The 54425-nt window shown below is 47.1% G+C and overlaps 4 protein-coding genes across 4 annotated transcripts; 3 read left to right on the top strand and 1 right to left on the bottom strand.

Annotated features, from left to right (window-relative positions):
* The first annotated feature begins 1330 nt into the window (after positions 1-1330).
* AWAT1 (acyl-CoA wax alcohol acyltransferase 1) lies at positions 1331-12538 on the top strand. The gene is made up of 7 exons (XM_074202861.1): positions 1331-1571; positions 4411-4518; positions 4986-5056; positions 6908-7112; positions 7380-7554; positions 8670-8869; positions 11121-12538. The coding sequence occupies exons 2-7, from the start codon at positions 4422-4424 to the stop codon at positions 11273-11275; spliced, it is 903 nt and encodes a 300-aa protein (XP_074058962.1). The 5' UTR covers positions 1331-1571; positions 4411-4421; the 3' UTR covers positions 11276-12538.
* Positions 12539-23610: 11072 nt separating this feature from the next.
* P2RY4 (pyrimidinergic receptor P2Y4) lies at positions 23611-24684 on the bottom strand. The gene has a single exon (XM_074207534.1). The coding sequence runs from the start codon at positions 24682-24684 to the stop codon at positions 23611-23613; it is 1074 nt and encodes a 357-aa protein (XP_074063635.1).
* Positions 24685-41009: 16325 nt separating this feature from the next.
* Positions 41010-49343, top strand: ARR3 (arrestin 3). Its single transcript, XM_074201864.1, has 15 exons — positions 41010-41026; positions 41269-41299; positions 41445-41505; positions 41669-41713; positions 43609-43808; positions 43989-44048; positions 44244-44311; positions 44708-44843; positions 44989-45073; positions 45199-45271; positions 46347-46484; positions 47754-47837; positions 48093-48116; positions 48258-48314; positions 49247-49343. Exons 1-15 carry the CDS (start codon positions 41010-41012, stop codon positions 49341-49343), a joined length of 1176 nt encoding a protein of 391 aa, XP_074057965.1.
* Positions 49344-51039: 1696 nt separating this feature from the next.
* LOC141500946 (ras-related protein Rab-6B-like) lies at positions 51040-54127 on the top strand. The gene is made up of 8 exons (XM_074204540.1): positions 51040-51199; positions 51360-51442; positions 51684-51707; positions 52378-52483; positions 52589-52700; positions 52978-53071; positions 53347-53413; positions 53905-54127. Exons 1-8 carry the CDS (start codon positions 51040-51042, stop codon positions 53970-53972), a joined length of 714 nt encoding a protein of 237 aa, XP_074060641.1. The 3' UTR covers positions 53973-54127.
* The last annotated feature ends 298 nt before the right edge of the window (positions 54128-54425 follow it).

Below are 54425 nucleotides of genomic sequence, written 5' to 3'. Positions count from 1 at the left end.
CCTAGTACCTTTGGATAAAATAGAAACTCTTTAGCCTGGCATTTCAAGGCCTCCACAATCTGGCTATTTTCATATACCTTTCCTTCATATCCTCTCTGTTCTGGTTAAACCAGCCTGCTAACTGTTTCCCAATCATGACATTCTGTCTCTTGCCATTGTACCTTTGTACAAGTGACTCCTGGTGTCTAGAATGAATTCCATCATCACTGGTACCTTGTTGAATTCTCAGCTTCTTTCAGTACTGAGCCTGGGCACCACCTCCAGTACAAGGCTCATGCCCCTAAAGAGTCACCTTATCTCTACTTGTCTGTGTGGGTAGCATCCCTACCCCCAGAGGACCAGAAACTCTTTGAAGGCATTCACTTTTTTTGTTTTGCCCCGCCCCCAGGCCCAGTGCTGCATCCAGCTCTGAGTGAACGCTGTTTATTGGACTCTCAGCTGAATCACCACCTCTCTACTCGGCAGAAAAAACTTTCTTCCTTTCTGTTATTTCTTGTCTTTTGAAATTTTACTGATATCTTCTCTTTTTATATCACCTGCATTTGTAAATATATACCTCCTGTTCTCAACCCAAAGTTCTATTCCTGATAACAAGGAATTTGAAAAGAGGGGAGGAAACCAGTTCAGTAAATAACAATAATAATAATAATAATAATTGTCCTTCATTTTCAAAGAAGACCACAACATCAGGGAGGTGATGCTGTGACAAGCATGTGAATTGGATTGGAGAGGAGGGCTGTGTTAAGTCACCAATTGCACTTTCTCCTCCAAAGCCATCTGGATCCAGGGGTCAGATACAGCTCCTGGATGCAAGGCAAACAGGGGTAAGTGACTTGCCCAAGTACAGCTAGCAAGTGTCATGTGTCTGAGACCAGATTTGAACTTGGGTCCTCCTGACTCCAGGGCTGGTAATCTATCCACTGAGACACTTTAGATGCTACAGTATATGCAATATCCCATCCCCTTAGGCCCCTGCCTCTGCAAAGGAAGATGGGAGGGGCATTCTCCCATCTCTTTCTTGGGGCCTGGACCCTGGTCATCATAATTACACAATGTTCCCATGTTTCTCCCAACATTGCAGTCATCTTTTCCCTAGAAGACAACAAGATTCCATGATATTCCCATACCAGTCATTCCCCAGTTGAGGGCCAAGCCTTGTTCCAGTTCGTTGTGATGAGGAGTACTGCTATAAATATTTGTGTGTGTTTGGGCCTTGTCCTTCTGTCTTTAACCTCTTTAGGGCAAATCTCTTACAAGGAGGTCTCTGGGTCAAAGGATTAAAGCATTTTTGTTATTAGGATCATTCCACTAGAGGCCTATCAAAGGTCAAGCCCGACAACACATCTCAAGACCTCAGTTCCAGCAAGATCCACCCTGGCAGTCCTGGACTCTACCCTGTAATTCCTAAATCTCATTTGACCAAAGAGCAACATTGTCTGGAACTGACTGGGCCTCCATAGAGGAGAGTGGATGGCATATTAGATGACTATTGGACTCTCCAAAAACCAGGATGTTTTTCATGGGGTGACCACTGATAAAATGTAGAGCATCTGGCAGCAGCAAGCAAAAAGGTAAAGGACCTCACCTAGATAGCATAGGAGGATCAGGTGAAGGAACTGACAGTGTTTCCAGGGCACCAACTTCTAGCTTACGCTATTCTAAACCAAAGACAAGCCCACACTCTTGGTCTGCTTGACCCCAGAGATGGGCTTGGGGACTGCATAGTTGTCTAGTTAGGCCTGATTCCAGGAACAAGTTCCTCCCAATTAGCACTGCTGGGGCTGCCCCAGAGGGGCCCTTCTCCTGGTCAGAAGCTCAGGCTTATAAGAGAAGCTAGGGGTGGAGTGAGGAAAGCCTGCCATGACCCCCCCCCCCTTGCTTCCAAGGCCCCAAGATCTCCCAGGGATACAGCCACTCATCCAGATTTGGGCGGGGGAGTTCTGCCATCTGGCTGGGGAAGGGGCCTGGTAACCAATCAGTGAGGCTCGAATGATAAAAGACTCTTCCAGGCCTGAGCCATGCATGCTGTCCTGTAACTAAGGCGTGTTCTGACCTATTGCCCAAGGCTCTGAGAAACCACGGCCACAACACTAGGTATTAGCCAAGAAGCCCATCAGTCAGGATGTAAATCAGTGTGAGTAGTATCTCAATCTGCTTTCCCAACCTGGGAAGGAAGTTCAGTGACCTTGCCCTTCCCTGGAGGGCAAGGCTAGTCAGTCACTCATTGAACACCCACCATGGGGCAGCACTGCCAGAGGATTAGGAGCTGACCAAGATCACATCCTGGGTAGTATATACTCTCATCACTCCCACTTTGTAGATGAGGAAACAGACAGATAAAGGTGAAGTGACTCGCCTAGGGCTTCACAGTTAGGAAGTGTCTGTTTAATTTCCCTCACTGAGTCACCTGACTACCACTTACTCAGAAAACAGTTTTCCAAGGATGGGAGAGATGAGAGGATGTGGGTGGAGGGAGGCTCCAAGCCCAGGAAATTCCAAGAGAGGACAGGAAGGCTGGTCTTCAGCCTCCCTTTTGCTGCTACCTTGCAGGACCCCAGTTCATGGGGCTCTAGGAGCTTCTCTCCCTGAGACTCAGTTTCCTCCCTCTGAAAGGTGAGGAGGTCGGACTAGAAAACCTTTCACATCCCCTCCAGATCAAAGTAGAACTTGGGTTGCTCTGCCGGTACCCAGATGCTATTGAACCATAACCGACCAAGTTCAGCAGGGACACTGAGGAAGACCCAGGAGACAAGAAGGGGACAGATGGGATGTGGGGAGGGCAGCAAAGGCTCCCTATCCCCCCGACAACCTATGCCCTGATTCCCATTGTTCCACCACCACCCCCCTCCCAAAGCTGCCTTGGGCAGGTTAGGCAGCAGTCAAACCCCACTCATCTTAGGACCACATCTACTCCCAAGAGAGACCCTACATAGAGGGAGTCCTCCTTCAACCTCTGTTAGGGAGCCTTGTGCCAGGAGAGAGCAAGTGATTTAACATCAGGAAGAAATGGCTTCAAATCCCACCTCTGACAAGTGGTAGCTATGTGACCCTGGATAAGTCATTCATCCTCTAAGAACCTTAGTTTCCTCATTGTAAAGATAAGAGAACCACTCCCCTGAGACAGTTGTAAGGATCAAAGAGGTTCATGTCTGTAAACTGTGGGGGACAGACTCAATTTCCCTAGTGAGGTGTTTGAGGAAAGGGTCAATGAAGGGAAAGGACAAGCCACTGACTCAGCCAGGCCAGTCATCTCAAACTCTCTCCCCCACTTTACAAAGGGAACCTCTCTGGCTGTCATGCCAGCAAGGGTTGGAGGCAGAAGCACATTACTGCTTTGACATCCCCTCCACTTCCTAGAAACTGGGTCTTAGTTGGCTCTGGATTGCCTGGAATCTCTTGGGGGCCAAAGAAAAAGTCAGAGGGCAAGAGGTCTGGGCTTGGGCCTAGCCTGGAGTCTGGGGACATGAAAGAATGCCCCCTCCTTCTGGTCTGTGGGTGGTAGGCGGGGAAGAGGGGGCCAGAAGTTATTAGCTCAGGTGCCAGACTACCGGTGCAGAGGTGTATCTGTGCAATATCCAGAGCTCCCCTGGCTCCTCCTGCTCTGGGCCAAGTACCTTCCTCAGGCTCTGGAAACCATGCCCTCCCACTGGCAATGCAATCTTACCTTCATCATCCAGGCCCTGGCCATTTGTCAGTGGCACCTGAGTTACTTGGCAATATGTGAGTATCAGCTGGTAGGCAGATGGCGAACTCTAGCATTGGGCCATGACCTTAGGAATCCAGGCCCCACAACTAGACTATACCCCAGGAGTCACTGGGGACAGACTTCTGCCTCTAGCCCTGGGAGTTAGGCTGGTGGGACACCCCTGGCTCCTGGTGAAATGACAGGAGATAGGGACAACAGCAGCCATACTAGCAGACTCCCTTTATGGCTGGGGTGGGATGGGAGGCCCAGAGAGGGACTGTGTTCTCCCCATAGTCACGAAGAAGCCCTCTCTGGGATGGAAGCCAACGAGGTTTCCTCTGTAAAGTTGGGTGAATGGCTGGGTGGGGGGAAGAGATGCTGGGCTAATAGACAGGGGCAGCGAAAGGCAGGAGTTGGGTGAGCAGGGGGCAGAAGGATGAGGAGTTGATAGGAGTGAGTGGATTAGAGCTTGGGGACAACAGATGGGTAAACATACCAAGGGCAGGGGCAGGGGCTGAATTGGCAGAGGGCTAGCTAAATGGGGAAGGGATGGGATGGGCAGGTAGTGAGAAGCAAGTGGAAGGGGTGGCTCCATGGGTGGAAGGCCAGCAGGCCGGGCAGGGGTGCAAAGGGCCAGGGTAGAGCTGAGCACAGGCAGATGACCCAGAGGAGCTAGGCTCCTACCCCAACTGAACTTGCCCAATTTTCTGGTCCCCACAACACAGTTTGGATCTTGATGCCCATGTTTTTCTACCTGGTGTTCACTCCTTTCTGGCCTCTGCCTGTACTCTACGCTGCCTGGTTTGTCCTGGACTGGAAGACGCCTGAGCAAGGTGAGGGACCCGGCCCAACTGGCCCAAGCTCTTCCCAACCTTGCAGCAGCAGCAGCAGCAGCAACAGCAGCAGCAGCAACAACAACAACAACATCCCTCCCATTTAGGCAGCACTTGAAGGTTTGCAAAGAGTTTTCATATGTTCTCTCTTTTAAACCTCAACAATCTGCTGAGGTAGGTGTTATTAGCATACCCATTTTACAGATATGAAAACTGAGGTTCATGGAGGTTAAATGACTCAACTAGGGCCACACAGCTAATGGGAATCTGAAGTCGAGTTGGAACTCAGGTCTCTCTCCACTATGGCACCAGCACCTAGTAGTAGCCTTCAGTCTCATCCCAACCCCCCACGCTGGCAGTCCCAAGGCTCCCAGCATGAACTTCAGGAGCCTCCTCTCCAACCTGCTTTTGGGCAAGATCATAGCCATTCCCCCTACCCACTCGGCTGCCTTCCTTTGTGCTCTTAGGTGGCAGGCGTTCTGCCTGGGTGCAGAATTGGCGTGTCTGGACCAAAATCCGAGACTACTTCCCCATTATGGTGAGCTGCCCTGCCCTCAACCTCTCTCCTCAGATTGTAGGGCCCCAGAAGAACACAGCCCTGGGACAAGACCCCCCCCCCAAGAACTCAGGCCCATGTAAATCATGGAGCAAGACAGGCCAGGATAGGCCAGGTGGCTCAAACATAGGAGCTCAGAAGCAGAATCTGACTATGCCCACCCTGGAGGGTAGGGAACCTCACTTCAATTCTCTCAGAACCTGGTATATCATTGGGGGGCAATGCCAAACATTCTCCCTCCCAACCTGGGAGCCCTAAACCATTGTAGCCCAAAGCAAAGCACTCCCCAAAGGCCAGACAGAGCTGAAGGGAGCCTGAGAGAGGGAAAAGAGGCCCAAGAAGGTTGAGTAATTTTGCTAGGGTCTCCCAGACAGTAGAACTGTCTCCTGATTCCACTCCAAATTCAGTTCTTTGACCACCGCACCCCCTCACTTCTTACCTGAGTCACAGAGGGCAGACACACAGCCTGCCACCAGGTGTGGCTTGAAATCTCTTCCCCTTCATTAGGGTCAGCTTGGGTTCTGAGGGCAGAGCCTTGGAGAAGTCAGGGTCACCTATACACCATAAGAAGGCAGGAAGGAGTCTTCCCCCAATGAACAATGCTCCCTGGCCTTCAGGCATTATGAAATGCCTGGCTCTAGTTGGAAGGAAGAAAGGGAGGGAGGAAAAGAAGGAGGGAAGGAGGGAAGGAGAGAGGAAGAAAAAAGGAAGGAAGGAAGAAAAGAAAGGCAAAAGGAAGGGAGGAAGAGAAAGGAAAGAAGGAGGGAGGAAAGAAGGAAGGAAGGAGTGAGAGAGGGAGGGAGGAAGAGAAGGAAGGAGGGAAGGAGGGAGGGAGGAAGAGAAGGAAGGAGGGAGGAAGGAAGGAGGGAGGGAGGGAGGGAGGAAGGAAGGAGGGAAGGAGGGAGGGAGGAAGGAAGGGAGGAAGGAAGGAGCAAGGCAGGGAAGGAAGGAAGGGGAAAGGAAGGAAAAAAGAATGGATAGAAGGGAAGGAAGTGAAGAAAGGAAGGGAAATAAAAAATGGAGGGAGGAAGCTGAAAGGAAGGAAGGAGGGGAGAGAGGGAGAGAGGGAAGAAGAAAAGTATATTCTAGGCACTGTGCTGAGTGATTTATAAATATTATCTCATATTATATTATGATTCTCACAACAATCCCAGGAAGTAGGTACTATTGTGATCCCCATTTTACAGTTGAGGAAACTGAGGCAGAGATGACCTGATATGCTAGAAAGTATCCAAGGTTGGCTTTGAATTCCTGTCTTCCCCAACTCCAGGTCCTGCATTCTGGGCATGGTGGCACTCCTTGGCTGCCATCCACTAGTTGGACAGCACCTATAGTCCCTTTTACCCCCTAATGAGTTGACTTAAAGCCATCTCTCCTAAGCCTTACTATTCCCCAAGGCCTGCACCTTTCTCCTTGGTGAGGGGACTTTATCCCACTCTTACCTCAGCAGGGCCTGCCACCAGCTGCACAGCCCTGTCTCCAACTCTGCAATGAGCTAATCACCACTGCCCACCCTTCTCAGAAAGGCCATGAATGTCATTCAGTTTCCCCCATGACTCCCAGCCCCCCAGGCCTTGCTTCCACCCTCCTGAGCCACAGCCCTGCTAGAGATGGCAGCTTTTTCTTGTAGACCAGAAGCTCCCTGTGGCCGGGAAGTGTCCACTGTTTACTCTTTGTCTCCCTAGAGCTTAGCTAACTCCTGGCACCCGGGAGGCCTAGTCAAAGTTTTCTTCTACACGCATCCATTCCTTCATTTGCACTACAGGAGTTCTGGGGGCTCCTCCTTGAACCCCTCTTTCTCTCCAACTCTCCCTCCCCCAACCCTGGTTCCAGCTCCAGAAGACAAAGGACCTAAGTCCAGAGCAGAACTACATCATGGGCATCCATCCTCATGGCATCCTAACCTTCGGAGCCTTCTGCAACTTCTGCACTGGGGCCACAGGCTTCTCAAACAAGTTTCCTGGCATCACACCCCATCTGGCCACGCTCTCCTGGTTCTTCAAGATCCCCATCATCAAGGACTACCTCTTGGCCAAAGGTGGGTCTGGTTCTGTGCCCCTCCCATGGGTACCTGGCCCTCCCTGGCCCCCTCAGCATCAGCAAGGAGAAGAGGCAGGCGAGGCTCCTGATATTTCTGGGAGCTACCTCAAAGGCCCCTTGCAGCCCTCACCTCTCACTCCAAGGCTCAGAGCTCTGGACCCGTCAGAAGGACTGAACTAGATCAGAGAGGCATGAAAGCGGTGAGCAGGAGGAAGGCAGAGGGTGAAAGACTAAGGCTGGGCTCCTTGGCTTGCTTCCTCTACAGGGGTCTGCCCAGTGAGTCAGTCATGTCTCGACTACCTGCTGTCCCGGAAAGGCACTGGGAATCTAGTGGGCATCGCCATTGGGGGCGTTGGCGAAGCTTTGCAGAGTGTGCCCCACACCACCTCCCTCATCATCAGGAAACGCAAAGGGTTTGTGCGCACAGCCCTCCAACATGGGTAGGTGCTTCCCCAGGGAGCCCTGTTCTTTTCAGAGGTTCATTCCATTCAACAAATCTGAGGCAGAGTGCCGTGTTAGGAGCAGGAAAAGATCCACAATTTCCCCAAGATCCAAGCCCTGCCTCCAGAAAGGTTAGAGTCTAGTAGAGGGCTAAGCCACAAACACATTCATGGCCTTAAAACACTCATTCATCCGTGAAGTGTTTATTAAGGGCCTGCAATGGATGTTTATAGAGCCAGGCGATAGACGCTGGGGGCGATAGTAAGTGTATAGGCAGGAAGCTGAGCAACCAGGTGGTCCAGCGGTGAGGGAGTGGGACTTGGGCCTCCACTTCCCATCTGTAAAATAAAATGGTACCTATGTCCCATAGTTTTGCTGTGAAGATCAGATGACTTAACATGTAGCATGGGGTTTATCAACTTGAAAGGGTTTTGATGTGACACAATGTCTGTCCTCTGGGAACTTCCATTCCAGTGGGAAATAAGACACAAGGCAATTTTACCTAGACCATTCATTCATTCGTTTGTTCGTTCGTTCATTCATTTGGCAACAACTTCCTGAGACTCCATCAGATTCTGGGTGCTGTGACTGTTCTAAATTAGGAAACAATCCAACAGGGTAGACAGGACTAAGAGTTTAAAATGCTCACTTCAATTCCATCTGAAACCTCCCCCTGAGTCAAGTAAGTCCATCCCCAAAAAGACAAGTCAAGAGTTCAGAGTTAGGTCTCCATTATTTCCCTCTTTCACCCAGGGAAAGGACTACTTCTAGGGCTCCCCAGACCACATCGTGCAAGCTCCTTTGGGAGAGTCCTATCATAGACAGTTGGGGGTAGGCAGTGGTGATGGAGGAACCAAGAGGAGGTCCTGGTATCCAAAGAGGAATAGGATGGACATCTAAAGCTAGGACCCAGAGGTAATAATGTCTAGAAATGACTTTGAATCCCTCTGGAGATCTCTAGAATTGTAGACCAGGCTTGGGGGTGGGGGTCAATACCTTCAGTCCCCAGGTATTTCTTCATAGGGCCAGAGGGTTGACTTGGCTAGAAATAGCCTCAGGGAGGTTGCTTTCTGACACTCCCGACCTTTGACCTTATCAATGGTTTTCATTACAGGGCTCATCTGGTCCCCACCTTCACATTTGGGGAGACTGAAGTCTACCACCAGGTGCTATTCCCTGAGGGCAGCTTCATGTACCGCATCCAGCGCATGTTTCACAGCTTCTGGGGTTTTTACTTGTGTGTCTTCTATGGGCGCGGCTTCTTCCAGGACTTCTGGGGACTCCTACCACTTCCCAAGCCCATCATCACTGTTGGTGAGCCTCCTTCACAGAGGGTACCTCAGGAGCTAGCTGTGCACAGAGATGGGGACAAAGCAAGCTAAAGAAGATGAGGCTGAAGACAGGAAATAGGAAGGGATGGAGACAGGAGGAACTGGGGAAACAAGATCAAGGGGAATGTCAAAGCTGCAAGTGAGCAGAGAGGACCAAAGATCTGAGATGGAAGGGACCCAAGTGGTCATCTGGTCCAACCCCCTCAGTCCAGAAAGGAGGAAACTGGGGCAGAGATGGGGGAGATCTGCCTAAAATGAAAGGAAGAGAGAAAGCCCAACTCAATGCAATGAGCATTTATCAAGCCCATCCTAAGGGGAAGGCATTGTACTGGACCTGGGAAGCCAAAAAAGAAAAATAGGCTTGGACACTACCCACATAGAGCTTACAGTTTAACTGGAGGATAAGGCATAGTCCCACTTAAGTATGATATAAGGTAAAATGTGTTTTGAAGAGCAACAGGGAAGAGGGAGGGGTGGCTAGAGGCACTTTCTTGAAGGCAAAGGTCTACAACAGATGGAACTGTGCAGGACAGGGAGGATTCAGGCAGAGGGTGGCAACCCGTAGTGATGTGCAGAGGCAAGAGAAGACAAGATGAAGCATGTGGCCCAGCTCAACAGCAAGCTGCTTGGCCTGGAATGTAGAGTGAATGAAGGGCAGGAATATCAACTAAAGCTGGAAAGGAAAGTAGGAGCCACATGGAGGAAGGATTCAGATGAGATCCATTATTTAAATTTTGTTAAGAAATAATATTTTATTGATTTATTTTTCCAACTACACTCAACAGTAGTTTTCAACTATCATTTTTTTTTGCAAGGTTTTGAGTTTTACACTTTTCTCCTTCCCTCCTCCCCCTGCCAGAAAGCAATCTAATAGAGGTTCTATATGTATAACCATGCTAAACATAGATCCTGATTAATCTTGTTGTGAAAGAAAAATCAAATGGAAACAGAAAAGGATATTAGAGAGAAATAAAACATAATACCTCAGACAGCTTTTAAAAATTAAAGAAAGTAAGCTTTGGGTCTACATTTAAATTCCACACTTCCCTCTCTAGATATGGATGGCATTTTCCATCACAAGCCTTTTAGAATTGTCTTTGATTATTGTCCTGCTGAAATGAACACATCCATCTTTGTTGATCATCACCCCCATGTTGCTGTTAGTATGTAGAATGTTCTTCTGGTTCTGCTCACTTTGCTCAGCATCAGTTCATGCAAGTCTTCCTAGGCTATTCTTAAGTCCCATCCCTCATGATTTCTTATTCAACAACAGTATTCCATAACAATCATATATCACAATTTGTTCAGCCATTACTCAATGGATGGGCCTCCCCTCAATTTCCAATTCAGATTAGATCTTAAAGTTAATAGGAAGCCAGTAAGGGTTATTGAGCAGGGGAGTGGCAGCTATGTGGAGGATGGTTAGAGAGGGGAGATGCTGAAAGAGGCTATTGCAATAGTCCAGGTGGGAGATGGCCACAGGAGTGGAGGAAAGGAAAGAGATGTTAAAGATGGTATAGAACCAATGAGACTTGGCAACTGACTGAACTGTGAAGGAGAAGAGAGGGTGGACACTTTTTTTAAGTCTTTTTTTTAAATTTTTTTAAAGATTTTGTTTATTTTGAGTTTTACAGTTTTTCCCCCAATCTTACTTCCCTCCCCCACCCCCCACAGAAAGCAATTTGTCAGTCTTCCCATTGTTTCCATGTTGTACATTGATCCAAATTGAGTGTGATGAGAGAGAAATCAGATCCTTAAGGAAGAAACAAAGTAAAAGAGATAACAAGATCAAACAATAAGATATCAGGGTTTTTTCCCTAAATTAAAGGTAATAGTCCTTGGTCTTTGTTCAAACTTCACAATTCTTTCTCTGAATACAGATGGTATTCTCCATTGCAGAGAGCCCCAAATTGTCAAGAGGGTGGAGACTTAGGAGAATGATTGCAGATGGACACAGAACAATGAGAAAAGGGAGGAGGGTCTTGATAATTCACAAAGGAAATTTTCTGGAAATACCCTTATTCAGGTCAAGGGAAATAAATGCCTGGGAGCAGCTACTGGATACTGCCCTCTCTTGTAGAATGAGGGACCTACAGGGATCAGGAGCCACGGTAGGAAGGTACAACAGGGAGGGAACTGACAAGACCGGGACCCTTGTGGGATAGGGAGAGGTTGATGAGTTCAAGGGATGTTTTGATGCCTTTTGTCCTTCCTTCCCCCATCTGCTCCATCAGTTGGAGATCCAGTAATGGTACCCAAGATTGAGAATCCGAGTCAAGAGATAGTGGACAAGTACCAAACCCTGTACATGGAAGCCCTGAAGAAGTTGTTTGATGAGTATAAGACCCAGTATGGGACCTCAAAGACCCAGGAGTTGTTATTCCTTTGATGACTGGAACAGGAGAAGGATTCCCCTCCCTGCCTCCAAGATAGAAAACCTACTGCTTTGCAATGGAGCAATCCCCTAATCCTGTGTGATAAGCCAAGAGTCAAAGAGGGCAAGAGGGTTGAGGACTGTCCCTGGGACAGTGGGAGGACCCCCTTCTGACCAAGAGAGACACAAGAATTGTGTCCTGTGGAGATTCTCCCTCAAGCTTTTCCCCCTTGACTCCAGGTCTTCTCCCCAAGACCTCTGCCAGCTCCCATATCCTGTTCCTTCCTCTCTGTTCCCTGAAGTTGTGGCCATGCATCCTGGGAAATTCTCCAGTTCCTCCACACTGTCTTGACTTCTGCCCAGGTATACTGGCTATTTGTGATTGGATCTGCTGTCTGGAGGAAGTCTGAAGAGTGCAAGAGAATCTGTTGTCTTTCTTAGAGCTCTTGGCTGGAGCAGCAATGGCTGATCCCTGATCCCAAAGCACAATCAGCCCCATCCTGGAGCAGAGCCCCCCCCCAGGTGCCCTCTTATTTATTACCCAATGTCTTGAGAGAAATAAGGCTGTCTTTCCTATAACCCTTTGCACCTAGCTAATCAATAAATCATCATTCATGTGGAAAAAAATGATGACCCTGAAGATTGGGGAGAAAGCTGCAGAATAAGGGGTCAGACTGTTTAGTGCCTATAGCAAAAAAACAGGAAGCATGAGTGAAACTCTACTCCAGGCCCAGGGCTAGGGCAAATGCCCTGGGTGGGGAAAGCCTTCCATCAAGAATGGGCTCCAAAGTTCAAACAAAGCTCCTTTGCCAGCCAGGAAAGCTCAGCCAAGTGTGCTGCCTCTACTTGACTGACTTTTCAAGGTCTACACAGGCTCACCTGACTTGTTTATCACAAAATAAATGTCTAAAGGCCATGGGGAGTGGAAGTCAGAAGAACCCCCCTAATATCTTTGCTTTTGCAGCTTGGGCAGCCCTTGGTTTGATCAGAGCTTCCATTCTAGTGGGGAGACAGCATTTATACACCAAATTGCTAGCTAAGAGAGAACATTGAATCTGGGGATCAGAAAGACTTGAGTTTGACTCCTACCTCTGCCACTGACTAGTTGAGGGACTCTAGGAAGGAACTTAACCTCTCTGGTTCATTTCCTCAATGAGGGAAAGGATCCCATGACCTCGAAAGTCCCTTCCAATCCTAATGTCTCTGAGCCTAGAAGTCTACATGAAAGTCATCCAAGATCCTTTAGCAACTGGAAGGAATAAGACAAATCCTCATGAACCAAACTGAAAAGAGACCAGGGATCTGCCAAGGTAATCTTGTCCAGTACAATGGTCCGCAGGTGGGAGATAGAGTATGTGTGTATGGAACAAGAAGAAGGCAGCAAGTTTTATTGGACTGCAGAATGTGTGAAAGGGAATGATGAAATTCAGCAGCAGTCTAAGAACCCCAGCAAGAGAAACTGGGGAGAGGCAGCTAGGTGGCGCAGTGGATAGAGCACCGGCCCTGAAGTCAGGAGTACCTGAGTTCAAATCCAGCCTCAGACACTTAATAATTCCCTAGCTGTGTGGCCTTGGGCAAGCCACTTAACCCCATTGCCTTGCAAAAAAAAAAAGAGAGAGAGAAACTGGGACCAAGAATCAACTTGAAACAAGGACAGTCAGGCCCAAAGAACTAGCCAGAAAGGGTCTTACTTTCCTGAGGAACAGGAAGTAAAAGAAAGCCTGGCTGATTTGGGGCTTATCCAGAAGGTAACCCAGTTTCAGGTGGCAAGCTGGCCTCTGAACAAAAACCCACAGGGAGCCTTCAGGATGAGGGCTGTTACTCTGTCACAAATGGGTTTCATTGGGCCACTTAGTTAATAGAATATCAGGTCTTATGATGGTTCCAGATATTGTATGTTGAGACTGTCAGGTATGCTGTCCACAACAAAAACAGGCCTTTGGAGAAGAGAAGCACATACTAATAATGATGATGATAATTCTGGTAAAGATCTCATTTTTAGGCTAGAAGAGGAATAAATTCAAATATATAAGAATAAAAACCATTCCCCAGTTGATAAATGGTCAAAGGGTATGAAAGGGTGGTTTTCAGAGGAAGAAATTCAAGCTATCACTAGCAATATATATATATATATATATATCTCATTAATAATTAGAGAAATGCAAATTACTACTACTTCACACGTGTCAGATCAACAAAACCGATCAAAAAAGAAGAAGGACAAACTGTAGGGAAAGGCTGTAGGAAAATCAGTGCATTAACATATTATGTATGGACCTGTGAATTAGTCCAACCATTCAGGAAAACTATTTGGAGTTTTGTCCCCAAAATCTCCCCAATTGCTTTAGCCAAGCAATATCACTACCAGACCTAGAGATGACAGTAATAAAGAAGGGAACAAGTGTACTGCGGTGTGCCAAGCATTGTACTGAGGGTTTAACATACATTATCTTGTTTGACCCTCACAACAATCCTGGGATGTGGTTGCTGTCCACCCATTTTCAGTTGTGTCTGACCCTTCATGACACCATTTGGGCCATGTGAAAACACTGGGGTCTTTTGCCATTTCCTTCTCCAGTTCATTTTACAGTTGAGGAAACTGAGGCAAACAGGGTAAAGTCCAGGGTCACCCAACTTGGAAGTGTCTGAGGTCATATTTGAACTGAGACCTTCCTGACTCTGGACCTGATACTTTATCCACTGCATCAGCACCTAGCCACCTCCACAATCCTGAGAGATAGGTGTTATTATAATCCTCTTTTTACAGATAAGGAAATTGAAGCACACTGAGGTGAAATGACTTGTCCAGGGTCACCCAACTAGATTAGATCTCAGGTCTTCTCCCTCCATGTCTAGCATGCTCCAATTGATTCTAGATTATTATGATAGTAATGATCATTATAACAACAAAAATTCCCATTTCTATAGCTCTTGAAGGTTTGAAAAGCTCTTTTTAATACTATTGAGCCATCAAGAAACTCTGAAAGGGACAATTTCAGAGAAAACCTGGGAGACTTGTCTTGTCTGAACTAATACAGAGTGAAGAGATCAGCACCAGGAAAACAATGTAGACAGTACTAGCTACAACATCGAAACAACTACTTTGAAAGAACTATGGTCTTAGGAACTATGGTCAGTGCAGAGTGCAGAGCCTCCTGAAGTCACTCCAAGGGTCATCAGGAGCCACACCTTTGGGACTAAGCCTTGGACTTCACTGCGTATTTATTACCAGGCTTTACTGTCTCCCTTCCTTCAGAACAAAAAGGGAGGGAGGGAGGCGAGATGGGCAGAGGGAGAGTCAAGAAGAAAGCCACTCCTCCCAATAAGAGCAGTGTAGAAGGCAGCCCAAAGGCAGGCCAGACAAACTGGGCTCCTCTGAAAGTCCCAGGTCAAATGCATTAGATGCTTGCAAAAGAGTTCTGCCTGATAGAGGCTTTATACTTGGTTGTTTGTCAAGTTCAAAATCAAAATAGAATCAAATGAAAATTGGAAGGAAGGAAGGAAAGAAGGGAGGGAGGGAGGAAGGGAAGGAGAAAGACAGAGCCAGGGACAGGGACAGGGAGGGAAGAAGGAAGAAAGGGTGGAACACAGTCTGCAAGGCAAAGGAGCTGAAATGTGATTCAGGAAGCAATGAAAAGTCATTCCAAGTGACCTGATCTGAGTTGTGTATTAGGAGGATTTAACTGGCGGTTGTGTGGACACCAAACTATAGTGCAGAGATGGCACCTAAGGCAGGGGAGCCATTGCAATGGGCCAGGTGGGAGGTTAGTGATGGTACAAGGTGCAAGATTATAAGGAGGGGAAGGAGCAAAAGAGATTATGCAGGCAAAGTCGGTAGATTGGATGGGGGATGAACAAGGAAGCATTGGAAATGACTGGAAAGTTTGAACCTGGATGACTGGGAGCATTGGCACTTTGTTTTAGAATGAGTTTGAAAGTTTGATTAGAGATCTATTGCATTCAGAGTGCTGGAAAGACTTCCTGCTAAAGAGGTAGAGTTGGTGGACAAGATAAACGGGGTGGGAGGTGGCTGCAGTGAAAGGAGAGTTGAAATCCTAGGAGTGAATGAGATCACCAAGGGAGAGATTAGAGAGACAGCAGCCTTGAAGAAACGACATTGTAGAAGACAGAGTGCCAGTCTGGATTCAGGAAGACTTATCCTCAGATCTAGTCTCAGACTGACTAGTCATGTGGTCCTGGGCAAGTCATTTCACCCCACCTGCCTCAGTTTCCTCATCTGTCAAATGAACCAGGGAAGGAAAAGGTAAGCAGCCACTCCAGTATCTTTACTAAGAAAATCCCAAATGGGATCACACAGAGTGGAACATGACTGAAAACAATTGAATGACAACAATAGAGAGAAGGAAAGAACAGTTAAGAACAAGATGGTTGGGGTAGGGATGAGGGGGAGAAGGGAGTCCTGGGAAGGCCATTAGCAGCTTATCTAGTGTTTCTTGGGGGGGGTCACTTAGGGGCTGGACAAATATAAAGATTGGACAGGACTTTGAAAATCAAAGGCCCAACCTATTCCTTTTACAGAGAAAAAAACAGAGACCCAGAGAGGGGAAGGGACTTGTCCTGGATCCTCTGAAACCTAAGTTGAGTCAGGAGCCCTTGGGTTGGGTTTTGACCCTAACACCATCCATGAGAATTGAGCTAGATATGGGCCAGAGGCCAGTGACTCCACAGAGTTTCCTTTCCCTATCTATCCCTAAAGCATCTGTATATCCAATCTCTTGGAAACTGCTGGGGGAGCCTAGGACTTGAAGAACCCTGATCCTTATCACAGTACTTCTCTAGGGCCCCAAACCAGAGCAATCTCCTGGTAATCTCCTGAAGAGAAGAACATGTGTGGGAGAGGCTCACAGATCCTGGTGGCCACACCTGCTGGAGCAGAACCACTCAGGACTTGGATCCCAATCTCAGTTTTGCTACTCACGACCTGAATCTTTTTTATTAAAGATTTTATTTGAGTTTTACAATTTTTCTCCCAATCTTACTTCCCTCCCCCCACCCCCCATGGAAAGCAATCTGTCAGTCTTTATTTTGTTTCCATGTTGTACATTGATCCAAACTGAGTGTGATGAGAGAGAAATCATATCCTTAAGGAAGAAACATAAAGTATAAGAGATAACAAGATCAGACAATAAGATAGCAGGTTTTTTTCTAAATTAAAGGGAATAGTCCTTGGTCTTTGTTCAAACTCCATGGTTCTTTCTCTGGATACAAGATGGCATTCTCCATGGCAGACAGCCCTGAATTGTCATGACCTGAAGCTTGAACAAGTCATTTGTCTTCTCTGGGTCTCAGCTCCCTGCTTTGTTAAATGAGGGGAATATACCAGTTGAAGTCTCCTTCAACTTCTAAAATGGATCTGAAAGGCATGTTTCAAACAAGAAAGAAAAACACAAAGAAAACCATTAAAAAGCCATCCAGATAATACACATAACTTGTTTGAGAAGAGAAGCAGGACCTGGGAGTCTAGAAAGAAGCAATCTGTCAGAGCCCTGCCCTCAAAGGTCCTGTGGGCAGCTGGTGTTCATTCCCACATCTGGAAGCTGGGGATGGCAAGGTGTAGTTGTGCTGGCAGAACGACCAGTGAACTCTCTGGGCTTCTAGGTCAGTGATTTGGTGCTAGCCAGGGAGCTTCAGGCCCAAATTGTTGGGGTGAATGCCACCCCATGCTTCCAGAAAACACTCTTCCCTATAACCACCTTTGTTTGGTGTCCTCGTGGTCTAACTCAGCCTGTTCCGTGATGTAGGATGAGCTTCAAATCATGCTCTTTAGGCACTGGAGTAGGCACATGAAAACAAAACAACCCCAACCAAGGTTTCTTAGTGCTAGCCACATCAGGACTATCAGGGCCTGGCCCCTTCCCTGCCCACCCCCCACGTATTTTCCTCCATTTCTCTTTTTTCACCTTTTCTCTCCCAGATTCAGTCTGTTGACACATCCACCTTCTTTTCTCCTCTGCCATGGAAAGTCCTCCAATGTAGGCCTTCAGCCCCTCAAACATGGACTCTCCATCTCCCAGTTTTGAGGCTCTCCTACTCTGGTTCATCTTCCACTCAGTTGTCCAAGGTCTAACAACTCTCTCTCTCTCCACATTCTCCCCCTTCACACACACACACATACACACACTCTCTCTCTCTCTCTCTCTCTCTCTCTCTCTCTCTCTCTCTCTCTCTCTCTCCTCATTGCCCCAACCCCTCCACCCTCTGTCTTTCCAGTCTTCATTTTGCATCTCTACATAGTCTTCAAACTATTGACATCAGTCTCCTGCTGCTCTCCAAAGCAGCCTCTCTGTGGACCCTGTACATTTTCTCAGACCATCCTCCTTGGCCTGGATTGCTCTCCCTCCTCATCTCTCAAATCTACAAGAAGTCTTTCTTCATTGCCTTTTATCTCATGATGATCCCCTGCTTATCCCATCTACAGAATTTCTACAGAATTGTTCCCATGTTATTTCTCTGCATTAGACTGAAAACTCCTTGAGAGCAGGCATTGGCTGTTGCTTCTTTTGGTTTCCCCATTAGCACAGTGTAGGGCTAACATAGTAGGTGCTTCATCGAGAATGTGTTGGTAAATATTTAACAACCAGCTCTCCAAACCAAAGTATGCACAACACACTTTTAAGTCCAATCTTCATTAAGAACATTTTCTTCATCCCTTCCTTAAGTCTATCCAATCCATATGACAATGAAGCCCTGATCTGTAGGGTTAGCCCATTGCCAGGGTATAAATGATCCCATTGACACCACTGCTCTGAACAAATGTTTATTGTACAACTGGATGACTCTATCATCCAAGATCTGTCTTCTAGGAAAAGAGGTCATGGCCGGGGTGGGGGGAGGGGGGAATTAGGGAGAAGGCCTGCAGCCATATAGAAGATTTTCACAGAATGAGCAAAGAGAAATGGTTCCATTAGAAAATGAGACCCCCTCCAGCAAAGAGTCAGCAGAGTCTACAAGGATTCTGCCTTGGGGGGGGTGGCAGACAGAGGCACTGGTGAGCAGAGAAAGAGACATCAAAAGAGACAAAGCAGACACCAAAAAGACTGGAGCAGGAAAGAATCTTACCATGGCGAGTCTCTTTCCCATCTCAGCTGGCATCCCCGCTATATTCTTCTGTGACTCTAATCCCTCCATCATCTCATCTATTCCCAAAGCCTGATCCTCTAGTCTTACAGTTAGCCAATCCCCATCTGCCCTCTCCCCTGAATTTCAAGAGCCTTCTCCAGGGCAGAACAGGAAGAGTCTTAGCAATTTCCTGGGCAGGACACACTAAGGCATGGCAGGGAAGTAATGGGCAAGAGATAGCCCTGACCTAGGAAACTGGGGGCCTACTAGGATGTCCATTTGTTTTCTTCATACTAAATCCCTTTCCTTTACCTCTATAGTCTTGTTCCCTTCTTATTCTCCTATCCCCCTGCCCCCAACCAGGCCTGGCTCATTCATTTGAAACCTGACTATGGCTGCACAAGGTCTTGTGGAACTTCAACTTGACCCTGAATAGGAAATAGCAGCTTGGGACACCCCCTAGCCTGCAGCTGGATGGAAGTGGAGAATAAGTCCAGCAGAGAGGAACTATCTATTCGCTGATACAAGGACAGCCTCTTTATGCAGTAGTTCTAGTCTGGATCTGATGGGAGAGGCAAACACGGCTGGCATACTCAACAAGCAAATAGGCACAAGGAAATTTGAGAGAATATGCCCACAGGAGGCAGAGAAAGACTTTCATAGACATGCCTAAAGCCAGAAGAAGAGGAGGCCTCAGAGCCAGAGCTACATGTCTGCTGTTCCTCTCACCCCATAGAAGGTATCACCCTGGGCTACCCAAATCTTGTTTCTTGGTGGGGGGAGTCAAGGCTACCCAGATCATAGGGTGGAGGGAGAGGGGAAGGAAGACATAGAGACAAAGACACAGATAAAGAGAGAAAGAGGGAGGGAGACCAAGTCATAGATCATCTCACTTTCCCTTCACCAGTGATTTAAGCCCAGTTCAACCCATTGCTCCCATGCCCACTGTGTGTCAGCCATTAAACTAAGTGTTGAGAGTGCAAAGTTGGCCTAAGCCAGAGAACAAAGGTATAAGCCTTAGATATGAAAGCAGAGGAACCAGTTTATTTCCCATGTCCACTTGGGGGTCATGATAGGAAGATAGGGCAAAAGCAAGAAAAGGAGGACCTATCAGACAAGGAAAGAGCACAGCAAGATAAGTCTGTCATGGGTTCAAAACCTTCCGAGTATGGAGTCCTGAGGCCCTATGCCCAAGGATGCTTCTCATCTCTGAACAGATGTCCATGAAAGCCTGAATGTTCCAGTGTACCCCAGAATATGGCACCTCAGAATGTGGTGGTGAAGAGGGGAGTTAGAGTTAGTTCGCATTAACCTAAACCCTGCTCTTTGGATGGAGCTCTCATAGAGGACCGATGCTTGGAGAGGGCAAGAGTTGCTCAGGATGGGTTAAAAACTGCTCTATAGAGGAAACTGACACATCCAGGAAATCAGAGATGGTTCAGGATATCCATATACCCAGAAGGTCTTGCTGCCAATTCCAAGTATCCACAAGTGGAGGAGGCTGCTCTCTCCCACTTGGGCATCCAAACGAAGGATGACGATTACCTGGAAGAGACAATAAAGAAAAGGAGGTTCAGTTTCAGGGTAGGTTAGACTAGCTGGTGGTGGCTGAGATTCCCTCTAATTACAGTTCAGAGATGAGACTCTCTGACTGATGAGGATTAAAAAGCACCTCCCCCCCAAATAGCTATTTCTTTCTCTGTAGCCTCCACTCCTTTGGGTTCCAATCTGAAAATGCAAATGGTGCTGGAAGAGAGAGCCCATCAACCAGATTTGTCTGTCTCCTCAACCATTTAACAAATTGAGGCTTAGAGGCCTTTGCTCTGGGTTCTACAGAGAGCTTTGGCTAAAGGGGTCTAGAGTCTGAAGTCTGGGCACCCCAGAAAACACAGAGATGAATATAAATCTAGAATACCTGGCTGACGTAAGGTTTGGCTATCACTGATAGCAAATGGACAAAAGAGGGAGAGGGGAGTCAGCCTGGGGAGGCTGTGGAGCCTCAAGTGGGAAAGGTATTTCAGTTAGGAGGAACTAAAAGAATAGAGGTCCAGAGACAGAAAAGGAAATAAAGCCTGTTCCTGATAGAGTAAAAATCCTAGTCAGTCTGAGCTAAGGATTCTAATTGTTAGAAAAAAGCTGGGGAGAATGGTTTCTTTGATCCCATAGCTAAGGAGGAACTAGGATGATAGGAGCCAGGCCAAGGTGCGAGGCAGTGAGAAGAAGGAAGCCTGAGGATGCCTTAAGTCTTGAGTTAGAGGAGGATGTTGGGAGGTCAGGAGAGGGGCTGGCTTGGCAGGAAAGAGAAAAAGAAAGACAGCTTGGTGGATTGTTTGAAATCCAGAGGACAAAAGCTTTGAAAGGAGTCCAAGTGTCAGATCCACAGTGGGAGAGGGGGCAAAGACTGGAAAGTCTGGAGGATGAGAGACCTCTGGAAGGAGAAGAGAGGCAAGGGTCAGACAGTTGAGGAAAAGGAGGAAATGGGAGTCTTGGCAGAGAAGTCTGGTTGTTAGAGGAAGGGGAGGGTCATCCAGAAAGAAATTTGGAGAGTAGGTTTTTAAAAGCAGAGAGGCATGGCCCAGTCAGAAGGGAAGGCCTAAAGATGCCCCATTGGGCAGGAATGAATAAAGGAGCAGGGAGGAGGCTGGATGAGATAGGATAGGATGGGAGCAGAGTACAGACACAAATGGAGTCTTAGAAGGGTATACCCCCTCAGGATGGGTTGAAATCTACTCTATAGAGGAACCCTCTCCACCCCCTGACACTGGGACCTGAAGAAGGATGAGCTCCCAAGCCAAGAAAAACAGGACAGCTGAGGGAAGCCTAGGAAAATAGAAAGCAAGGTCAGTAAAGAAGGAGAGCCAGTGGGCCATGGGGCTTGAGGAAAGCAGAAGAGATTCTGCAGCCCTCCTGTGGGAAGATGACTAGGGACTCCCCAAGGACAGAAGAGACTAGTCAAAGAGCAGGGAGCAAGGAGCCTTAGACAGGAATTAGTCCAGCTTTCTCCCATTTTACAGATGGATCAAGCAAAACCACGAGAGGGGAAAGGAACTTGCCTGAGGACACCCTGCTAATTAATAGTGGGCTCAGACCTCAACCTTAGATAATGAGGCTCATTCCTCTGAGACCAGCACCATACCCAAGCAACTCTTGTAAAGACAAGATCCAGCAATTGGCTCACTCCCAGCCCTGACCAGCACAAGTGAAGAACCAAAGAAGACAGTTGGCACCAAAGGCCTTGGCACCAAATGACAAAGCCATGGCTTTGTCAATGGAAATGATAACCAAAAAGATGCATTTGAATGATCATGGAACCTTTGGAAGTGACTCCCTCAGGTCCTGCCTTTTCTCCAGCCAGGCCCTGTCTATTTCTACCTCCCCCCGTTTCAAGTCCTATCAGAATGGGAGCTCCTCACATTCCAAGGCTTTCTGGGGTTCTTTTCTGAACCCAGCACAGAACTTTCCTGTACCATGAGCCATGGATCTAGGCCACATTCATCTGCTCCTTGGCAATCAGAAGGCCAAGGGGGTGGAGGAATATAGGGTGCTGGGACAGGATTGAAGATATCCAGGGGAGTCAACCAAAGGCAAATGGACAGGTAGAAGTGGGGGACCCTGAATGTTGAAAGGGTCAGGGAAGCTGAAGATAAGGAAGTTATATCTAAATTTCTGAGGAGAGGCCAAGCTCCAGGTTCTAGCTCTGGTGATTTCTGGGGTTGAATCAAAGAGTCACCAGCAGGAGAGATTCCAGACCCAGCATCAGACATCTGAGAGGAAGGGAGGGTGAGGGGAGGGGACTTCTACTAAGAGGAGGGTAGGCACAACTACCCCTTGGCTATAATGCATTAAGGCTCATCAAGCACCTTTCCCAGAACAACCCAGCCAGGTAGATACAGTGCAAGGATTGCTTTCCCCATTTTACAGAGGGATGAACTGAGGCTCAAAGAGAGAAAATGACTTGCCCAGGGTCACACAGATAATTATCAGATCTGGGATTCAAATACAAGACTCCTGATTCAAGGGCTGGCCCCTTTCACAGGGTACCTCACAGACAACTAGGAGATGAGAAAGCATTGAAGCTGAATGGCCATTTGTACTATTCCTGCCTCAGATGAAGGCTAGGCTGCCATCATACAAAGCCTGGAGGCCGCAGAACTGGGGACAAAGGTGGGATGACCATGTGATCCCTGAATGAGAGTGACTCTGGTGCCTCCCTGGGTTCCCTGTTCCTCAAGGGTTATAGGTCAGGGGAGAAGAAGCATCCAGCAGTGATTAACTTAGGTGTTGATCCTGGGCAAGAGGCCACAGGGCCCTGGATTGGCACTTGTCCCCTTCCCAGATAGGTATTCTTTTTTTTTGTCTCTGTCTGTCTTTCTGTCTCTCTCTGTCTCTCTCTCTGTCTCTCTCTCTCACTCTCTCTGAAAAAAAAAATAATAAAGACAAGCTGGTGAAGGGGCCCTATAGCTGACACATCCTTGAGCTCTCTCCATCTGCCTCTGACCCAAGCAGCCTTTAATTAAGTCTGAGAGTTGGGTAAATCTACTCTCTGCAAACAGCAGTAAAGATGGCAAGCCCACTGGGCCAGAGGCTCAGTTCCAAAGGCCATTGTCAGCCTGACTGTTTGGGTGAGCCCCCCCCCCCCGCCCCACCCTGCCTCCAGGGCCCCAGCTCTCTCTAAGCCGCTGACAAGCTGATCTGAAGTGTTCTAGCAGCTGGTGATTACGCCCATTTTCAGGGCCTTAGAGTCCTAGAGACACCCACGGCCCCCCTTCTGCTGTCTGTCAGCATTACATAAGTCACCAGAGGTCCTTGGCACCTCAGACCTGACACCCTGGACAAGTCATTCCATCCCACCCACAAACAGAAAGGAATCGTTCAGTATGGAGAACAGTGTCTAGAACCTGCCTAGAATGCAGGAACAGGGTCCTGGGGTCAAAGGAGCCAGAAAGTCCTGGATGATCTCATCCAGCCAGATGAGGAAACTGAGGTTGGCACACCAATGACAAAAAGCAGAGTTGGGACTGCCAGGGCCTGGCTCTTGGCTCCCAAGTGATGAGGAGGGGCTGAGCTGGAGCTGGCTCCCAGAGCAGAACCCCAGTTAGAGCTGAAGCAAGGAAGAGCTCAGACTGGGCTGAACGGGGCCCTTGTTTGGCCAACACTGTAGAAGCAGGTTCAGAGATAGCATTAGGACCAGCCTTCTCTTTGCCCTCTCCCCTCTCCCACTGCAATCCTTCTGCCTGCAACATGGTGGGCAGCTGTTCTCTGGGTGTCCCCTACCTGCAACTGCTGCTGGTCTCAGGTCTGGATACAAGGGCCAGGGAGGAGCCTGCAGGAGCCTGGTTTGGCTTTTTGCAACAGAGCTGCCGCAGCTGCCGCCGATACTTGTCCCCCGTGAGGAGGTAGAGCACAGGATCCAGGCAGCTGTTAGCACTGGCCAGGGGACGGGTCACCTTATAGGTGATATTGACGATGCCCAGTGTCCAACAATTTGCCTCCCAAAGGCGGGCCAAGTAGTAGATGGTGCGAGTGATGTGGAAAGGCACAAAGCAGATGGCAAAGACGGTGAGCACTACAGCGATGGTGCGCAGGGAGCGGAGGCGGGTGGAAGACTGGGCAGCCCCTGGCAGGGGCCTCCACAGACGCCGAGCCATGAGGCTGTAGCACACCAGGATAACCAGAAAGGGGACCCCAAAGAGCAGAGCCATGACTGCCGAACTGAAGTGGACATAGTGGTCAAAGTCCTCGGGCTTCGTGGTGTCATGACACAGAGTGGTAGCCCCTCGAGTGCTGGTGGTGACAAAGAAGAGGTTGGGCACGAGGCAGGCAGCCACAGTCAGCCAGACAGCAAGGCAGATGAGATTGGCAATGTGTGGGCGCCCCCAGCGGAGGGCCCGTAGTGGGTGGCAGATACCCAGGTAGCGATGAACACTGATACAGGTCAGAAAGAGGACACTGCTGTACAAGTTCCAATAGAAGAGGAAACGGACGAACTTACAGAGACCAGTCCCGAAGGGCCAATCGTTGCGGGCTGCATAGTAATAGATGAGGGTGGGCAACGAGAGCACGTAGAAGGTGTCTGACAGGGCTAGGTGAAACATGTAGGTGGCCGTGGCATCCCAGGGGTGAAGGCGGAAGAGAAAGAGAAAGAGGGTGGGGATGTTGAGGCCCAGACCCACCACAAAGACCACAGCATAGCTCACAGGCAGCAGGATGAACTTGAATTCTTCATCAAACCAGCAGTCTATCTCTATGTCACCACTGCCAGGCCCAGGCCCAGAGGATGGGCCAGGAGATGGGCCAGGGGACAGGCCTGGGGAGCTGAGCACCAAGGTGTCAATGCTGGCCATGGCCTGGAGAAATAGAGGCTACCTCAAAGGGGGGAATGGCAGACCCAGAGAAGTCCTGGGGCTAAGGAATGCCTCATGAACAGGGAGTTACGAAGGCAGGGGAAGTCAGCTCAGCTCACTTTGCTGGGCTGGGAAAGGTGGGAAGGGTGTGCCAGATGGTGGCCCACAATGGCCTCTACCCTTTAAAAAGGAGGAAGGACGGGCAGATCTACCCCCAGATTTCCTGATTTCCTGCCAAGAGAAGTGGGAAGGCAGAGTTCACCACTCCTATCTCAGCAGCTTCTTCCCAATCCCAGCTAGGCTGCTGCCTGGTTGAGGAGATCCGACTGCCTCCCAGCCCTAAGGCTTACCTAATCCCAAAGTTATTGAGAAGAGTTGGGGGGGGAGGCTTCTCTAAGGAACCCCAGGCTCACCCCTGGCCAAGGGTCTTGGCATGGCTCCTACCTGGTGTCCCTAGGGCTGACTTCAGGTGCCTCTGTCTACCTTCTCTCTTTCCCTGAAGGCATATGGGAAGGGTGGGTGGGGCAGACAGGTGAGGCCTGCTCCTCCTCCCATCCCATCCCAACCCAACCCATCCCATCCCAACCCATCCCAGCAACTCATAGGCTCAGATGATCTGAGAATCCTAGCTGGAAGGAACCTGGGCCATCATTTTTTTAGAGAGGAGGAAATCTGGGGGCCAAGGAGACTAGGAGATTCATCCAAAGTGTCCACACACACAGACAATATGTGGCAACAGACCTCCCATGATTCTCATGGGGTCACAGGCCCTGAGCAGATCTCTCCCTAATCTCCTAGTCTTGGTTAGTCCTCTGCCCCCCAGCCTAGTTTCCCTGGAGATTCCCTGGGCTGGGGGATGGAAGAGGAGACTGGGTGCAGGGCTTTGGGAATTGAGAAAGGGAGGAAGTGAATTGAGGAAGGGCTAGAGCTCATGGATGTCAGGGCCCTTTTGACTCAGAGAGAACTGCAGATGGCTTGTAGAGATGGGGGGGGGGTCGTAATTCCCTCAGAAGGCAGAAAACCTGACTCAAGGAAGCCCTGCTATTTCACAGAAGGGAAGAAAGAACTCTTCGAAGTCCTGGTTGTAACTCCAGGTTGCCTCTGGCCTGTTTCATAAGTGTCTCTGGTCCTGGTGGCTGAGAAATGAGGCTTTCTGGGCCTTTCACTCCCAATATACTCACCCACATTCTCACACACACACACACACACACACATACACACACACACAGAAACACATTCACATCTACCCTCATCTGATAAACATGCAAGCTTCAACAGGAATTCATTGGTACATTTTCCCATGACTACAAATATTCACATACACTAACACAAATATATGCCCAGTCCTGTGCAAATGGGCTCACATACACTCACATAATACAAATAATGACATCTGCACTAACACATTCATGCATGTTCATTTACATACTCGTACAATCACTCAAACACTTGTACACAGATTTGAACACTCAGTCATATTCACATGTAAACATACATTCACACCCTGGAGCACACACAGTCACATGAACACACTGCCATTTAGTCACACACACACACACACAAAGACAGAAGTTTATCCACATGGAACAAAGGCCAAGATCCTGGTGTGGCCCAGCTCCCCCAACGCAGCTTGCTCTCTGGTCACTAGAAACTGCTGCTGCCGCCATCTAGTGGAACCTTGACAAATTGGCCTCCACTATCCCCATCCTTTTCTCCCTGCCCACACTCCCTTCCCAACTCCAATAATCATGTGTTCTGAGGTCCTTCACCGGTGGCATTGGGAATGTAGGGTGTGACTTGAAGGATAGACACTTCAAGTATCTTCTCCCTTTCCCTGCCCCAACTTTCTCCAAGGGAGACATTAATTTCTGCTAGATAGGGAAGCACAAGGCTAGGCCAGAAGTTTGGCCACCTTGTTCTTCTCCAAGACAAGGGCCAGCAGGTTTGAATATTGTTCCTCTGGAGGATGAGATTTTCAGGTTCAACATAACCTCTGTTTACTGTTTCATTAGTGGGGCAACAAGATGCCAAGATCTTTTTCAAAGTTTGCCCTCTTTCCCATCAAATTCTAATTCCACAATGAACACACATAGTAGATAGTCAAGAAACTCATTTATCTAATTTGAATAGCAAAAACAGAGATCAGAAATTGTATATATGGAAAAATGCATTTCAGACAGTGTAGAATAAAAGAGTTCTCCCACTGGGATTCAGGTGACCTAACTCAACAAAGGGAAAGTCTCAGATCTCTCAGAAACTCCCCAAAGTCCCTAGGTAGCAAGCTGGGGGTGGGCAGGGATAGGGACATAACAGAGACTACTAATTCCTCTCATATTAGCTTCTTTCAGGAAGCTTTTGCCTCAGTAACAGGAAGTATGGTGGAACTTGTCCATCCTCTTTCTCCAAGATGGAAGCCCCTCAGAGAGACTGAAAAGAGACTTAAAGAGATTCTCACCAAATCTGAAATGCCCCTCATGCATGCCCACAACATTGCTCTTCACCAGTGAAGAGAGAATCCCATGCTAATAGGTTTGGGGACTCAGGTTACATATGTTTATTAGCATGTTAAAGTTGACAAAGCATTTTCCTTGCAACAATTCTGTGAGGGAGACTGGGTAAGTACATTTCACAAGTGAGAAAACTGAGCAACAGGGAGACAGTGCACCTTGGCCCAGCTAGAAAGTGTCCAACTTTCACTCAACTGTTACCTGTGACTCCAAAGAAACTGGAGCATGTGCAGTGGCAACACCATGGTGAAACTGTCTCAATAGACAGGCCAAACCAGCTTGAAGATCAACAGACCTCCAACCCAGCAGTGAGTTAGGACTGAGAGGTCTACCTCGAGCATATGAAGACTTCCATGGTCAGAATGGGCGAATGAGAACAGTTCGTTCCGATGGCCATGAAGGTGGCCATGATGAAATTAGAGCTAGGTCAAACATCAAAGATGCCAAGGTCATCCCCTGCTTCCCAAGTCATTGGCAATTATCCTGATTGTTCGTCTTGCCACCAAACTACAAGGATTCTAGCAGAAAGAGTGAAGCTAATGACTTTGTACAGCCCTCCCTCACTTAAATTCAATTCACCCACAATTCAAGACATTACCATGTGATGTCACTGGTCCTCTTCACAAAAGAAGGATCAACAGGTGTTGAGGAATTTCCCTATTAATGCATGAATAAGTCCATGAATAAGAGAAGATAATAGAGCTTTGTCCATTGTGTGGAGGTAGATGATGATACACAAGAAATATCTTGTGATTGGCTGAGACAAGCAATCACACCCCTTGGATCTATGTCTAGAGTCCAGTGCTGAATTACTACAGGTTTGGGAGTTGAGAATCAACAAAATTCATCTGAAATAACAAAAGGTCAGGAATATCCTGGGAAATGATGAAAAAAATGGAAAGAAAGGTGACCTAACTGTACCAGATCTAAAACTACATTAAAAAGTGGCAGTCATCAAAACTGCCTGGTACTGTTAAGAAATAGAGCAAAGGACCAGTGAATTAGAGTAGGTACAAAAGAAACAGTAGTAAATGACTACAGTAATTTACTGTTTGATAAACCCAAAGACTCCAGCTTTTAGAATAAGAACTCACTATTTGACAAAGACTTCTGGGAAAACTGGAAAATAGAATGGCAGAAACTTGGCATAGACCAGAATAACACACCTTATACCAAAATAAAGTTGAAATGGGTAAAGGATTAACCAAACAAGAAATACCCTATCTATTGGATCTATGGAAAGGGGAGAAGTTTATGACCAAACAAGAAATAGAGACAGTTATGAATTGCAAAATGATTTTGACTAAATTAAATTTTAAAAGTTTTTGCACAAATAAAACCTAGGCAGCCAAGACTGGAAGGAATACAGAAAACTGGGAATAATTTTCACAGCTAGTGTTTCTGATAAAGGTAGTTGAGAATCACCATTGGATGACTGAGATTCCAATGTCAAGAGCTGTGAATTACCCCTTTGCCACCCAAGTTCTCTACCTAGGGCATCCCTGTCACCACATCCTAAGTCCAAAGAACACTCTTCACATAGATTGTATGTATTTGTGACTGAACACACCCCAGTCTTTTGGGGAATGTTTTTGTAACTTCTATTGCTATGTCATGTTTTCTAAAAAATAAATTTATTTATTTTTTCCAACTGCATGTAAAGATTTTTAACACCCATTTTTATAAGGTTTTGAGTTCCACATTCTTCTCTCTCCCTCCCTCCCTCCCTCCCTTCACTCTCCCTTGAAAGAGAGTAATTATATGTGTATAACTATGTTAAACATATTTCTGTATTAATCATGTAAAAGAAGAATCAGAATAAAAAGGAAAAACTATGAGAAGGAAAAATTTATAAAACATAAAAGAAATTTTAAAAGTTGAGAATAGTAAGCTTTGGTCTGCATTCAGACTGCAGAGTTCCTTTTCCAGATATGAATAGTATTGTCCATCACAAGTGTTTTAGAATTGTCTTTGATTATAGTATTATTGAGAAGAGAAGTGCTTCATAATTGATCATCACATAATATTACTGTTGATGGGTAAAATGATCTTCTGGTTCTGCTCATTTCACTCAGCATCAGTTCCTACAAATCTTTCTAGATTTTTCTGAAGTCCATTTGCTCATGAACAATACAAAACAATAACACTTCATCACATTCCTATACAGCAATTTGTTCAGCCATTCCCTAATTAATGGACATTCCTTGAATTTCCAGTTCTTTGTCACTACAAAAAGAGCTCTTGCTATACATTCAGAGCAAATAAGCTAGTTGAGTAATCTGACTGAGTGTTAAGGAGAAGTACCCAAGTTGATGCTCCTGGAACAGTAACAGCTGACCTCTGGAGATCCTGATCTACTCTTTCAAATTTGGAGGAGCACCCCACTAGGGCATTACAGATGAAATGTCAAAGACACAAAGAGAAACATTCTGCTGATGGTATGATCTCAAACATGGGGAACTCATTAACCCACTGAGGTTGTTAAAAGATCTGCATAGGATAGAAGCAAGGGCAGACATTGAAAATACAAAAACCGGGCACTGTCAGGAAAAATTGGTGCCAGGACAAAAAGTGAGGTACTTCTCACAGCTATGACTGGGGCTAGATGTCACAGCAGAGTCAACAGAACACTTTAATTCCATTGACAAGTCAAGACAACAAGACTAAGAAGGAAAATATTCAATGAGATAAAGTCTTTGTGGCCAGTATCTCTGGCAAGGCTATCAATTCCAAGATGCAAAGGAAAGGAACAAATACACAAGCTCCAAAGTCATTACCCAACAGAAAAGTGGTTAGAAGAAAGATAATAAGAAACAAATGGCTCTCCAAAGAAGATCCACAATGCTCCAAATCACTAATAATAAGAGAAATGCCCATCAGAACAATTCTAAGATTTCCCATGATTCCTAGCTTGTTAAAAAAAAATGGCAAGAGCTGGAACTAGCTATTGTTGTAGCAGCTTCAGAAAGACAAACCCACTAGCATATTTTTGTTGGAACTGTGAATTGGTCCAACCACCCTAGAAATAAATTTGGGAATTATGTTTTGTTTCAAAGTAATTAAAATGTTTATACCATGTGATGGTGTCATTCATCCTAGCCACCCCCTAACTGACCTTCAGGTTTGAGGCTCATTGGTTACCCTCAACCTGGTTTAGCTCCTCTGCTGAGACAGTTTACCAGAGTGGGGCCACTGTACATGATCCAGTTTCTTTGGAGGTGAGAGTTGGGTAACAGATGACCACCAAAAGTGGATGAGCAATCCAGAAAAGAGCTCAGCAAATCCTCCCAGCAGAAGGGTTAGTCTTCCCTGAACACCCCATACAGTCCATCATTTGATGTAGAAATCTTACTGCTAGGCACAGACCCCTAAGGAGGAAGCTAAAATATTAATAGTAGCACTTTTGTGGCCACAAAGAACGAAGCAAAGCAGATTCCCATTGGCAAGGGACAAAGATAAGCATGCTGCAACATGTCAATATCATTAGAATATCATTGAACCCTTCCTATGAATATGAAGAATTCAGAGAAGCATAGGAAGATTAGGTGAAGTTTGGGTAAGTTGATCTAGAGCAACATTATACAAAATGACTACAACAAAGTACAGCAAAAGAATATTAAAACAAAACAGTAATTAATGAACAAATTTGGCCCCAGAAAAGAGAGAAAGAAGCATCTCCCTCCTTGCAATAGAGAGATGGGTTCTATAGGTACAGAATGTTGCCTACATTGGCAGATATAGTCACGGTGTCAATTGGTTTTGCTGAACTTAGCTACCCAGTTCTGCAACTTATAGATTTCTCATGATCTACTCATCCCCCCAGCCCATCTCAGCTAGACATGGAGAAGGGCATTGCCCTGATCTTGCCCATCACCCATTTGTAGCAATGGGGATCTTATTTGGAGTAGGTGTCCCTATCTAGAAATGACACTGACATATGAAGGAAAGTTTAGCAGAAATCTAAAGATGGCAAAATATCTGAAGGAAAAGAAGATCAAAGAAATTCTAGGACCACTGCTTACATGGGGAAGATGGGCTGAGATAGCAGTTGACAGAGATAATAAGGAAGAGCTTTCAAGTCTTGTACTGCTTCTATTTTCTCTGCCAAGTAAAAAAAAAAATCTTTGGACTGGAAAGTACAGAACAGAAAGAACTAAGTAAGATTTGCTGTCCCAGATAAGTAAGGACATAGTAGGGGGCAATAAACTGCTTTTGATGAGCTCAAGTCACCAGACCCAGGGAACTGAAAGAAGGAGCAGGTGTGATTGCTGTGTGACCAGTGATCTTTGAAGGACTCTGGGAAATGGGAGAGATACTCTAGAACTAGAGAAAAGAAAAAGTAACTCGATTGAAGCTAACAAACCATAAGCCCATGAGCTTGAATTCAATTGCTAGTAAAAAAAAAAATTATTGTTTGTGTGATTAAAGGGAGAGGTAGTGAACATTTTAAAAAGGAAATAGTGACCACAAAGAGTTAACATGGCTTCAGCATGAGCAAATCATGCCATACTATGCTTATTTCCACAATTGGCAAGCCTACTTGCCTGGAGAATCATGGGAATGCTAGAGGACCTACATTTTCTTTTCTGCGTTTTTAACTACTGCTAAATTGCCATAGTTATTTCTACTTTATAATAAAGTTTGAAGTCTAGGAGTGCTATGCCCTCTTTGTTTCTATTCTTTATGCATTCTCTTGATTCTGCACCTTTTGTTCCTCCAAACAAACTGGACTATTATTTTTTTCTAGCTTTGAAAAGTAACCCCTTGACCTGATCTAAAAGTATATTATAAAGCATCAGTCATCAAAACTGCCTGGGATTGGCTAAGAAATAGAGTGGTGGACCAGTGGAGTAGACTAGGTGCAATAGCAGGAAACAATTCTAGTAAGCTGCTGTTTGATAAACCCAAAGAGTCCAGCTATTAAGATAAAAACTCTCTCTTCGATAAAAACTGTTGGGAAAATTGGAAGTTAGTATGGAAGAAACTTGGATTAGACCAACACCTCACACCCTTTACCAAGATAAGATCCAAATGGATACAGGACTTAGACATAAAAAACAATACTATATAAGCAAACTAGGAGATCAAGGACTAGTTTACCTGTCAGATCTATGGAAAGGGAAGCAGTTTATGACTAAGGAAGAGATGGAGAACATCACCAAAAAAAAAATAGATGATTTTGATTACATTAAATTAAAAAGCTTTTGCACAGATAAAATCACTGTAACCAAGATTAAAAGAAATGTAGTAAACTGGGAAACAATCTTTACAACTAATGATTCTGACAAAGGACTCATTTCTAAAATATACAGAGAACTGAGTCATATTTTAAAACAAAAAGCTATTACCCAATTGACAAATGGTCAAAGGATATGCAAAGGCAATTTACAGATGAGGAGATCAAACAATCCATAGCCATATGAAAAATTGCTCTAAATCATTACTTCTTAGAGAAATGCAAAGTAAAGCTTCTCTGAGGTACCACCTCACACCTCTCAGATTGGCCAATATAACCAGAAAGGATAATGATAATTGTTGGAAGGGTTGTGGGAAATCCGGGACACTATTACACTGTTGGTGGAGCTGTGAACTTATCCATCCTTTCTGGAGAGAAATTTGGAACTACGCCCAAAAGGCAACAAAAATGAGCATCCCTGTGGGAACACAGGCTATTCTAACAGCCATGACACAAATCATTTCCAAGTAAACTACCACCTAGACAGTCTCAGGAGCTGGCACGCCACCCTGAGAGATAAGGTGCGCCAGAGTCCTTGGGAGCTGGACATTCTGCCCCACAGACCAAGGGCACTAGACACAGCTGTGTTTTACCACCTCCCCCCAACATACCCCCTTATCATGTAACACAAGATGCTGCATGTACTCCGCTTGTGCATCCCCCAATTACCTCATTATTCTTTGTTCTACCCCGGAAGACATAACAGTATATATGTAATAGCTAAGCAGTAATAAAATTGAGCTGGAGGCATGAGGCAGTGGTGGCTTGACTCCTTATTCTCAGTTTCCCTCCAGGAGGGAGGTCGTTGCTGTGGGCCCCAAGGTGAAACAAGCCACAACACATACCCTTTGATCCAGCAATACCACTTCTGTGTCTATACCCTGAAGAGATGATGAAAAAGGGTAAAAACATCATTTGTACAAAAATATTCATAGCAGCCCTGTTTGTGCTCGCAAAGAACTGGAAATCAAGTAAATGTCCTTCAATTAGGGAATGGCTTAGCAAACTGTGATATATGTATGTCATGGAACAATATTGTTCTATTAGAAACCAGGAGGGATGGGATTTCAGGGAAGCCTGGAGGGATTTGCATGAATTGATGCTGAGTGAGATGAGCAGAAGCAGAAAAACACTGTACACCCTAACAGCAACATGGGGGTGATGATCAACCTTGATGGACTTGCTCCTTCCATCAGTGAAACAATCAGGGATAATTCGGGGCTCTCTGTAATGGAGAATATCATCTGTATCCAGAGAAACAACTGTGGAGTTTGAACAAAGTTCAAGGACTATTCCCTTTAATTTAGAAAAAAGACCAGATCTCTTATTGTCGAATTTTGTTATCTCTTAGACTTTCTGTCTCTTCCTTAAGGATATGATTTCTCTCTCATCACACTCAATTTGGGTCAATGTACAACATGGAAACAAAGTAAAGACTGACAGATTGCTCTCCGTGGGGGGGAGTGGGGGGAGGGAAGTAAGATTGGGGGGGAATTGTAAAACTCAAATAATATCTTTAATAAAAAAATAAATCATGAGGGATGGGATTTCAGAAAAGCCTTGGTAGACTTGCTTGAATTGATGCAGAATGAGATGAGCAGAATCAGAAGAATATTATACACCTTAACAACCACATGAAGTGATGATAAACCTTGATGGCCTTGTTCATGTCAGCAGTACAATAATTAAAGACAATTCTAAAAGACTTTGTGATGGAAAATACCATCCATATCCAGAGAAGGAATGTGGAGTTAATTGCAGACCAAAGCTTACTATCTTCAATTTTTAAAAAGTTGTCTTATGTATTATGTCATTCTTTTCTTATTTTTTCTTCCACTGAATTTGATTCTTCTCTCACAGCATGATTAACATGAATCTATGTTTAGCATAATTACACATGTAGAACCTAAATTAAATTGCTTTCTGTCATGGGGAGGGAAGGGAGGAAGGGAGGAACCTTGCCAAAAAAAAATGGTGCAAACTCCAGTTGCATGTTTTTGGAAGAACAAGTAAATATTTAATTTGAAAAAAAGAAAAGTAACCCCTTGGACAATGATCAATGTTGGAAGAGATGTGGAAAACCTGGAACACTATTACATTGTTGGTGGAGCTGTGAACTCATCCAACCTTTCTGGAGAGCAATTTAGAATTATGCCCAAAGGACAACAAAAATGTGCATACCCTTTGATCCAGCAATACCACTACTGGGTCTATACCCTGAAGAGATGATGAAAAAGGGTAAAAACATCACTTGTACAAAAATATTCATAGCAGCCCTGTTTGGGGTGGCAAAGAATTGGAAATCAAGTAAATGTCCTTCAATTGGGAAATGGCTTAGCAAACTGTGGTCTATGTATGTCATGGAACACTATTGTTCTATTAGAAACCAGGAGGGATGGGAATTCAGGGAAGGCTGGAGGGATTTGCATGAACTGATGGTGAGTGAGATGAGCAGAAGCAGAAAAACACTGTACACCCTAACAGCAACATGGGGGCAATGATCAACCTTGATGGACTTGCTCATTCCATCAGTGCAACAATCAGAGACAATTTGGGGCTATCTGCAATGGAGAATGCCATCTGTATCCAGAGAAAGAACTGTGGAGTTTGAACAAAGACCAAGGACTATTACCTTTAATTTAGAAAAAAAAAAAACTTATCTTATTATGTAATTTTGCTGTCTCTTATGTTTTATTTATCTTCCTTAAGGATCTGATTTCTCTCTCATCACATTCAACTTAGATCAACATATACCATGAAAACGACATAAAGACTAACAGAATGCATTCTGTCGGGGGGGGGGGTGGAGGGAGGGAAACAAGAATAGGGGAAAATTGTAAAACTAAAAATAAATAAAATCTTTCTTTAAAAAATATAAAGTAAGGGGCAGCTAGGTGGCATAGTGGATAAAGCACCGGCCCTGGAGTCAGGAGTACCTGGGTTCAAATCCGGTCTCAGACACTTTATAATTACCTAGCTGTGTGGCCTTGGGCAAGCCACTTAACCCCATTTGCCTTGCAAAACAAAAAACAAAAAAAATATAAAGTCATAAAAAAGTAACCCCTTGGAAGCTTGATTAGCATACCACAAACCCTGTACATTAATTTAGGTGCTACTGCCATTCTTTATTATATTAGCAGGGTCCAACCTTGAGCAATAAACATCCATCCAATTGCTTTTCTTCCTTTATTTCTGTAAGGCATGTTCTGCAGTTGTATTCATATAAATCTTGAGTATGTCTTAGTAGACTGATTCTGAGCTAGTTTATATATTTTCTAGTTATTTGGAATAGGATTCTCCTTTTTTTTTTTAGCTTTCTCCTACATTTTGTTCTCTCCACCTCCTGTCCTCATACTGGGGGACTTCAACATATATATAGATATTCTGTCAAACACCGTTAGCTACCCAGTCCCGCAACTTATAGATTTCCCATGATCTACTCATTCCCCCCAGACCATCTCAACTAGACATGGAGAGGGGCATTGCCCTGATCTTGCCCATCACCGAGTATGTTCCACATCTATGTTAAATGCCCAGATCTGATCACGGTCTGCTATCATTCTACCTCTCCCTCTACTTTGCAATCCTGAACCATATTCTTTGTACTCATCAACACCTCTGATCCTTCCATTTCCTCAGTTCTTTCCTAGGTTATCAGTCCTGCACTGACTATGCTTTCCTCCATTTCCCATGGAAATTGACCCTTGGTGAGTCAATTCAATTCCAGCCTATGCTCCTCTCTCCAGTCCCTTGCCTCGTTATTCTCATTTAACCCCCAATCTCACATTCCCAATTGCCTTTTGAAGATCTCAAATTGGATGTCCTCTGGAGGTTTCAAAATCAATATGTCCAAAACTAAACACTGTCTTTCTCCCCCTTCCACATTTCCCCTTTCACTTTCCAGGGCACCATTGTCCTCCCAGTCACCCAGGCATCATCTCTGATTCCTCATTCTCTCTCACCCTCCCAAATCCAATCTGTTGCCAAGTCCTATGGGCAACCACCTTCATCCTATCTTTTGTATATTTGCTTTTCTCATTTCAGGCCCTCATCACCTCATTCCTAGACTATTGTAATAGCTTCTGGGGAGTCTCCCAGACTCTTGGGTTTTTCTTCATGCCAGTCCATCCCCCCTTGACTATCAAAGTGATCTTTGAGTAGGAGACAAGGGTATCTGGGACCTAGTGAACAGAATACCCTGGTGAGGCAGGATTCAAAAACCCTGCTATTGAGTGGGTCCCTTTTAGAAAACCATGGAAAGACTTGCATGGAACAATGCAGAATGAAGCGAGTAGAACCAAAAGAATGTTGTACACAGTAATAGCAATGTAGTTCAATGAATAATGGTGGATAACTGAACTCTTTGAGGAATTTGATCATTCCAATCAACTAAGAAGGACTTATGGAGGAAGATGCCATCTACCTCCAGGGAAAGAATGCAAAAATGGAAGGATGGTTTTGGGTCTCTATGTGTGTATGTGTGTGTGTGTGTGTGTGTGTGTGTGTGTGTGTGTGTGTGTATAATGCTAGCCTTTTTTATTGAAGGCTACAGACAGAGAGAGGGAGACAGCTCAGAACTCAAACTGTAACCAAAAAACCCAAAATGCTAAACAATGAAAAGAACTAAAAGAAAAGGCCTATTCCTAGCTGGGTGCCTTGCCAGCCTAAAACTGCCCTAGGGAAAAGCAGGTTAAGGTTGGCTCTGAGGTAGATCGGAAATCAATCTTCTGCCTGTGAGAAGGCCTGATGAGGGCAATTAAGCAGACCAAAGGGCCCAGAATAAACCAGAACCTCAATCTCTTTCTTTATCGGGCCAAGCCCTAGAGCTGCTTAATGTCACTTATGTAGGCTTAGCTCATCCTAGAGACCTGACAGATGGAGAAAGATCCAAGCCAAGGGCCAGTGCTGAAGGTTTCTGCTCTCAGAACATTTTCCAAGTGTTCTAAAGAGAAAATATTCAGACTCCCCTCCCCTAATCCTACTCCACCCTTACTCCCTGTCTCACACGCATGTTCACATACATATATTCTTACATGCAAACATCTACATTCGTGTACCTTAGAAGTATATACATTTGCATACATCCTATCCTATCCTTCAAACAAAACCTCCCCTTGCCTCTACCATCCCTCAGACTCTTCTCCCATATCTCACCATCTTTGCACTTCTGAACTCCTGGGGAAAAAAACCCAGACTCCTCCATTCACTGACTATTCCTTCCCTGAATCCTTGCAATTCTCCCATTCTCTTAAAATGATCATCTCCAAAGTTACCAAAGATCTTGTCATTGTCTTTGGCCTCCTCTAGCTTCTGGAACATTGCTCTCTCTTGGTCTTCCTCCTCCAACTTGACTGACTATTCAGTTTTCTTTGTTGGATCCATCTTCTACCTTCTAAGTCCCCTAAGATTCTGTCCTGGGTCCTCTTCTCTTTGAAATGTAGGGCTTTGGTCAATCAATCAATAATTAACTGAAAGCTCACAAAGCAATCAGTATGCATGCATGCAAACATCCATTCATCCATCCATCCATCCTCCATTCACCCACCCATCCATCCATCTATCCATCCACCTCACTTGGTCTTCACAATACCCCAAGGAAGCAGATGCTATTTGGACTAGCAAGCAGGTTTTAGATATGAGAAACTGGAGGTTCTGAGAAATGAAGTGGCTTGCCCAAGATCAAGAAAGTACATGTCACATAGGTCCCAGGGAGCTTGGTTGCCAGCTTTGGGGAAACCAGGCCTCCTCCCCAATATGACATGGTGGAATCTTAACATGTAGAGGCAGAAAAAGTGGGAAGGAGCCTTGCCAGGGAGCCTCAGAGGACCCTCAAATAGGACCCTGAGTGGTATGGGAAGAAGTGTTGCCCAAGCCCCAATCTCCCTGTCCACCCCCCTGCCACTAGGAGTTAATCTCTTAGCCTGTAATCTGCTTTCCATTCTTATTTCCTGAGCTATTAAGGGCTATGCTGCTTCTATCCTCCTCCACCCCCACCCAAGAGGTAATCAGGTTCCCAATCCCCTTCCCAAGGGCCTAGACTATAAAAGGACAGTGGTCAAGAGCAGAGAAACAAAGTCGGAGGCTGAGCTGATTTTCATTTTTCTCTCCAGGTAATATTTCCTGCCCTCCAGGTCCACTCTATGCTCCTTCTGCCCAACCATGTCTAACAATCCTAAATTAGCAAGGGGAGTTTGGGCAGGGGGTGGGATGCTGGAAGAAAATTCTCCCTCCTCCAACTAAACCAGCTGACACCCAGGCTAAGGAAGCCTGTGTCACAGGGTCAGGGAGCTATCCAGTGCCAGGCCCTTCAGCCACAGGCATACTCCTCCATACCCCAACCTCCAGCCCAAGGACAGCAACAGAAAGAGCTGTGGAACCCCCCAGGCACCACACATGATATTGGTAATGTTTCAAGGCATGAGGTGATGGGACTGGGGAGAGAGGGCAGGCATTGGGAGGGGTAGATGAGGAGATGGGGATTAGGGATGATGAGGAATAGCAATGGTGGGGAGGGGGAAGAGACTTGGGTCTCAGGGCGGCTCCTGGTCCTCACTCCCACCTTTTACTACCATTTAAGAACCAGAGATCTCCAGCTTCCAATAACTGAGGCCCATTAGGAAGGGAACATGGTAGAGGGGGATGAGCAAGGAGTTTTGCATCCAGAAGAACTGTAGGTAAGTCTAGACTCTGCCTCTTGATGCTTCTTTGTGACCTTGGACAAGTTGCTGCCCCTTTCCAGGCCTCTGATGCCTTCCTCATATATGAAACAGATAGGTTGGAATCCCCAACCTCTCAGGGCCCTTCCAGGTCTAAGTATCTGAGTCTCTGATCTTTCCTGCTCCTGAATCATCCTCAGTAACCAAAAGATGCTATAGCCTTCCTGAGAAGACCTGGGGGAACATGGTCCATCCATGCAGGGAAAGAAAGTTGCCCAGAGATCTCAAGAGCCCTTGGGTCTGCAGGGCTCAGTCAGTTGTGCAAAGTCTACTCTGCCTCTGGTGCCCTGAAAGCAAGCATCTTCTTTTCCCCCTATCCCTCTCTCCCCATTCCTGGCCCTTGAAGACAGAGATTTGGCCAGGCTGGTTCCAGATTACTTCCTTCACTTAGTCAAACAACTCCCAAGCTCCCCAGGTTCAGACCTGTACTGGCCTTTACTCCCCCTTCCCTCTCTTCCTTCTCCTTTTCCCCCTCTGCCCCTCTCTTTCCTCTCCTTTCTCCCCTTTCCCCTCTCTTCTCTCTCTTTTCTCCCTTCTCCCCTCTCTTCCTTTTTTTCCCCTTCTCTATTTCCTCTCCTGTCTCCTCTGCTACTCTTCTTCCCTCTCCCTTCTCCCCTCTCCTTTCTCCTTTCTCCTACTCTATTCCCTGTCCTTTCTCCCCTCTGCTTCTCTTCCCTCTCCCTTTTCTCCTTCCCTTCTCTCTCTGGTTTGAACCAATTCACCCTGCTTATTCTCCTCACTTGTTTCTACCCTAGAAACCAGGGTCTCCTTTTTCTCATTTTTTCATGGCTGCTGTGACTGTACCTGGGGCCCCTCCCCAGTCTAAATGCTCTGGATAGGGCCTTTCCTATCTCTTGAGTGCTGACACTGGGCAGCTCCAGCTCAACAATACAACCATTCTCCAAAAACAGACTGCAGACAAATTCAATATATACAGATATATTTTCCTGAATTGAATATTCCAATGTAGCTATATTCTTTTTTTCACTTGAGATTTGACTTTGTTTTTCCAATGACATGCTATGAAAGTTTTCTACCATTCATTCACATGCATGTGCATCTTTTTAAGTGCCATAATTTCCTCCCCCCTTCCTACCCCCACCCCCCAGCAGGGAACAATCAGGTTAGCATTGTACATAGACATTTGTGTTTAACATGTTTTCAGATGAGTCATTTTTGGTATGAGGAAATTGGATTCAGGGAAAGAAATACAGAAGAGAAATTTTTCAGAATTAATGTAGTGCTCATTCAGATTCTGTAGGGTTTGGCTTGGTTTGGTTTTTCTTCCTCTGGATGGGAATGGCATTGTCCATAGCTTGTCTCCTAGGGTTGCCCTAGCTCTCTGAACTGCTGAGAGGTTCCACAGCCATCAAGGTTGATCAACTCTCAATGTCCAGATATTCTTTATCTATCTAGTTATCTATATGTTTGTATATTTATCTACATATGTAAAATGGGACAACATGGAAAAATATGTAAAGTGTGTGACAGGTGAGAAAGGACCTGTGATATTTGGGGAGGGAGAGGGGGAGAGGGTTACAGAACAAGCAAACCAATCTCTTGGGGCTCCAGATTCCTGTCCACAAGCACCAAGAGTCCTGGTGGAGGGGGAGGAGCTGGCAGAGGGGAGAGTTGTCAGGGAGCCAACATGGTGATGCCTCCTTTCTCTGCAGGTCATTAATATTGGTCTAGAAGTGACCTTGGACATCCTCTCATCAAACTCCATTTCATAGCTCCAGGACCTAAGAGCCAGAGAGTAGTACTTTGCCCAGGGTTACCCAGGTGATCACAGAAGCCCAGTTCCACATCAGGACTTCCAGGTTCCAACCCAGGGAGACCTCTTGCCTCCTTCTCCGAACCAAGCTCATGGCCACCAGCTCTAAGTAAGATACCCTTTAGACTCCCTGACCACCCCATGACCCATACCCCCATATTTTTCCTTTCCCCAAAACAATGCTTGCTGTGAGCAGAGAGGTGGCAGTTTATAGGCTCCATACTCTTCCTCCTGCCTTACCTTCCCATTCCCAAGGACAAGCCCATAACCATTTTCCCCTAATTTGAACAGCAACTGTTTCATCCACTCAAACCCTTGCCCTTCTAACCCTTCCCATTTCCTGCTCTCCAGGGTGTTTAAGAAGACCTGCCTCAATGAGAAGGTGAGAGGCCCAAGGCCAGTTGGAGGGAGATCAATGTACAGCACTGAGAGATCTCAAGGAGCTTTGGGTAGATGGTTTGTGGTGTGGGAAGAGAGCAAAACAGAGGTGATTTGGAGAATTATAGGAGGGGTTTTTCCTCTAACAGATTTCCATCTACCTGGGAAAACAGGACTTTGTGGACTACATAAACTCAGTGGAACCCATTGGTCAGTGACCTCCAAATGACTAGAGATATTGTTATCCATAATGTAGAGGGGAGGGAGCCTGAAATAAGGGCATGAAAAAAGAAGGCTGGAGGGGTGGGTCAAACTGGATGGAAAGAGGAAGAGGTCCCTTCTAAGGACCAAGTCTTCTCATCCACTTCCCCAGATGGTGTTGTCCTGATTGACCCTGAGACCTTGAAAGATCGAAAAGGTAATTGCATGTGTGTGTGCGTGTGCGTGTGCGTGTGTGTGTGTATGTGTGTGTGTGTGTGTGAGAGAGAGAGAGAGAGAGAGAGAGAGAGAGAGAGAGAGCCCACTTATGTCTCTGTGTATATGTCATTCTATCATTCTTGAGTTTGTATCTTTCAAGTCTGGGATGGGGAGCCATGCCATCCTTCCCCAGATCCCAAGGTAATTAGGTAGATAGAGAGAAGACTTTGATTCCATTGCTGACACTCAGACCATAATTTCTCATGATGCCACTATTCCATTCCAAGCAGAAGAGATCCACCTACTAAGAGAAGAAGAAGAGTTGGGGATGAGGTCTACTTCATGTTTCAGAGTAATCAAATAATCAAGATGCAAAATATCTAAAAGACTCCCTAGTCCAATCCCCTCACTTCACAGATGAGGAAACTGAAGGGCTGAGAAAATGAACATGTGTGCTCCAGGACTGAGAAAGAGAGCTCAGTACTAAGACCTGCCATTGGGGGGTTTTCTGGTTTATTCTCATCCCTCCTAAGACCAAATTTAACTTGATTTGGAAAATACCCTCATGAGTTGAAAGTTAGTTTTAAATGTGAATGAAGTTTTTAGCCCAGGTTTCTCTGGGAGGCCAGAGAGAACCCTGAGGACCCTGGGGGTCTGGAGGGGGACTTCTGCCCCTCTGCTCGGCTCTTGCTAGCACTCTCTAGGTTGTCTCCATTCAATCCTCTGTAAAATGAGGGAATCGGCCTCGATGGCCTCTGACAATCTGAGAGCTAAATCTAAGTGATAGCTTTAGCCTATCAAATGGGCTCAGAGGCTAAGCAAGTTTCCCAAGTTAAAAACCCCAAAGCCTTCAGAAAAGTCCCCCCAGAATGAACTTTGCTTTGGAAAACAAGCTTTCAAGTTTGAAAAAAAAGTGGATAAATTGTTTTCCAGACAGATAGGAAAGTTTCTGCCACTGAACACTAAGTATTTCAAAAGATAGTGACACCTTTTGGCCAGGGCTCCTATGCACCCTAATATTCACCTTTGTCGTGTTTGCCATTTCCTTCTTCAGTTCATTTTACAGATGAGATAACTGAGGTAAACAGAGTGAAATGACTTGCCCAGGGTCACACAGCTAAGAAGTGTCTGAAAGCAGATTTGAAATGAAGTCATTTTGATTTCAAGCTCTGTGCTCTATCCACTGCAGTGCCACCTAACTGTCCTTGCTGTTCACCTCCTTCCTGCTTAATTCCTACCCACCTCCTGTTCTATTGAGACTCCCTCTGGCCCTGTCCTCTTGTGTGTCTTTCCTTTATTCGCCCTGCCCCCATCATTTGGTCTCCCTTTCCTTTCCCCTACTCTGCCTCTCCTTTTCTCTTCCAATTCTGCTGATTCCCTCTCTTCTATTAGACCTCAGTTTCCTCATCTCATATGAAAGGACTAGATGACCTCAATTTTACATTCAGTCAGTCATTTGCTAAGCTCAGTGACTAGTGCCCGACTAAGGGCTAGGAGAATGATGAGGCCAAACCCGATCAGTGTCACACTGATTTACTACTGCTCTGATACCCCAAGTCCTGTGATTTTGCTGGATTGGAAACTCCCTTTCCCAGCAAAATCCCATGCCATTTATCTAGAACTTGGAGGCAGAATGTTACCTGAAGCCTGGAGAGATGAGGTGACTTGCCCGTGGTCCCATATAGTGAGTAGAAGAAACAGGACATGCACCAATTTAGTTCTGCCTCCAAATCCAACTCTCAACCCTGCTGCCTTTGGATTGCATCCATGGGGCTTTCAAATGACTCATAGTCCCAGGCCAGCACCCCAAGGATCTGTTTAGAGCCTGTTTGCTTTCCTTTATGCCCACACCTTCCCGGCAGACCACCATGGCAGTTCCTCCTCATTTCCCCACAGTGTTTGTTGTGCTGACTTGTGCCTTCCGCTATGGTCGGGATGATCTGAATGTGATTGGTCTGACGTTCCGCAAAGACCTCTATGTGCAGACCCTGCAAGTGTTCCCTAAAGAACCTACCCAGACCCCATTGCCCCTCACAACCCTTCAAGAATGCCTGCTGCACAAGCTCAGTGACAATGCCCATCCCTTTACTTTCCAGGTGAGCCCCAAACCTTGGAGGCTAGGACTGAGGGGACACTGGGCTCTCTCCTAAATTGAAGGCCAATAGAGAAGTTGGCAGAAGGAGGGCAGGTTGGGGTGGGGAAGGTGGGAAAGTAGAGGAAAGACCCTGGTCATCTTGTTTGCTGACCATCTTCTGACATCCTCCTCTCTCTGACAGCTGCCCACTAATCTGCCTTGTTCAGTGACCCTGCAGCCTGGACCCGAGGATGCTGAAAAGGTAAGAACCTGCTTCCCGGGGGGGGGGGGGGGGAACAGGCCAGTGGGACAGTAGGAAAAAGGAGGAGAGAATAATGCAGGGAGTTGGGGTGACCAGCCCAAGGAAGATGAGGGTCAAAAACCAGTACATTTGTCCCTGTGGTCCATGAAAGAAGGGGAGAGCTTCATCCTTTGTTCTCCTTTTCTACCCCTCCAGGCCTGTGGAGTAGACTATGAAGTGAAGAGTTTCTATGCTGAGAATGTAGAGGAAAAAATCCACAAGAGGTATTGACTCAGAGGACCCTTGACTAGAGCCAGAAGAACCCTTTGAGATCAACTAGGCCAATCCCTTGCCATTTACAGAGGGAGAAACTAAGACCTAGGGAGGGAAAAGCATTTACCTAAGGCCACCCAGATAGTGAACAACAGCTTACCCACTCCTTTCCCTCCCCATCCCCAACCCACAGCCAGTCAATAGGCCTCTGAGAGCCCTCTGCCTCCCCCCCCCCACCTCCCCTACAGTCCCACTCCTCCTGCTCTTCTGACTGTCCTTCCTTCTAGAGGTTTAGATGTTATAAGACAGTTCTGCTTGTAGCCAGAGCCAGAAGGAAAAGGTTGGGGGGTGGGGGTGGGGTAAGAAAGAGGCCAGGGTCTTACCGACAGAATGTGCTCTCCCCCCAGGAACTCTGTGAAGCTGATCATTAGGAAGGTGCAGTTTGCCCCCCTGGACCTAGGTCCGATGCCCCGGGCTGAGACTATCCAGCACTTCCTTCTGTCTGACCGTCCTCTGAAGATAGAAGCTTGGATGGACAAGGAGGTCTGTGGCCCTCTTCTCTGACTTCCCTTCAAAGAACACTGGGAGCAAAGATGTGGGAGTTGGGTGAGGCTTGTACCCAAAAAGAAGGAGCTTTGGGGGATTACCCACCAGTCTGGTGATAGACTATCTCCTGCCCCCACCATAGGTTCACTACCATGGAGAACCCATCTCCATCCATGTTGTTATCAACAATGGCACCAGCAAGTTCATCAAGAAAATCAAGGTGTCAGGTGAGCTTTGCCCACAATTTCTGGTCGGGCTGTCCTTGGGTCGGGTGCTGGTTCCAGATGGGGGGAGCATCGCGTTGATGGTTTTGTTCTATTCCCGGCCGGGCTGGTCATGGGGGGATGTGCAGTTGACCAGATCATTGACGTCATCCTGTATTCTGGGGACAAATACACCAAGACTGTGTTTACTGCAGAGTTTGGGTAAGAAGCTCCTCAGGGGACGGTGGGTTATAGCCCCATGTAGGGAAAGGAGGGACCAGAGAGGAGAGGGCCAAGGGCTGGAGGCTAAGGATGGGACAGAGCTGAAAGGAGTTGGGGACCTGAGAGAAACTGGATCTTAGGAGCAAGTGAATGAAGGGGAGTCCCAGTAAAGTACAGGAAGGTCTGATTGGAGACACAAAGATGTAGAGAACTGCAGAGACCTAATCCAACTCCCTCATTCTGAGATGCCCTAATCCTCTGAGGTGGGAGGGGAAAGAAGAGGCAGAGATATAGGGGTCTCTCCTCTGTCCCTTTGTGCTCACTGCTCCTACCTCTTAATTCAGACTTGACAACCAACAAGATTACCCAGAAGGCTTTTGAAATCATATAAGATTATAATAGAATCTTCCATTTATATTGGAGGAGGAGGAAGACATTCAGGGTAAGGAGAAGAGGGGTGAACTTGAGTCAGGAAAGATCTAGTTTTGCTTACTCCTCTATTATATGCTAATTTGGTGATCTTGGGCAAGTCACTGCCTTTCTCTGAACCTCAGTTTCCTCATATGTAAAATGGGCCTGGACAGCTAGGTGTCCACAGTGAATCAAGCCCTGGGCCTGGAATCAGGAAGATTCCTCTTCCTGAGTTCAAATTCAGACTGAGATACTTACTAGCTATGTGACCCTGGGCAAATTCCTTTACCCTGTTTGCCTCAGTTTACTCATCTGTCAGATAAGCTGGGGAAGGAAAGGGTAAACCACTCTAAACCACGCCAGAATCTTTGCCAAAACCCCAAATGAGGTCACAAGAGTCAGACATGACTGAATATGAGTGAACAACAAAGTGAACCTACTCATACTTAGATATAGCATTGCTAGCAATCATGTAGATAATCTTTCCCAACAAGGTAGGGAGTATCATTTTCAGCAAAGGAAATTGAGGCCCAGAGGGAGAAGTGACTTGCCCAGGGAGATCAATGAATGTACAGGACCTTTTCCACCCCACCCAGTGACCAGAACTAGAACTCTGCTTGGTTGGTCCTCTCCCCCATTGTCCTTGTTTGCCCTCCTCCACCAGAGAGACTGTGGCTGCCAATTCCACCTTCTCCAAGAGCTTCACAGCGATTCCCATCCTGGCTGCCAACCACCACAAACGGGGCCTGGCTTTGGATGGCAAACTTAAGCATGAAGACACCAATCTGGCCTCTAGTACCATGTGAGGATGGCCCTGCTCCCCTCCCCCTCCTCAACACTGATCCCCAATGCATTACTCAGGCATGCCCAGAACCCAAATGGTCCAGAGCCAGAGTTCAACAGCCTCCCCTCTCCCTGTGGGTCATTAGCAACCAACATAATCTCCCAGGGAATACCCAATAGATTTAAGACCATCAGAGGGCACCAGGAAAGAGGAGGAAATTGAGTAGGAGGGTAGAGAAGAAAGAAGGATGGAAGAAAAGAAAGGAAATGAGAAGCAAGGTGACAGTAGAGTGAGCTGAAGTAACACCAGGTGCTGGAAGGCATGACTCCCCTGCCCCTGCCCCAGAATGCCCTAGTCCTCTGACTTCAACTCCCAAGGCCTGTGGTACCTTGTCTCTTCCCTCATACTTAAGGTCCCCCCATCCCCAGGCAATTAATTAGTCAGTCAGAGAATCTGAGACTCAGCAAAGGACCTTCCACATAGCAGGTAAGAAAGCACTATTTACTGAGTTGACCTTGAATATTTTTAGAACATCAGGAATCAAAGAATCTGAGGTTTTAAGCTCAGAGCACACCTAATTTAACCCTGTCATTTTACAGATAATGAAATTGAGACCCAGAGAGGGAAAATTACTTGTTCAAGGTCACACTGTTTTCTGTGTCTCCTTCACTCAACAAGTATTTCTTGGGCTCTGTCTTGTTCTAATAGAAGTAGGGGGTGGTATGAAGTTTTGTCCTCAGGATGTTTATAATCTAGCTGGAGAGCTAGATTGGAACACTCCCATTTCCCAGGCAAGTTGAGGAATAGTTAAATGACCGAATTGGCCCATCCCAAATTCCTAGTCCTACTGTGCTACTTTTCAGCATGTCCCTGGGCCCCTATAAAAATGAAAGAATAGAGATGGCTGCCTTCTCAAGTCTCTTCCAGCTCTGTCTTTCCAAGCAGAGGATGGGACCAGACTGGGGAGGGCCTTGAATTCCAGGTGGATTGGACTTGAGCTTCCTAGTGTTCTGGAAAGCATGATAGCTCTCCATTTGAGAGTACTTGGGTTTGAATCCTGCTTGTGTGATCTGGGGCACATCAGTTTTCTTTTTCTGTTGAACTGAGGTCTTTGGTGAGTGAGGGTCCTTCTAGGTCTCCATCTTAGGAAGCAACAAAGTTCTAAAGACCTAGAGGAGGGTGGTAGTACCAATCGGAATGGAAAGTGGCATTTGAAAGAAAAAAACACAAGGATATGATAGGCAACACAATTGCTCTCCCCTCAACGACAAAATCTTTTCTTCTCAGTATTCAGCCTGGCACAAACAAAAAGGCTCTGGGGATCCTTGTGTCCTACCAAGTCAGGATCAACATAGTGGTTTCTCGTAGAGGGTGAGTGAAGGTGCCAGTTGGGGGTTGAGGGCATTTAAGCAGAACCAAGACTCTTACCCCACTGCCTCTTGTCTTTGTTGGCCCTGGTTATTCAGGGGCCTTTTTTCCCACTCACCCCCACACATATAGTCATGCCAATTTGCTCAATGGGCATTCCCCACTGCCATTCCCCAATGTGAAGGTCTCATGGAGGAGTTCTCAACCTTCTCACTTTTCTTTGCCTAGCTACTAACCCTGATATTTTTTTGACCACAGCATCCTAGGAGATCTGACATCCAGGTAAGAAGGAAGGACTGAATGGGGCAGGGAGTGGGGGAGCATTGGAGGGGTCTGGCTCCGAGGGTGTACTCAATGACTGAGTCTAGCCTGGGTAGCAATGGGACTGAGGAGATCAATGACTATATTGGGGCTTCTTGGCAGTGACATGTGTGTGGTGCTTCCCTTGAGCCTGATGCATCCCAAGCCCCCAAACGGTGAGTGGTCCTGGGGAACTGACTAGAACACTTCCATCTGGGAGTGGAAACCAGCTCAGGACTGGGGGCGGGGAGTGGGGCAGAGGGGGCTTTAAGAAGTTGGAAGGATTGGATGCTGTTGGGCAAGTTTGCCTTCCCAGGACTTGATAGCCTAGAATCTTGGAGTCAGAGGTTCTGGGTTTCAATCCCCACTCAGTTCCTTATTCCCTGGGTGGTCTTGAGCAAAGTCCTTGACCTCTCTGGACCTTGGTTTTCTCTGCACTGAAAATGACCTCTCAAGAAAGCTCTGGCTTCAGAGTTAAACAACTTGTGTGACCTTGGGCAAGTCACAGTCACAGTTCCCCTCCCCCATGAATCGAACCTCCCTAAACCTGCTCAGTTAGCATCTCTCAGCTCTAGCTCTGAGCTCCCATGATTTCAATCCTGTGCTCTCTTCTGGGCTGCAGATGTCACCAGGTACCAAGGGGCAGGATGGAGGGGAGGGGTTGGTTTTTAGAAATGGGGAAGTTAACTGGGCCTTCCCCCCACCTCATCCTGTTTGAAGGACAATTCACATGTTTTCTGGAGGAGATTCCTTTCTGTGTGATAATGGTTGAAGATCTGATGATAGAGCCCCCTAGCCCAGAGCAGGATCTTGTTTGTGGTTTTCTGCATTTTTGCCTGCTTTTCTCTCTGCCTCTGGGGGTGGAGGTGCAGGAGAATAAGGGAGAGGAGGACAGGTGTCCCTCAGAAGAGGGGGCAATGAATGGCCAGTTCAGATAATTGGAGGACAGATGAGGGGAAGTGGTAAGAGAAAGGGAAGGGGAAGGGGAAAGAGGGGGAGGGAAAAGGGAAGGAGGAAGAGAGGGCTCCAGGTTGGGACAGTGAAGAGGAAAAGGCTTCTGTGTAGGTGTGGGTTCTCCCTTGTCCCTCATCCTTTTCCTACTGCTCTAGAAGTGAGGATATCATCATCGAAGACTTTGCTGAGCTCCAGGGGGCAGATGAGACTGAGGAAGAGGTTGCTGTCACTGCCTCCCAGGCTGCAGACAATTGAGTAGACCTGTTGAGCCTGGGCCCTGGTTTAGCCCCTTGAGCCCCATAAAACTGATTGAGCAAGGCCCAAATAAAATTCACTGCCTTGCAGTGAGTATGCTTCTTTGTCTAGGAGAAGTAAGGAGGGCTCACATGTCCCTGGAAACACTTCAGGTTTCATCATTGACTAGTCAAAGAGGGGGAAAAGACACAATGAAGCCGTTAGGCTTCCAAGGGGTGGGTGGACAGGGCAATGAGCTGGCTTCCAGCCCATTGACTGGCCCAGAAAGCCAGGCTGTTAGGGGTTCTGCTTGGCTAGGAGATGCAAATCTGCCCTTCAGAAGATGATCAAAGGGATTGTACAGGACATTCTTTATGAGTCTCAGGTCTAGATGTGAAGCCGATGGGATGCAGGTGAGCCCTGTGCAGTGCGGTTTGGTGAAATGGCAGCCCAGGCCATTCAGCTCCCTGGGCCAGTTCAGTTTCTGTATGAAGGGACTGCACTAGCTGGAAGATCAGTCATTGTAGCTCTGTCTGTGACTGAATTGACAATCTCTGTGAGGGCCCTTGCTTTGCAATATCCACTTGAGGATCTTTTGGCCAAATGGATGGGGATGGCCCAGTAGTCTTGATGGTAATTGAAGGATGACAAGTGGGGGCAGGAGATTTTTAGGAGGAAATCAAGGTAGGCTTCATTGGGAAATTCATGTGAAGCTTGGAACTGAGAGCTCAGAGTCACAATTTGGGGTGGGGTAGACACAAAGCTAGCCACTTTGCCCTCCAGTGCAGCCAACCCCAAAGAGCCCAGATTCCAGCCAGGTTCTTCTGACTTCTAAGCTTGCAGGACCTTGAGAAGTGGTCAAAATGGGAAGTGCTGAATGGGATCCAGCTCAGGAAAACCAAATGAACCCTCTCCCTGCCCCCAAACAGTCCTAGAGGACAGAATAAGGAGTAAAGGGGGGCACTCCGGAAGGGATAGTGGGTTTCCCTGTGTTGGAGAAAGTCAAGGGGAGGCCCTAAAAGGGAGGTTGGGTTTGGAACCTTGGCCTTGGTGCCTGGACACCCCCCACACTTCTGATCTCTGTGACCTTAGTGAGGAGCTGGAATCTCCCATGCCCCACCCCTCTTTAGGGGGTCCAGAGGGTTGATCTGGTGGCCCATGGGGGACAAGAGGTCAGAGGAAGCCCAACCCTTGGAATGCCATCTAGTCCAACTTCCTCTACCCTACTGAGCCTCAGAGAGCCTGGCAGGCTGGAAGGTGTTGGGAGGCAGATCTGGGATCAGATCTCACGTTCTTGCCACCTGCTCTGGTTATCTGGTCAGATCACTGGCCCTGCTTTCTCTGTTGGGGGCGGGGGGCTCGGGCAAGGAGACCCCTCGGCTCCAAGGATTTGGGGTCAATAAAACTGCCCTGGGAGCCGAGCAGTCCAATCCTCAGGAGATTGCAAAGCCCCAGGAGAAAGTGAGGCCGGGCCTGGGAGGGGCGAATCACGAGCTGGAGGAGTGGCCTAGGGTCCAGCGGGCGGCTCCCAGCACCTGCCTCGGGCCCTCTCCTCTCCTCTGCCAGGCGCCCCCCTCCCTCCTCCCCCCCAGGCTGGCACGTGCGGAGCGCCCCTAGGGGCGGGGCCTGGCACCCAGCTTGCCTCCCGGTCCTTCAGTCCATCCCTGAGCCGCGCCGTGTGTCCCCACTAAAGCCGCGGAGCTTACGAGGGCTGCTGATGGCCAGGGACGCCCGGGGCCCGCCGGCCGAGCTGGTCCCGCTCACCATGCCCTCCGGCCTGGCCAAGAGCAAGGACCCAGGCTTCCGCACCTCCATCTTCCCAGACTTCGGCGCCGGGGCGCACAAGTTCAAGCTCGTCTTCCTCGGGGAGCAGAGCGGTTCGCTGCGCCGGGGCGGGGCGGGGGTGGGGGGGACCGGTACGGCTGGGAAGGGCAAGGCGAGGGAAACAGTGGAGGGGATGGGGCAGAGAGGGGGCATCTGCGGAGGGGAGAGTTATCATGTCGTGTCCCCCCCCCCCACACACACACACACACTCAGCCCAACTGTTCCTCTCGCCCACAGTAGGGAAGACTTCACTCATCACCCGCTTTGTGTATGACAGCTTTGATAACACCTACCAGGTGAGAGAATACCCTGCTCACAAAAAACTGGGCCCCAGTCCTCTGGGACCCCTTTAAGGTAGCCAGCTTGAGGGAAACTTAGCAACTGGCCCTCCCTCTGGGGGGGGGAGAGGTCACCTACTACACCTGGTTTCAACTCTCTCTCTCTGTCTCTCTGTCTCTCTTCCTGTCCTCTCCTCTCTGTCTCTGTGTCTCTCAATCTCTCTTTCAGGCAACTATTGGGATCGATTTTTTGTCTAAGACCATGTACCTGGAGGATCGTTCTGTAAGTGATAAAATGGTTCTGGTTCTAAATGCTGTGTTTTTTCATTATAGAACATGTCATCTTAGACCTCCGACTCTCTACTCCTCCACAACCTGTTTCCTAATTTCTCTTATGAATATCAAACTTTGATCAGAGATTTAATGCAGAGATTTCTCCCCTCCCTCCATGACAGAATTCCTTCCCAGTTGCATTCTGTTCTTGGTTAAGAATTCCTCTCCAAGCCATAGTTGTAAACCTCCTTCTAGTCTCCTCTAATTTGAAAATGGCACCATGGTAGTTATGTGGAGTTTTGGTTGTGGTGGTTGTTGTTGGAGGTATTGTCTAAACTTAATTTCTGTCAAATTTCTTTCCAGTTTTCCCAGCCATTCTTGTTGAATACAGAATCATTAGTCCAGCAGTTTGTGTTGTCAGGTTTAGCAAATACTGGGTTAGATTATCTGCCTTCTCTAATGTGTTCCACTGATCTCCTTTTAAATTTCATAACCAGCACGAAGTCATTTTTTATTGCTATTCTACAACTAAACTAGAGATCCAGCACTAAAAGGGCTCCTTTTTTCATCATTTCCCTTGTTCTTCCCAATGGATGTTGGGTTTGCCTAGTTGGTTAAGGTGGATAATATTTGGGGAGTTTGATTAGTGTGACTCTGAACTGGTAAACTGTTCCCTGCAGGTTAGGCTGCAGCTATGGGACACTGCTGGCCAGGAGCGTTTCCAAAGCCTCATTCCCAGCTACATCCGGGATTCCACTGTTGCTGTTATTGTTTATGATGTTACAAGTGAGTATTCTGGGATTTCAGGAATTCCCAGTACAGACAGTGGGAAAAGGGAGAGGATGAAAGTCTTCTAAGAATCATGGCCTCCCCATATGTTTTTCTTTGTAGACCTCAACACCTTCTATGAGACAAGTAGATGGATAGATGATGTCCAGGCAGAACGGGGTGGGGATATCATCATCATGTTGGTAGGCAACAAGATTGATCTGGGCCACAAGAGGTGAGAGACTCAAGGCAATCTTGTCAAAGGGTGTTTCGTGGGTGCCTGGGCTGGGCTCTACAGATGCTGGGAGTATGGGGGAAGAGTTGCTTGAATGCAAGAGGCAATCTTGGGGTTGGTGCTTTTGCGACTCTTAGCCCAAGGTGAGTTGAGAAGTAGGGAGAGTTGGTTTGGTGGCTACCTTACAGAGTTCTTGCTGAGAGAAGTTTTGGGGCCTCCATTAGAGATGATCATCTATATCTCCCTAACTGAATGCCTTCCTTTCTGATTGGTCTAGGCAAGTTACATCAGAGGAAGGAAAACAAAAAGCCAGGGAAAGGAACGTCATGTTTATTGAGACTAGCGCCAAAACTGGACACAATGTCAAACAGGTAACAGCCACCTCTCTTTGCTTTGATGGCATCCCTATTTTAGGCGGTTCTTAACTGTTTGCTGTTTACTGGCTTGGAGGAATGGGGGAAGATCAGTTGGTTCTCCTGTCCCAGATGGAAACCCCAGAAAGTAGCCAACGATTTCTGAGGACACTAGTCCATATACTGGCCTTCAGACCCTCCTGCCCCTTCTTCAGGTACCCCAACACATTTGTACACACATACACCCCAGACAACAAATCAAGATCAAATTGTGTGTGTGTGTGTGTCCCTAGCTCTTCCGTCAACTGGCTAGTGCTCTTCCTTTGATGAACAGTCTCTCAGAGCAAAGCAAAGACGAAAGTATCCTGTTTCCCAACTTGGGGAGGGGGAAGGAGCAAGGAGGGAGGGAATGGGGGCAGGGAGGCACAGAAGGTTTCTTGGGGCAGGGGCTGGAGCAGGAAGCTGGAAAGAGCAGTTTTTGGCAGCGAGGCAGAAGGAGAAAATAGAATGGTCTTTCCTCCTTGGAGCCCTGAGGAGTTGTCACCTGTGCCCCCCCCCCAGACTCATACATAGACACAAATACACCCAGACTGGGTCACACACAGTCCTAACCACATACACACACTGACACACTCACATAGACACACCCAGATATATAAACACACACAAGCACATCCATACAGACCCAAATACTCCCATTCATGCAAACACATCCACAGACCCACTCACATCGACACAGATGCCACTAAATTCCGAGACAGAGGGTCCAGCTGTGTCAAGGACCCTCCTCTCCTTGCCCCGGCCCCTCCCCCGCTCCCACTGCTCTTGAACTTCCTTAACCCCCTCCCCAGTGGTAGAGATCACCCTGGAGAAGCAGCCCGAGCCAGCTGTCGAGGGCGGCGGCATCTGCCCCTGTTGAGGCCCCAGCCCCGCTCCCCTGGCTCCTTCAGGGTCCGCCAGCCTCCCTCAGCATCCCAGAGGTGGGATCTGGTTTCCGGATTGGGGCCTGGCACTGCGAGGTGTGAACCCCCCCCCCCCCCATCTCCCTCCGACCCTGGCCTCCCTTTCCCACGAGATGACACCGCAGCCTGTCCGGGCTTTCCGGATCCCTGGCCAGTTATGCCGCAGGAGGCCGCCCCCCGACGGTCCTTTGCCAGCCTGGTCCCGATGGCTTCCAGCCTTCCCTCTCCATCGGGGTGGGAGGTCTCGATCAACCCCGCGGCCCTTAGGGACCCGACTTGCCCTATCTTCCCTTTTCTGTTCATTTCTTTAATAAATGGCTTGACTTCGCCACCCCCCCCCCCCGCCCTCCCCCGTGTGCTTCTGTCCGTCTCAGCCGCCCATTCCCTCCCCTCTTGGAGCCCCCTGCCTC

The sequence above is a fragment of the Macrotis lagotis genome, chromosome X (assembly GCF_037893015.1).
Source record: "Macrotis lagotis isolate mMagLag1 chromosome X, bilby.v1.9.chrom.fasta, whole genome shotgun sequence".
Classification (NCBI taxonomy): Eukaryota; Metazoa; Chordata; class Mammalia; order Peramelemorphia; family Peramelidae; genus Macrotis; species Macrotis lagotis.
This window is presented reverse-complemented; position numbering and strand designations above follow the sequence as displayed.

What these genes read in the sequence shown, in the direction of transcription:
- AWAT1 (XM_074202861.1), top strand. Translation starts at nt 4,422, where the DNA reads ATGCCCATGTTTTTCTACCTGGTGTTCACTCCTTTCTGGCCTCTGCCT. An exon ending in CTGGAAGACGCCTGAGCAAG is followed by an intron (nt 4,519 to 4,985) that starts GTGAGGGACCCG and finishes TTGTGCTCTTAG; the next exon opens with GTGGCAGGCGTTCTGCCTGG. An exon ending in CGCACAGCCCTCCAACATGG is followed by an intron (nt 7,555 to 8,669) that starts GTAGGTGCTTCC and finishes TTTTCATTACAG; the next exon opens with GGCTCATCTGGTCCCCACCT.
- P2RY4 (XM_074207534.1), bottom strand. Translation starts at nt 24,684, where the DNA reads ATGGCCAGCATTGACACCTTGGTGCTCAGCTCCCCAGGCCTGTCCCCT.
- ARR3 (XM_074201864.1), top strand. An exon ending in GACCCGAGGATGCTGAAAAG is followed by an intron (nt 44,049 to 44,243) that starts GTAAGAACCTGC and finishes CTACCCCTCCAG; the next exon opens with GCCTGTGGAGTAGACTATGA. An exon ending in GAGGAAAAAATCCACAAGAG is followed by an intron (nt 44,312 to 44,707) that starts GTATTGACTCAG and finishes CTCTCCCCCCAG; the next exon opens with GAACTCTGTGAAGCTGATCA.
- LOC141500946 (XM_074204540.1), top strand. Translation starts at nt 51,040, where the DNA reads ATGGCCAGGGACGCCCGGGGCCCGCCGGCCGAGCTGGTCCCGCTCACC. An exon ending in CTTCCTCGGGGAGCAGAGCG is followed by an intron (nt 51,200 to 51,359) that starts GTTCGCTGCGCC and finishes ACACACACTCAG; the next exon opens with CCCAACTGTTCCTCTCGCCC. An exon ending in TGTACCTGGAGGATCGTTCT is followed by an intron (nt 51,708 to 52,377) that starts GTAAGTGATAAA and finishes TGTTCCCTGCAG; the next exon opens with GTTAGGCTGCAGCTATGGGA.